A 67,968-nucleotide genomic window follows, 5' to 3' on the forward strand; every position below is an offset into this window, starting at 1 on the left:
TTGATCGATTACAAAACCTCCCATATTGTAATGAGTGCCAACATGACCAACTACACTAAGATGGCGTAGACTCAGGGGGCGTAAGTGACTTGGAGGGATTGAGCTTGGCAAAGGAGGGTTTTCTGCTATCTTCCCTTGGTCCTCCATACAAGGAGACACATGTTTTGAATGAAGGCTCGTGGTGTGCAGAGAATCCAACCAGCATCCAAAACAGGCCAGACCATCAACTTAAGAGTGGCAAAGCAGATAACAGTTTGACTCTTGTTGCTTGGGGGAAGCAGGGGGGAATGTGTTTCGACTGCAGATGCAAATCTTCTTGCATTGATTAATATATTTCCCATAACCGCAAGGGTCTTTGGAAATGTATGATCTAAAATAAAAAACTGGGTTTTAAACATGGACCGCTGAAGGGGGAAAAAACCCAAAATAAAAACAAATACACTGGCATTGATTCCTCTGGTCATCTGGTCGACCGTCAGAGTCATGAAAGTGCTCACTAAGAGCTGTGAACCCTTGCACAAACACAAATTAGGGGTCTGGCCTCTCGTTCCCATGTTCTTTTGGCTCCCTTCTCCATGGTTACCCAGTGTATTGCGTTGACTTAATCACACATAATGATCCCAATAAATGTGAATGGTCCCTGCTCCAGTGCAGGAGACCGGGGCAGTGGAGAGCGAGTCTCCTCCACATCCTGGCATGGGCTGCTTGGCATCGGGCGCCAGGCGTTCACCAGCCCCGCCCCAGAGCATGACTCTCTAACTATCCATCTTGCCGCTCTCCAACATCGATGTCAGACGTTTTTTTCTGTTTTTTTTTTTTTTTTTCTGAGGATATTAGGAGAGAGGGTTATTCATCTGCTGTATTGCTGTTCCTTTCAGGATGGGAATCAGACCTCCCTGAAATCAATGACAGCCTCACCTTTTATAGACTAAATCCATTTAGCTCTAAATCCAGCCTTGAGAAAGAACCCAAATCGGGGAAAGACACCTGAACTGGTGTGTCTTAGCCTCTGGAGAGGCAGCTAATCCCTTAAGCTTTTTGGTAGGAGAAAGAATGCGCGTCCCATTCAGGCCTATTATCAAGTGAAACACAAGAGGGGGAATCTGTGTTTGTGACACGATAATTATTTATTGCTGCAACAGCTCGTGTTGGTGGTGGTGGATTACTGAGGGCCCTGGCTCTGTGTCAGCTGAGAAGAAGAGCTACTTACCTACAAGGCTTCTTTACCCACTGGCCCTTTCCCTCAGAGTTCATCTTTTAATCCCACTTGTTTGATACAGGTCCTTGTGAAAGAGTCAACGAATGATGAGAAGGGATTAAAATTGGTAAGGTGTGGTATAATTGCTCAGATGACTCCATGTTGGTATGTTAAACACTGCAAAGATGCTCAGTAACTAATATTTGCCTGGAACCAATTCAGTGACGACCCTTTAGCCAACATCCAAGACACACACACACACACACACAAACATGCACACACCCTTCTAACACTCACCACGTCTCTGCAACATCCATGATTTACAGCACCTTCCTTACAGGCGCTCGGTGGCATTATTTGGGCAAACGTGTGTGAGTGTGTGTATTTGTGGTTGTGTGTGCTGGTCTCCAGGCAACAGTCTGTGGACTTTAGTGTCAGGTTGTGATTTTGGCTGCTGCTGCTGGGCTGAGCTCTGACAGCGTGGCCCTCCTGCACCCTGACGTCTCTCAGACAGAGCTCTCGTGTTGTGTGTGTGGTCCTGGCTGATGTATGCTCACACCAGTCTCACTGTCCCACTCCGCTCTGGATCCTTTTTTTCATGTGATAAATATGAAAATGCTCTCTAACTCACACTCACACTCACACACACACACACACACACACACACACACACACACGCTGTCCATGTGATTATTTCGCATAATGCACACAAACACACACACACACCCCGCTGGGAGTGCATTAGAGTGGTGCATGCCTTGACATGAGAAAGGGCTTCGTACAGTTACACAGAACAGACAGCTCGCTCTCTCGTGTTCATCTAAAAAGAAATAAATATTAACGACCCCTTTTCATCGGCTGCCATTGTATAAAATCAGACTAAATTAATCCTGAATTATACTGAGTCATTTCGGCAGAAGCAGCACTACACTGAGTACTAGGCATTAGGCCTGTGCACTACGTCATCTCTACGTGGTGAAATAAAGCTCAACATAAACTTCCTCCCTTGACACTGAACTCTTCAGTGGGATCACACGTATTTATGGAGGGCTATTACGTTTGTGAAAAACATAAAAGTATCACGACCTTAGACATAGGGTAACTGACCTTCCGAGACTTCACTGGTAAGAAGATATCAGATGACCAATAAGAGTTTTATAGGCAAAAACATGGTCCAAATGTAACATCTGGCGAAAATATAGCGTCGCTGGCTGGACAGACTTGTCTCAATATATCAATTCAAGGCATGACCTCTTAGAAAAGACATCCTGGCATTCTTTAATTAATCGAAGTTTGGCCAAATTTAGCATGCGCATAGCATGAATAATGTGCCACTGCCCTTATTTTGAACAGGGCCGAATAACTCTAAACGCTGATTTCTTTGTAAACAACATGGTATGGTGTGTACAGTCTGATACTGTATATGTGTAATCTGTTATAATTTCAGTCTAGACAGTTGCATGTCACTTCAATGCAGCAAACTAAAAACAGCTCTATCACCAGCTGTGCGCTAAAGCGTCACAGCGATCATGTGAGCTGCTGTATGCTGTATGTGTGGGGGTATGTTAAGTCAGTGTGAATGTTTAACATGCATAGAAACCATCCCAGGGCCCAGCAGATCCATCTCTCAGCTCTCAGTCCCCCGACCCACCGGAGGAAAACGGAAAGCCCCGGAACCCTCAAAGGCCCCCCCTTCACGGGGCAGGAGGTTTTCATGTGCGAGCTCTCCTTCTCTGTCGAAAAAGCTAATGACTGGCCTCTTTGAGATGGAGGAGTTTGGTGGGGGGGGGGGGGGGGGGACTGAGAGGATTTTCTGGTTGAGTTGGCACCAATAAGGTGTGCTTTGGACCTGATGTTTGTGTTGAGTGAACGCTTTCAAAAAGCGTCTCCATCTGACTTGACACGGGGTGACACGGATGATCATTTGCGCTTGGAATTCCTGCCTTTCCCCAGCACAAATAAACATACATTTAAGTGCAATGATAATAGAGTGAATAGACATCTGACATCAGCCTTTCACATGTAAGTATCGCGGAGCGCAACAATGTTTCTCCAGAGGCATGAGGAAGAGAACAAAGAGCTACACAAAGAGAGAGAAAAAGCTCCTTGTTTTGACACGTAGCGACCGGTGAAAAGAGGCCGTAGAGGATGAGCGGGCCGTGTACACAGGGTCACGTTCGTCAAGCGCAAGGGGAAAAAAGCATTAGCGACATGTCAAAGCCATGGCTCAAGAAACACTCATCTAATTCAGGCACGCCCAACGAAGAAAGAAGCTTTCAGTGTCGTACAAGCCAGAGAGCACAGAATCATTTTGGTGCAAACTTTTTGGGTTTGGGTTCGCACAGACACACACACACACACGGAAAGAAAAATCTGGACAGCACCGGTTCAGGAAATCTACAGCGAAGTTAACTGTTGAGAGGTAGGAAATCTGTGAGCACATGCAGAATCCAGTGCTTTAGTGCAGTCTCTGATGGAAAGAAGCCCTCTCTCCTCCCTCTGGTCCAGCTCTCATCTCTGGCTTCACTTCCTCCTGCAGACTGACCCGCTCTGACACGCACTGGGATCGTTTTACACCTCCCCTACCTCTTTAAATCCTGTCATTCACCAGCAGATCTGCACTCTCCCTCTCGGTCTCTCTCCTTCCCTCTCTCTTCTTCTCACTTTTGGTCACATAAATTGTTTTGTAAAATTCCTGCACACTGCAGTCAAACATTCCTCTCCTCTCCTCTCCTCTCACAGCCTTCCTCTTGGTCCTCATTAAAGCTCAGCGCTCCAGAGGGAGAAGAAAGCTTTTTTGACGCCATCTCCGGGGGCCCCGCGGCTCTGTTGTGGGTAGTGACGCTAACCGTAAATGGCGGTAGGTCTCACCCCGCGGGACACCCACATTTTAGTTTGCCATGCGGAGCCGTCCCCCTCAGCTCTGACAAAGACCAAGGTTTCCGTCGTTTACTCAGTCTTCTCCTCTGATTATGCATTCTTTATTAGAAGCAGATACAGCATTCTATGCATTCTAGGCCTGCCTCTGTCTTGTCCGTCTCTCTCTCTCTCTCTCTCTCTCTCTCTCTCTCAAAGGAAGTCGTGCTGGTGATTCCCCTTTGAGTCAGATTCTACAGAATGTGGCCCCTGTGAGGTGTCAGTGAGTCAGGTGACAGTAAGGGCAGTGAGTGTGGGACACGGCCCTGGCAGGCGTAGGCCTCTCCCTTTACGGGGCCCTGGCTGGACGGCTTCCCGGCTCCCCAGTGCCAGACCCTGAGAAGGAGCAGGCCCCTCTGCAGCAGAACTCAGCGGCGGCAGCACCTGGATGTTATTTGCCTTAATGGACTGAGAGCTTACTCACCAGCAATCAACTTGGGGGGGCTTGTTGCTTTGTTTCGCCAGCAACTCCAGCAATGCCATGCCCCCCCCCCCCCCCCTCCCTCCCTCCACCCCAATCCCACCCCTGTGTTCAACTATTTGCTTCATTCCTCTCTCTCTCTCTCTCTCCTTCTCTCTCTGTGCCAGTAACCACACTGAGCCCCCATCATCACCTCCTCCATCTCCCCCTCCATCTCCAGGTTCCTTCCTGTCCGTCCGTCTCTTCCTTTCTCCTCCTGCATGCCCCTATTCCTTTTCTTTCTCCCTCCCCCCACCCACCCACCCCCTCCATGTGCTCCTCGTTGATGTATTGTGTGAAACCCCTATGCTGCTCCCTCCCCGCCCAAGGTGTGGCGGTGTCAGAGGCTCTGCTGTGCTCTGCCATGTCCTATGACCTTATGCGCTGTGGTGGAGGCTTGACTGCAGCACTGCCAGGATGGGGGAGTGACTCACTCATGCCCACACCCAGTCCGAACACACACAGACACACTGTAACACACACACACACACACACACACACACACACACACACACACACACACACATACTCAGGCACACACACACGCACTGCAAAATAATCTAAACACACAAGATGTTTTTAAGGTACTTTTTTCTTTCTTTCATACTTTCTGTCTTATGGCCCTTTAGTGCTGCTGACATGGGATTTCCTGCCCAAACCTTTCCCTGTGTGTTGGCTATTACCTCATTCAAATGTCTTTTCTTCCCCGTCGTCATTCTCTCTACAGCACTGCTTGGGTCAATCACCCATTCCGTTTTTTCCCCCTCCGGTCTCTGCGGTTGTTGTGTGTTTGCAAAAAAAAAACTCTTTATCATTCGCTGCTTTCTTGTCCTTGTTATTGTATGATGAGAGAGAAAAGTCTGCCTCCATGGTCTTCATAGGGAGATTTAGATTATACACATTCTTGTTGATTCCTATCACTTTCATCCACTGCCCCAGAAATGACAAACACATTTCTCTCTTTGCTGTGAAAAATACAGTTCATTTCTCATATCTGGCTCCCATCTCGCCCGACAGAAACCCATAGCGCAGATAGGACGGGCTCAAAGGGAGCTCCATTTGGGTCCACCAAACAAGCTGAGCTTAAGAAGGTATTCCTGTATCTAATGCACACCAGGTGTTTTGATGGCTTGATTCAAGCCCTTGAAGTCATCCTAAAATAATTTCACCTCATCAAGATAAGTGCTTAAAATAAAAACAGGAGGTACTGCAGAGAGCTACAGAGAGAGGGAGAGAAAGGGAGAGAGAGAGAGAGAGAGAGGGAGAGAGAAAGGGAGAGCATTAAGGGAAGAGAAGGCTACATGCACTTTTCTGCCAGTTGAAAAGTTTTCCCACTGAGATTTACAGCTCAGCACAAACCCCCGTGGAAGAGTTCAAATCAAAGTGCCGACATAGGAAGCACGTCATGCGCCAGGCAGATGCCCACTTTCCAGCTCCCTCTCCATGCAAAACACATCCCAATCCTCCAACGTGCCCTGCTGATGGATGAACCCTACACACGTCTGTCGATACTATCCTCTCCATCCCTATTTGTATTTCTCTCCCTCTTTCTCTCTCTCTCTCTCTCTCTCTTTCTCTCCCTCGTTCTCTTTCACTCTCCCCCTCTCTCTCTCTCTCGCTCTGCTGGCACTTGGGATGTGCAAAAAAAAAATCCGTGAAACATTACATTTCATCATTTTTCCATTCTTTAATTTTCACCACAAAGCCTGACATGTTTTAAGAGGTGCAACCTAATATTGCCTGAACTCCAGGACCTACCACAAAGATCTCTGGGTAGGAGCGAGGCGAGACGAGGGTAGAGGGAGGAAGCACACAGACAGGAGGACGGGCGTGGATGGAAAAGCACACTGCACTTGGCTGAAGCACACCCTTAAGTAACAACACATGGCTTGGGAGGAGGAATTCCTACAAGTTGTGGACTGTCGAAAGTCCAAGTCTCAGAGAGGAGAGCGAGGCAACGGGATGGGATGGGATGGGAGAGGATGGGGAGGCCCATCTCGCTAGTCTGGCCCTTTGGCTAGTGGTTGTGCATTGTGGATGGCTGATAAGACCTAGCCATACCTAATTCCTTTCCATGCTCTCATCCCGGGGTAGGCACCACAATGGGCATGATTCATGGGGTAATCCCGCCGGCTACCGACTTGGCTGCCGCTCACATTCGGGAAGAATGTGACCTCACAATGCGTCTCTTTCAGGCCCATCCCTGTCTGTCTATCTCCCAGGGTCTGCCTGAAGAATGCCTCTGTTCCTGTCTGAGAGAGAGAGAGAGGGAGGGAGAGAGAAAGAGAGAGGGAGGGAGGGAGGGAGGGAAAAAGAAAGAGAGGGAGAGAGAGAGAGGGAGGGAGGGAGGGAGAGAGAAAGAGAGGGAGATCAGGGGGGGGGGGGGTCATCTGTTTCATTTGTTTCCGACCAGAGGTCCGCGAGGTGCAGGAACACCACCCTGCCCGTTGATCAGTGAGACGGGGGTTCACAGCGCAGAGTGTTTCCTGAATAACAAAGATGATTTAATCAGCCCCCGGAGCCATTAGCTGCTCAGAAGCCCATGTTTAATTTCTCTGTAAACAGAATCCTCTTCCAGGACAATATTTTGCCCCATCAAATCCCTTTAATAATGTGTTGACCTGTACTTAATGGAGAAAACAAACTGTAATTAGAATCAATGATTGGGGTACGGTCCACTCATACAGTAGATTAGCCCTCACTTCTTGCCTAGTCACATTCCAGCCGTCGTAACCGCAGAACCTCTCGCCTTTATTGGATCTCTGTGCTGAAATATAAATTGCAGTGTCGTGTGACTTGTGAAAACATGACCCTACAAAGAAAGAAATGTAGTAGAGATCTATATGCACAGAAATAATATTTGTCTTTGTGATTTAATGATAACAACTTTGCAGAGAACAAAAGGACGGCGGTAAGTAGTCGCTGTAATTCCTGGGCCATAATGCTAATTGTTACGATCTAAAGCCAACGTATACATGAGCCACAGCAGACCTTTCATCGGGTCTGCGACAGTAATTCCTCTAATTCACAGCAATACTGTGGCGGTTTTACAAATGAACGAATGTGATGAAAGGCCTCGGGATGACGTTACCTATACTGAAAATCTTTACAAATCCATTTGTCATTCGGCATATAATAACCGCATATAATAACAGGACGCTTCAGTGAGGTTCCTCTGCGTATGCTCTGTGAGGTCACGGCGAACTCCAAGTGTCGAGGAGAAGGAAATATCGCAAGTGAAAGAGAGAACTTTTGGACAAGGCCTTGGGGTGATTAAATGAATACTTAAGAGGGAAATGGTTTCCCCCTTGAAGCTTTATATGGGGAACATTACTGCGTCAACTACGACCCTACCCCACTCTACCCTTCACTACCCTGCCCGTCCAGTCTTGGATCTCCTCCTTGGAGCTCCTCAGAACCACGTTAAGAAGTTATTCTACTCCTCCAGAAGAGTTCAGAGAAACGAAAATAATGCCCCACAGGTCCAATAAATCACGATTTTTATTGAAGCAGCCCGAGGAGAACCAGACTCCATGTTTCCCTTCAAAGGAGAAAAATTAGAAGTGACGGTACAAAATCAGCAGTTGCTATAACACACACTGGCTACAAATGTAAAAGCACACAAACATGCACGCGCACACACACACACACACACACACACACACACACACACACACACACACACACACACACACACAATATAAAAGGAAAGGCAAAATACTCACATCCACACCACAATTGACATGCAACAAACATGCACAAATGGACAAATTTGCGCACGCGCACACACACTCACACACAGATAAACAGTATATAGACTCAGACACACAAACATATGCAAACCGCTGGCAGTAAGCCTGCCATCACACTACGATCAGCCTCTTTGGAGGGAGAAATGAGAGTAGAGCGTGATGTCAGCCCTGGCCCTGGACTCCCCCTATTTCTGATCCTCTTCTGGGGCCGCCAGAGCCAATAGCATGCAGACATTACTCAGTGTTAAAGTGGAGACGGTCTGTTCTCCAAAGCTAAAAGCCTGTATTTGTAACACACACTCTGCCAACAAACTCTCTGCAGCACTCTCCTCATCACAAACAAAGGCATTGCTGCCGGGTCGGGTCTCTAATAAAGCACTGCGTCTCCAGTGTGGCAGGCCGGACGCACTAGGCACACTAGAATGGCCCATCTGCCCTGCTCTTCACCCGAGAGGTCACCATGGAGGACCTCCGTTAACATTTGGCAGATGTTTCAAGGATCCTTCTGACGAAGCCAGGAGCCAAACCACTATGTGCTGCAAGTCACCAGTAATCTTGGACTTCAGCTTTTTTTTTGTGTGTTGTAGTTGAGGTCTGGGTCATAGTTGCACCCGAGAAACGATTACAGTGGAAACGATTTCAGTGGCCTCTCGCTCTGGTTTTAGTTCAATCTTTGCCAGTGAAATCTGTTTTTTCCCTCTTTTCATGTCAGTCAGCACTGAATATGTGTGGGGAGATTCCTCGATATAATTCCTTTTCCCCCGAGGCTTGCAGTAAGAGCCCTCTAAGAACTTGAAGCACAGCTAAACCAAACATCTTATTCACGTTAACGTTTTTCAGCGTTTCGACAACTGGAAATATTAATTGAATTTGTTATTTTTTCCTACACTTCGGTGCAAAACAAAAGGCAGTCTGGGCCGACAACACACTGGCACTGTACAAGAGGCACTTGTGATTGAGTAGTAAGATGTGGGTTCCTGGGCGATCTCCCAAATCCACATGAGGTCCACACCCCTCTTCTTCCTCTTAAAGAGAGTCCCTTCACAGAAACATGCTGCATTCTCATATTTTGTTCTGAGCTTTTAACTTCTGAAAATACAGTAATGCAACGTGTGGTGTTACATCTTAACGAAACATTAACTAGCTATTCACACAAAACAAACATGAGCATTAGGTTTTGGGATATTATTAAAGATTATTAAAGATATTATTATATACATTTAAGTAGTATTCAGAGTGAAGTAATAATACTCCGATACACGTCTGTTGCTAAGTGATATTCCCCAAAGTTACTATAGACTTTGTGAACTGTGAACTGTAGGTGGCTTCATGTGGGGTTAAACCACAGCCATGCTGCAGGTTCTCTGGCCCCAGTGGTCTTTGTGATGCCCCAGCCCTGAGGGTGTTATGGGTAAGTTTTTATTCCATCTCAGCCAAGCCCAGTGTGTTTCCATTTCATGGGATCTAGTGAGATTTAGCCAAGGGAGAGAGTGTTTGCCTCGAAGCGAGATCGTATCTCGCTGTGGGAGGCAGTGTATCCGCCGCAGGATTACTGTCGAGAAAAATCAGGACGGACAACATATCCATGAGGAAGGCATTGCAGACATAACAGGGGGCCACATAGATTTATACTGTAGATCTTGTGAACTTAACGTCATAAAAACATAAGAACAATAAATATGGGTTCAGTCAGTGTGATTGACACAAATCCTATATTGGCAAGAAAACTTAACATCACCATATGTTTAATTATAGTAAGATCCAGGCAAGTTTAGACTAAATTTCAGTATTTTATTTGAAAGAAGGCATTGCTTTCTTTACTGTGCATAACTGACTGAATGTAATGTTTGAAATTAAAATTAAATTAACCAATGTCAGTTATTGCAGTAATTAGCATGAACAAACTGTGACCTTAACCATAATCAATGTTAAATGTGCACGTATATGGCCTGTTTGTGCTAACCAATCTATTCCACTTGATGTCGTTATTTATAATTAACAAACTATTTACCCAGCTTCGGTAGATAAGTACTGCAGTTATAATGCCTTATTGATGTTCACTGTGGTATTTCAGGAATACTGTTTAAAGGAGTCTCAATATGAGTGTTACCAAAGCGTGTTTCCATTGTCCTGGAGTGGAACATGCCCTGTTATAAAAATGGAAGTGGGATCCTGCCAAAGCTATTATCATTAGTGTCTAAATTCTACTTTAAAAGGAGTTGTATTGACCCTGAACCCTTCACAGTGCTCTTCTGCGATAGAGTCGGAGAGATGGGGATCTTCCTATTGAACATCTGCCAGATTTCTAACAAGCTCTAGAATCCATCAGATATGAATCATGAAAAAAGGACAATGATGTCATCTAGTCCTTCAAATTATGTTCTTTTTGTGTTCTGGGAAAAGATTGTCTGGGCTTGTGAAAGGTCTATATAAGTCAATTTTATAAGAGGTCTACAGTGGCCATAATTGCTTTCTGTAAAACAACAAGTAGGGCCGACAAACTGCAAATTAACAGATTTGTGGTGATCTTTACCACCAGCTTTCAAACTCACAACAACAGTATACATAAAATGACTTGGATGTACACCCCAGAAGTGTTGCGACCACGAATGAGCTCATGTTAAAAAAAAAAAGAATAGCCAGTGACAGATTTTCTAAGAGGATATGTTTCACCACTTAAATCTCAGAGTACACAACTCTTCCCTCATTAATTACCAAGTAAAACATTGTCGCCTCTTTATTATAACAACACGGCTGGCATGTCAATAGAAACAGCTGGAGACTGGGTAAAGTTGCCAGGCAACTGTGAATATATAGTACACTCTTATTTAATAGGTAAGAAGAGACCCTTAGTTAAGTCGCTGCCCATGTCAAACTCAAGTCATGAACTCAGTGATTCTGTTATTTAAAACCCAGCAGGACCATCTCATGATGAGTGACCACCAATGTTTTAAAAGTTCCTCAAAGGCCTCTTATGGCATTTTGCTCTACAGTTACAGGAGGGATTGCTGAACTGAGCTTCATGAGTTTAATGTTTTTGAACCATAATGACGTTAATGACAGGTTTGTAGCAGTGTCATGAACATTTAAAAACTAAGAATTTCATCGTGTGTCCATCAGTTATCTATATGCCCTAAATTCAATTTAAATGTTTGTTGTTGTTATGACTTTAACTAAAGACTACTCTGAAGCCAAAAGGTCACTCAAGTCACTTTGACAAGAGTATCTGTGATCAGTGAGACAGTGCATTTCAACATTTTCTCTGACTTACACTGTCATACACTGTTGTAAAATCATCATAAATGTCATCTCCACACATTCTTAACCAATTATGACACTCTCATAAATCTTTCCTCCAATAAATCTCATGTAGTGTATCACGGCGTAAGCACATGAAGTGTGGCTGGTTGGTGCCGCTCGTATCTGATCCACTAAAACTTCTCCAACAGCCTGTGTGAAACCCCAGGTGTCGTGACGTGTCTGCTGCATTAAAGTGTGTATTCTCAGCTTCCCCTGTTTCCTGCTTTCGATGAGTGAGCCTCTGATCTAAACTTCCTCTCTGGCCTCTCACACTCCATGCACCTTCTGCTCAAAGAGGAAGAGTCATGCACTTAGCGGCTTTCCTGTCCATGGAGAGTTTTGTCTTCGACGCACACACACACACACACACACACACACACACACACACACACACACACACACAAACATACACACACACACACACACACACATTCAGTGAGAAACGTACACACACCCTTTTGCACACGTGTTCATGTACTAACACCTGTACAAATACACATAGGTGTGTCTACATTTTGTAGCATACACACACACACACACACACACCATGCACAAGTCATGACCTATCCTTCCCTGAAAAATGTAATACTTGTAATACTTGTAAATGTACTGGTCTGCATGCAGTAGAGTATTTATGCCCAGCGGGCAATCCTTGGTAAATGGATATCAAATGGGCTGCCTGTGAAAGTTACGGGAGAGAGATACCAGGCAGTCTCTAATGGCCTCTGCTTGAGGAAAAACCCTTGTTATTCAGTGACAGCACTCCTTGATGTAAATATACTTTGCTCAACTGATTGAGAGTAACTGAGCACTCTCTTCTTGAAGAACACTTTACATCTCTTGTTTCAGTGAAGCATGCCAGCTCCTTTCTGAGAGCTGACCATCTCACACACTCTCTCTTTTCACTGATGTTTTCAGAGGCACGCAACTCAAAATCAGGCTCTGAGTACATGTCTAAGTGGATTCTTACTCTTGTACATCCCATATGTCACAGCAAATGTCATATTTGTGGTGGCGGTGATAAGTTCACTCTTATTGTGGCGTCTGTTTTAAAGGTTTATGGTCTTTTGCCTGCAGGGGGAAACGTGATTAATGCTTTTGAGAAGCGACCATATATTATCTCTGTAAAACACTGTAAATCGCAAACAACATGACATCTACCTTCCTTGTAACTGAGGTACGACTGAAGATAGCAAGGGCTGCCAATCTTTCAGTCAGTCAGAGACTGAGGGTCCTGCATGATTGATCTGATTTCAGTCTAATCTTAAGGAAACACATTGGTGAGGGCGCACACGGGTACTGTGTTGTTTATTCAAGGTCTGATCTTGATTAAAGAAATTATAACCTCAAGACAGTAAACGGAAACTATAAACAATGAAATATGAGGCAGAAACGGGCTCCATTAATCTCCAATGGGGACGATGACGGACATGATAGGTGGCCAATTAGAGCTGGAAATTTTACACATGATTGAGGCTCTATTGGACGTAATGAAATGGCCTTCCCAGATATTGCACTTGGGTAGCCGGGGCGACCGGCGGAACAATGGCCGCCATTATATATTTTTGGAGACCTGAACCCTTCCCCTTCATTGTGCTGAGGTCATTATTCGCGGGACTCGGCGTCAAGCCACGGGTTGGGACTCGGGCTGGAGCAATTGGCCATGTGTTAATTGACCACCGCAATCACTCAGCACGTTTATGGAGACCTCCAGAGGTCTGGAAGTGGGTGATTTGACCCAGAGGCTACTGAGTGAGGGGGTGTACAGCGTGTGTGTGTGTGTGTGTGTGTGTGGTGAGGGGTGGGGGGGATGGTGTCATTCGGCTCCTCTTCATCTAAGTGCTCAGTGAAAACCAGATTCAGTCAAAAACACGAGCAAGTATTTTTTTCACACAAAATACCCCCATAAAAACCATGAATCCCCATCTCGTGTGCCTCAGTGGGTGGGCTGTGATTCTGACATAGTTGTTCTCAAGCACATTGTTTGCTCCTGTCAGTTATGGGATCATCTTTATTTTTCCTCAGTTTTAAGCTTCTTGTTCATTTCTATTTCCCTGTCTGCAAAAACACAGCCGGTTGACCTACTTTACACAGGACCTAGATCACAGTCTCACAGATGTGTGTCCATGTAAGTGTGTGTGAGGAGGAATGTGTTAACGTGTGTGTGTGTGTGTGTGTGTGTGTGTGTGTGTGTGTGTGTGTGTGTGTGTGTGTGTGTGCGTGTGTGCGTGCACGCGCGTGTGTGTGTGTAAGCATGTTTGCACATCTACATGGGGGAGATGGGGCTGAGAGATATGAGAGTTAAGTCCAGATGAATGCTAGCATACTCAGAGTCATTGTGCTGTCCTACTGTCTGTGTGTATGTGTGTGTGTCTCTCTGTGTGTGTGTGTGTATGTACAGATAAATGGTAGCATACTCAGAGTCATTGTGCTTCCCTACTGTCTGTGTGTATGTGTGTGTGTGTGTGTGTGTGTGTGTGTGTGTGTGTGTGTGTGTGTGTGTGTGTGTGTGTGTGTGTGTGTGTGTATGTCCAGATGAATGGTAGCATACTCAGAGTCATTGTGCTGTCCTACTGTCTGTGTGTTTTGAGTGCAGGGAGAGGAGGGGGGATGTGGCTGGGCCCATCTGGTCACTTTAATCAGCTTTAGATGAGCCAGACAGCAATCCAGCACTGGGCTATGAAAGCCCTCTGTGTTATCTATGAGTGTGTGTGTGAGTGTGTATCTGAACACTCTCACTGGAAGTGGCTCGTCAAGAGCCAAGGCTCGGACATGGTGTGAGAGGTCAGATAATTGTGTGTGTGTGTGTGTGTGTGTGTGTGTGTGTGTGTGTGTGTGTGTGTGTGTGTGTGTGAATCCACTCACTGTACTTGTCATGTGGCTGGAGTATCCGCTGTGTGTCCCATATCTGTGCCATGGGAAGCAGAGAGGCTTTTGTGTCTGAAGTGAGAGTGCTTGAGTGTGTGTGTGTCTGTCTGTCTGTTTGTCTGTCTCTGTGCGAGTTTCGCTCGTGTGACTACTACCACAGTGTGTGTGTGTGTGTGCAAGTGTGTGTATATGTGCATGGGTATGTGTGTGTGCATGCATGTGTGTATGTGTGTGTTCATGTGTGTGTGCATGTGGGTATACGTGTGTCTGTGTGTGTGTGTGTCTGTCTGTCAGCCAGCTGCATGTGCTTCTGCATCTGTTCACTCTTAATGCTCTAATCCCACTCAGTGTGACATGCTGTCCCGATCCCCCACTCATGCCACTGTCCTGAGACCAGCGCACGGCTCTATTCTTCTCCGGACTCCAAGTGTGAGACACCTACCACAGCTCCTCCGCAGACAACCTGAATCTGAGGCCTTGGGGGAATCCTTCATCAATAAACACCCAAACACTTCACAAGAATATCTGTCAATAGAGGTATGGCGTTATTTTTTTCTTCTATCTGCAGTGACCTGGGGAAGTAAATCTAGGTCACTGACTGGCTACTGCACTCATAAACAAACAGAAAAGAATTCGCCTTGGAACAGACTGCCCTATTGGCTGGGAATATTGCTCAGACTTATTTTCACAGCTTTACATATTTTGTGTGTTTGTGTCTACACAATTCTTTCACTTGGCGGGGATTGGACATTTTAGAATGAAGCATTTGTTGTATTATTGTTTTATCACTGCAGTACAATGGGTGGACAAAGACAAATGTCTCTCATAGACTAGACTCTGTACTCAAAGAGGTAGGGTCCAGAGAACTGGGGCGAGAGAGACAGACAGACAGATGACAGTGGCTCTGGTGGCAGGTCCATAGGTGGGAGGGGAAAAGGGATTTCAGCTTAGTTATGGTAAAGCGCACTGTAAACAGTGGGACAGAGGGATGGATAGATATAGATAGATAGATAAATTGATAGATGGATGGATAGATTGATGATGGACAGATGGATGGATGGATGGGTGGGTGGGTGGGTGGGTAGATAGATAGATAGGAAAACTGATTGATAATGGGTGGGTGGGCAGATAGATAGATAGATCGATAAGTAGATTGATAGATTTGATTGATAGATAGATAGATAGATAGATGGGTAGATAGATAAATAGATAGATAGATTTCTGTCTGTCTGTCCGCCTGCTATGCTGGCGTGTGCTGTGGCTGCTGCTCCATCTCAGAGCGTGCTAATGGGTTTGTGTTACGGCTCTAAATCACCTTGAGCTGTAAACCGGCTCTGAGAAAACGTTTACGATGCATTAATGGCTGGGCCGCCCCCTGTGCCAACATCTCTCTGTGTACACCGCCAACTGGCAGACTGCGCCACTCCGGTATCATCGAGAGTCAGAGCACGAGATGGCTTTAGCGGACTTTGAGGATCCCCCCCCCAACCCCCCTCTCCTCTCCTCTCCTGTCCTCTAAGGAGGCACATGCTGTTTTCTCATCAGACATTGATACTGCTCGCCCACTGGTGTGGAAATGCTAAGAGACTCATAGGTAAGGAGTTGGGTGTATGTTGGATTTGGACGGTCCACAGCACATCATAAAGCGGAGAAGCTCAGGGGCTCTTTTGGAGTTTTTGGGTGGGGACAGCACAAATATGTATTTTTCTGCCCTGGGCTTGCGATCAACGTTGCTGTCAACACTGTCTTTATCAAGCTGTCAGAGATTTATATATGAGGGCTGGATTCCTGTGATTCTCCTTGTGAAAGCCAGTCCATTATTCATGGTCGAGGAGTACAGTGGAATATTTGGACAATACATGACTTTTCTGTGTTATTCTTTCCAGCAATTTGTTAAGCCGGGTAAGAATGGAAAGTTATATACTAATTACATGAAGGGCGAGTGTCAACATGCTCTCCTTTGCTCTGCTGCTCTTTAGAATGCTGCAAAATGAATTTAGCAGTGCCAAAATAGCATTGCTGTGCAGTGTCCAATATAGTTAGCGCACAGACTATATGTCAGTCAGGCTGTAAGGAAAACATTAAGCACTGAGAGGAACGAGCTGGCTCTTCTTCCTTCTCCAAATTTTAACAATGCCTTTAAGATCTAGTTATACCTGTGTATGCACCGGGGTAGCCTACAGCTAATTCTACTGATGCCTAATCTTGACTCCTGGTGTTTTGTAATCTATTCATAGAACTGGACACAATCCAACAAGTTGGCAACTTTTTCAAAAGAGTTCCTTCATAAATCGTTTTCAAGTGACTCATCCCTGCTCTGACGATCCCAACCCCAGCTACAGGGACTGAGTTCCCAGGAAGGGAAAACAACAGGATCATTCCTTTGCTCCCTCTTTTTCTGGCACATCTCCATATATAAGCAATGCTTCAGAGCTCTGCCCTGGCTCTCTCTCTCTCTCTCTCTCTGTTCTTACGGTGAGGTAGCTGCCGGGTCGGCAGGCCCTGTGAGAGCCGCACGCAACAATAGTTCAAAGGACCGGTGCTGGTATTTGATCCATTGTCCTGGCTGGTCTTTGGAGGCCACCACCCATCGAGCATCATCTTACTCTGGCTAAAAGAGCCACCCCTGCTCAGATGCCCCAGTAGATTAGTTTCAGGTGAGGCATACCAACAGAGCAGGGAAGGCGAAAGACATTTCAGCCATTGTTAAGTAGACGGTGAAACTGAAAGCCGAAAGCCTTGATTCTGGAATCTCCATACTGCAAAGAAGTGTGTGTGTGTGTGTGTGTGTGTGTGTGTGTGTGTGTGTGTGTGTGTGTGTGTGTGTGTGTGTGTGTGTTGGTGGGGATCATTTGCCCTTTGTACTCTTTAAATGACCAATTTACCTATTGATTTGACGTTAAAAACACATACAGACATTCTCTTCAGATCATTTATCATAACAACACAGCCTAACTGCCTGCTATAGTCTCCTCTGGGCTCTCCAGTTTACCATAAGCTGAATTTACGGAAGCTTGCCTTGATGCTCAACGTGTGTGTCATGAATGTGTCAGCCCTCTATGACATTTATGGTGGACATAATCACATGTGTCTCATCTTTCACAGATCGTGTGAGTCTGTCTCGTCAAACCCATCCCGCGTCAGTAAGATTAGGATTTGGCACATGTGAACAGCCGTCACAAAATGAGCTTACAACGATGATCACGATGAGGATGATGTTAATGGTAAAGGTACTGATGTCAGTAGTGATGAAAAGTCCGTCAAAACTCTCATGGCAATAACTGAGACTACTCTGTCTGAGGGCTGGGACAATCAGGGCCGATGCTTGTGATGGCACTAGCTGGATTATGGGGCTTCGCAGCGTGGGAGCTCAACACGCTGTTCTCATGCTGTAATGAGCGGGTGATGTTCCGGGACATAAGCCAGGAATGAGAAGATGATCATTTATAAAGTCCCCCCCATGCTATTCTATCTCATCTGAATGTAATTAGCATGTTCGCTAGTCTGCATTGATTTAATGAGGGGGTCTGAGCTATGTGAGAAATGGGATGCTGAGCCCTAAAAAGCCAAGGGAGGAAGCTCATCGAGCTGGCACACCATAATTAGAGGCATATGCAATGTTAATTAAGCCATGTCATAATTTATAGCCTTGATGTACTGGAATCACCAAGAGCTAGGCAAAGCACTCTCTCCCCTCTGTCTGACTATAGCCAGCCCGCTGTCTCTGCCTGTCTCTTTGTTTCGGTCTCTGTCTGTCTGTTTGTCTGTCTGTCTGTCTGTCTTTCTTTCTTTCTTTCTTTCTTTCTTTCTCTTTGTTTCAGTCTCTGTCTGTCTCTGTTTGTCTGTCTTTCTGTCTGTCTGTCTTTCTTTCTTTCTGTCATTCCCAGTCAGACACTCCTATCACCCACATACTGCCTTGCTTACAGAGGGCCTGAGCCCAAATGCTAGGTTTTCTATGGGGGTTCCCATTGAGAATTAGCATGACAAGTCCGTGTCGCTAGTATTGCTGGCCCATTACGACATCTGTGCCTGTGGCCCAGCGCCACAATGGTGTAGGTTTATCTGAGGTATGTAAAAGAGGAGAGCCCACAGAATCCCGCTCTGGCTGTGTGTTGGCGCTCATAAATCACGCTCGCACAACCATGGCCGTTTCTCAAGGCTGCGGTTGGACCAGAGAGTGTATAATGTAAACAAGTTAATGCAATGATTCATTCTAAAGCAGGGAGTCCGCTGAGGTCATTATTTGACTTGTGAACTAATTGAGTGTAAACACAGGGATTGAATTGTGTGATGGAGCCACATTTCACTTAACCCAAAACCACCACTTCCCTCAATCCCATCCCCCTGCTGCCCCAGAGGGCCGACACGCCACTCTGTTTGTGACCCGAGAGGAGGGAGAGGTTCCTGCTGTACACCACGACTCTGCCGGTCGTCTGAGTCCAAGATTACATCTGTGCCCAGGCAGAGGAAGCCCTTTAGACAGCAGGCGAACAGAGTGCTGTCTCAGAGAGAGAGAGAGAGAGAGAAAGAGAGAGAGAGAGAGAGAGATAGGGAGAGAGAGAGATAGGGAGAGAGAGAGAGAGAGAGAGAGAGGGAGAGAGACAGGGACAGGGACAGAGAGAGAGAGAGAGAGAGAGAGAGGGCTGGATGGGGAGGAGATGTTATCAGGGTCATCCATGGGAGAGGATGGTGGGGGGAGGGGAGGGGAGACTTTTTAACGCGCCTGTACAGCTCGCAGACAGGAAGGCCGGCTGTTGACTCGGCAGATTTTTCCGTCCTGACAGTGCTGGGAGCTCGGGCTGAATATATACCCCCCTCCCCCCTCCCCCCCCCCCCCCCCCCGGCTCGTAAAAAGACATCACCTCAGGCACGAGCCGCAGAGGTCATAGGTAAAGCCGCGGCTGGAGAGGAGAGGAGGCCGATGGCTAATTGGGCTGACAGTTAAGCGAGGGGGTGGCGGGGGCGAGTGTGTGTGTGGGTGTGTGGGTGTGTGTTTATTTACCTCTTTGTTGTGCGGTGAGAGAGCACAAAGCTTTGCCCAAGCCCCGGACAGGATAGGAGCACACCGCCACCGTCTCCCTCTCCGTCTGGCTTTGCCGAGAGCTTCCATAATAAAAACTTCCTGTCAGATCACCATCAGATTTCCTGTCAGTACACAGCTGGGGCTGGGACTGGGGCTGGGGCTGGGGCTGGGGCTGGGGCTGGGGCTGGGGCTGGGGCTGGGGCTGGGGCTGGGACTGGGGCTGGGGCTGGGGCTGGGGCTGGGGCTGGGGCTGGGGCTGGGGCTGGGGCTGGGACTGGGGCTGGGACTGGGGCTGGGGCTGCAAACAGGGATGGGGGCCCGGAGGGCTGTGTGTGTTTGACAGTTAGCATGTCTGTGTGTACTATGTGTATGTGTGTATGTGTGTGTGTGTACTGAATGTGTGTGTGTGTGTGTGTGTGTGTGTGTGTGTGTGTGTGTGTGTGTGTGTGTACTGAATGTTTGTGTGTGTGTGTGTGTGTGTGTATTTGACAGTTAGCCTGTCTGTGTGTACTGTATGTATGTGTGTGAGTGTGTGTGTCTGTGTGTGTGTGTGTGTGTGTGTGTGTGTGAGTGTGTGTTTGTGTGCGTGTGTTTGAGTGTGCTTGTCTATCTTTCTGCATGTATGTATATGTCTCTCGCTCTGTGCGTGTGTGTCTAAAGGGTGTGGGATCATATTCTTAGAGCTACACAAAGAGTGTGATTGGGCCTGGGATGGGTGTGCCTGGATCCACTACTCATCTGCACATGCGTCTTCAGAGAGGGGCGCCCGCTCTGTGGTACTCGCTCCACGCCCCTTATCTAAACACTGTGGTTAGAGTCTCTTCTCATCCCTCACCCCTCCATCACAACCCCCCCCCCCCCCCCCCCCATCCCCGCGGCAACATCCAGACGCCCTGTCAGGTAGTTGTCAGGGCTAGGAGCCTTTCAGCAGGTCTGATCTGGTAAAGGAGGGACACATTGGCCCAACATGCTTTTCACTAGGGAGGTGGACTTCCACAAGTGCTGCGCAAGCACATTACAGCACTGCTGTTTCTGCTGCGGGCCAGGGTAGTGCACGATCCGCTGTCACATTCTAGTCATCAATTAAGATGTAAGAATATCATTAAAGCGTGACAAATGCATCAAGAACCAGTCAACCGTTTTCTTTTTTTAGCGTTTTTCCACTTTCATGTCCCTGAGACAGGAATGCAAAGTATAGATCACTTTTGAAAGGTTATCGTCGATCAAACTGCGGTGATTGAAAACAGAGAAGAACGGTAGGGTGTGGACAGATGAGCACATGTATGTGTAGTTGAGAAACGCGTGGTTGTTATATGTCTTTGGGACATGGTATCTATTACCTCTAAAGTTTTAAACGATCAGTGACTAATTTGTTTCATGTAAGTAATTCTCACCATTCCTCCTCAAGTGTTTTGCCATATAGGTCTGTCATTTAAGACTCTTGTCTTTCACCGCCTTTTCACACAGAGTTGTAGGAAGCTGAAGGGCTAACGCAAACACTGTTTCGCACACAGTGCAAAATGTAAGCTATCCCACGTCGGATATCTGTGGTAATTTTAATTCATATCGGCCTGTGATTGATTTGTAGCAGCACATGTAGCTTTTTAAACCCTGTCAAAATGTATACCCAATAAATATAGGCTTCCACGACTTCCTTCAGTTTTGCATTGTCCAAGTATTTACAGATTTACAACCCCGCTCCGGATGTAATTGTGCAGGAAGCACTGCCGACTCAGTAAATGACTGGTTCTTGAAGCCTCTGGCCTGGGGGACCACTGAGCTTTCGAAAAAGGGATCAGATTATTTGAAGAATGCAAGGGCAGCATGAGAACGTGCCACTGACCGCCCCAGTGATCCCTGACTAATTCTGATACAACAAGAGCCTGAACAGGAGAGAGCAGCCCCATCTGTGTGAGGCTTAACTCCACACTGCCAACAATATCCTGCCATGCAACACTGTGCTGAAAGAGAGAGAGAGAGAGAAAGAGAAACAGAGGGTGGAGGGGCAGAGAGATAGAGAAAGAGAAAAGAGAGAGGGGGTGAGAGAGATAGAGACAGAGAAAAAGAGAAAGAGAGAGTGGGGGTGAGAGAGATAGAGAAATAGAGGAAGAGAGAGGGGTAGAGAGAGAGAAATAGAAAGAGAAGGCGAATTTCCATTACAGTTTTGCACAATACACAATTGCGAATGGGCTGTGATTGTGTGATGTTATGTGATTATGGCTGGGTTTTCTCCTCTATAGTAGATAGTCATTCCAATTAAACATGGCAACTTGAATTTTGATTGCATCCACTGCAATAGCCGTGGTATTAATTTATCGAAGCGACGGGGAGATGCGATGCACGCAATAACGATGGAAGGGCTAACCTCTTAGACTTGGCAGCGGCCACAAATCAGGAATTTCTGTGAGGTCATTGAATGATTGAATGATTTTACTGAGGCCCCGTGGATCCAAACATCTCATCTGACCACATGAAACGTTCCCAGTTTTTGGAATGTCTAATGTCTCGTGACTCAAAGGTGCTATGTGTAAGAATTTGAGTTTAAAACATGCAGCTAGTTCAAAAGCTTGAGTGCTTACATAAAGACCTACAGGGCTCTGTTTGCCACAACTAAGTCAATGTAATATATCAGTTGATGTTGATGGAGACACTAATGGTAGCTTAGATATCTTTCAATCATATAAATGTTTTCCTACATGTAGCCTTCAGCCTTCACCCCCTTGGCCAAACTTTTTGTAGGGGTGTACAAAACATAGTAATACACTGCCACCAATCTGCTTGGGGTGGGGGCATGAAATAATTTAGCTCGCTAGCTGACAGTTAGTCAATCAGTCCCTTTAAATGTGAAAAATGCAAAATATTGCTTTCTCAACTGAAAAACCACCTCATGCAAGCATGTAAACACATTAAGGAGGTTAATGGAAACCCGCTTAGTGAGAGTGAGAGAGAGGGACAGATGATCGTTTGAAACAGGCTGATGGTCTTTGGGCCAGTGGCCTTGCATGCCCACGGACTCAGAGGTTGCCACAACCTAACGGTGGGGGGTGAGAAAAAATCCCAATGTTGCCACTTCAAGGAGGGGGAAAAGATGGCTTCAGCATTATCATGTTTCAGCCGGGGTCAAGGCGAGCGAGAGACCTTTGGCAACATGAGTATCTATCACCCTGTCATTGCCCAAGATGGGATATTACCCCCAGGAGACGCCAGCATTGAGAAGAGAGAGAGAGAGAGAGAAAGAGAGAGGGAGAGAAAACATACCCCAACAAATGTATTTACAATTTTTTATCAAGCTAACAAGAATGAATTTGTAAATCTAACACAGTAATCATGAACCTATTGTGTACTTATTGTTCTTACAGATCATTTCAGGCCTTGATGGATATATATTTCTGCTTTGACCTAGACCTGACTGAACAATGTCTGATGTTCATGATAAGGTGGCTTGATGCCTTAAACAAACATTATTGCAAGTAGTTGTCAAAGTATGAAGTAGTGCTACGGTTATCACAGAATAAACAGAGAATGGTCAAAAATAGAGTGTTACTGGGTATATCGTAAGGCTTCCACAAATAGCCGGTGCTTTGTATTGTCTACGCTTTGATTGTGATTGTGAGGCATAAATAAGCTCTTGGTCATTCTTTGACATTTGAAAAGGCCCTTCAGGCACAGGAAATGAGCCACCCCTGTACTAATTGACCAGATTTCGGAGGCTTTCGTTTCCCTTTAGACAGTTTGTTTGATACAGTCGACGCTTGTTGTTGTGGTTACAAGGGCCATTCGCAGCTGCGGACATGTCTGTTCGACTCTCTCCGTCCGAGCAGTGAAGGTGTTCCAAAACCAGGATCAGGTGAGGGTGTTCTCTTTCTTCACTTTGAGCTTTGAGTTCCTGCGCTGAATAAGTTCTCATGACGCTAATTTGTGCCGCGCCCCGGGTAGGCCAGAGGACCAATATCTCCGTAAGTGGTTCTCACGGCTCCTGGCAGCCCACAACAGGACGCTCATTAGCCTCTTTCAACACGCTGTGTGTGCTTGAGCCTTGACTTGCAGTGCCCTGCTCAAGACCAGGCTTTGTCCCCTCTCTCACTCTCTTTCTCTCTGCCTCTCTCTCTTTCTTTCTGCACGCTCGGCCAGTTCACTGTGCCAACCAGTTGAAGCTGAAACAGAGAGGCAGAGGAGAAAGAGAGAGAGAGGGAGAGACAGAGAGGCAGAGAAAGAGAGAGAGAGAGGGAGAGAGAGAGGCAGAGGAGAAAGAGAGAGAGAGAGGCAGAGGAGAAAGAGAGAGAGGCAGAGGAGAGAAAGAGAGGCAGAGGAGAGAAAGAGAGGCAGAGGAGAGAGAGAGCGAGGCAGAGGAGAAAGAGAGAGAGAGAGAGGGAGAAAGAGAGAGAGAGAGAGAGAGAGAGAGAGAGAGAGAGAGAGAGAGAGAGAGAGAGAGAAAAAACCACCCATCCCGGTGAACTGAATGTGATCTTTCAGTGTTGACTCTGGGACAGCAGGCCTGGTCGGTGGAGGATCTGGGTCCTCAGAGTTGGACTCAGGGTTTTGTTGTGGGAGATCTTCCTGCTGCTGTAGCGTGAAGGCATTAGCAGGAGGAAGCGTTAGCCTTGGCTCTGGAGCGGGCGACGGAAAATAACACGGCAAAGTGTCAAACAGGTGGGTAAATAATTACCCAGCGCCACTGCGGGTTTCCTACTTCACACAGCTGCCTGTAATCCATCTGGGGACATTACAACATGTCCAGCAGAGAGAGCGAGAGGGCTGCTCTCTCTCTCTCTCTCTCTCTTTCTCTCTCTCTCTCTCTCTGGAGTTTGGGTGTCCGTGAGAGACAAACACACACACACTCACAGCTGAACACATGCCCACCCATATGCATACCTTTGCACATATTGCCATACCTGCACACACACTATGAGTCAAATATCTGCCTGCCCATATGCATATCTGCATGGACACTGCTATACCTACACACACACATACGCTCGTGCTCACACATACGCATACACACACACACACACACACACACATGCACACAGAAATACTTACATAGTTACCCCCATAAACAAGCAAATACAAACTTTCATACAAACTTCCTACTAGCTCCAAATCAAATACTTTGACCCAGTCCCATCAGTTTAACCAACCGCGGGTAGGTTTTCTAGAAATCCCTCAGTTAATTACTTATTCATTAACAGAGGATCTGGAGGATCCCAGGGGGTGGGGGTGGGATACACACACACACCATAATAGAAGTTGGCCTGATAGTCAATTGCAAGTACAGACCTGACATTAACAGAACAACTGTTTAACATGGTGTGCCTAAAACCTACACTTTTTGCTCTCTTCTGAAGGCAGATGAGCAGGGAGAGGGAAAATCATAACTCTGGACTTAAATGTGCTCCGACAGCTGAAATACAACCTCTCCAGGCCATTTTGCATCCCTGTCAAACTCAAACCAGTATTTCCTCACTCAACTCAACTCTCTCAACCGATTAATCCATGAGGACTCCACTAATGACAGAGATCCAACCGATCTGCTGAGGGGGACCCAAGTGAGATTCAACAAGCAGCCTTCACTCTTTCAAATGCAGTTCATAAGTCAACCCCCCCCCCCCCCCAACACCTTTTATCTGCTGGGAAGATTAGAAATAAATCGCAGCATCTTTCCCCGGGGATTTATTTGTGAAGCCTTGCGAGTAAACACATTCTTGGGCTGCCCCGCAGGCATTCAAATCAATTACGAGCTTCGAGTGAGATCTAATAAGCGCCTGCGTCTCAAAGGGGGAAGATTTGTGTGAAAAGAGGACAGAGCATGACACACTGTTTGTCTTGGGCGAATTGGATTTGGGACGCAGACGTTTGTCTTTATCAGACTCCACAAAAACGAGTTGCACTGCTGAAAAGTTCAGCTCTGCTCCCACCATGGCGGCCAGAAAGTACTTTACGCAAACTGCTCTGCCATCACATTCCAACTCATTACTTCAAATAGGCAGTGTGTGGTGGCTAGCTGAATTTTGGATGGGTATGAGATACCTGATAATGGGGCTGTCCCCAGCAGGGGGGGTATTTGGTTTATGTGGACCTCGCATTCATTTTACCTCAGGAAATGCCCAAATCAGAGTACACTCTGCCTGTTGTGCTGAAGGGATTGACAAACCACTAGCAAATCCTCCTCTGACAGAGCTCTCTGTATCAACAAGTGACTTCCAGCGGTGATGAAATTGTGGTTTATAAGCTGTGTTTTGTGTTACTGTCAAGACACTGGGATACATTTGTCTTGAGCTCTACTGTAGCCCGATAATGGCTGACAGCACTGGATTTAATACTGAGACAGAGAGACAGAGAGCACAGAACAGTCAGTTGGAGGGGAGGCGGCAGACACTGTGGCATCCAGCTGCAGGAATGGGCTAAGACAACGCTGAAAGGCTGCCTGTTTTTTTTCTATGTCTATTCAAGACCCTGAAGGGAGTGACCGACCAGTAGCCGTCCGCCCCCCCCCCCCCCCCCCCCTCTATTCTTCTTCAAGGGCCTCCTGCACCTCCTCCTTCATGTTTTGCTGCTATTGGCCTGTTCACCTTTTGTCAATAGCACGATCATGAAAAAACGATGACTCCATGGTGGATTTGCTCCGAAGAAAAGGTACCCTGGCTGCAGCCCATCTCTCTGCCCTCTGAGGGGACTTCAGCCTCAGCCCTGGAACCATCTGTTCACCTCTGGCCCGGCCCTGAAAGGGACAATTAAGTCTCTCTCCGGGTAGGAGAGGCGTGCTGCTGGGAGCGGAGGGGATAACAGGAGCGGCCGCTTGTTTGTATTCCCCCAGCATTTCCTCATCAGACCCTCACACCACATCCGCCCCGAGGTCCCATTGATCGATACGGGCCAACCAATCACTTGCCACACTCAATTAAACTTGTATAACTCCTTTTTTTATGCCACAGAGCTTCAAAGAGGGCCCTCGACCAGAGGGGGGGAGGCCCAGCAAACGAGACTTTAGTTAGGTTGTTATTGGGGCTGCCTGACAATGGGGGTCGAAGGAAAACCCGTCCCTGTTTTTTCTTTTTCTTTTCTTGTTTTTGTGAAAATAGGTCAGTGCGGCCATGAAAGGGGGCAGTCTGGCCGGCAGCTGGGTGTAATCTGGCAGAGGCCGGGCCTGCTGTCCGACGTGCCTGGGCTGTCTCTCTGCCGCTCGCCACATTTGACGCCCATTGTTCCTGGCCACTAATCGGCCCATTCTCAAAGTGTTACTATTAATTTGGAGTGATTTCTATGGCGGCCCGGGTGCGAGAATCATTAAAGGACTGTGTTTTCTTCCTCTTCTTCTTCCTCTTCTTCTTCTTCTTCTTCTTCTTCTTCTCTGAGGGGCTGCAGAGTGCACTACATGCCACTGGCTGGATGGAGGGCCATTGTGCCCTCTGTGTGCTCTGTGTACCGACTGTGATAGATTCAAAGCCCGTGGCTCTGGGGGGGCTTTAAATGTGCCTGCTGAAAAGTTCCGACTCATTAGTGGGCAGGGGACCCCCCTGCTGCTGCGGCTCAACACACAACAGCTTGGAGCGCTGGGGATGTGGTCGCGGCCCCTTCATGATGTGTCCTGTTGTCTGAAGTGAAGTGTCCGACTGGATCGATCATGGACATGGACATGAACAGCCATTGCTCCAGTGCTTTGTTCATATGGTTATCCCCCACCATGACATGCACACGTATGCATAGAGTGTACATTTTGCATAGATACATTGGCCTACGTGGGTACCACATGTACAGTATATTAGAGTTATTAGCAAAACTTTCCTTTTTCCCTTGTGACCATGATGAAAAGAACTTTAATATCCATTTGATGTCTGAAAAAAAGAATCCCATTTTGAAGGATGATAATCAGATAAGACTTTTTGGACAACTTCCAAGCCTAAAACTGAGCAGGGGGAGGGGGGGGGGGGAGGAGGAGGAGAGCGCTTGCCTGCCTGTCACGCTGCCTCATTTGGAGATGAAAGCTGACAAATTGTGCTGTTTTGACAAGAAATCTATGGCTCTCATTTGCATTCCTCCCTCCCTCCCTGCTCCCTCCCTCCCTCCCTTTCGGAGCTGATCAGAAGGCCCTCGCCACAATAGACCCTTTGACTGGACCTCAGAGAACAATCGCCATGGAAACCAAGGAGGACCTCTCACCAAGTCTGAATCTTCATGCCTGCCTCAATCCTCCACCACCCAAACTCACCCCCATACCCCCCCCCCCCACACACACACACACCCTCTCTTTTCTGCCCCTTGCTCCTGTTTTTCCTGCCCCTCTCAGTAATGCCTCTGGGTCTGTTTGGAAAGGACAACAGATATTTACAGTGGACTTCCCAAGAGCCAGGTTATCCACTGCAAAAAGGTAGACTCCAGTGCCCGCAGTACCCTGGGAGGCTGGTTAGTGCAATAAATACCATTCCCATGGGAAAGTTTTTGGAGAAACGCATGAATGCCATGCTTTTCTGATGCCAAAGAGAAAGAGAGGGATGAAGAAAGAGAGAGAGGGAGAAAGAGAGAGAGGGAGAGAGAAAGAGAAAGGTTTCCAGTAGAGCTCATAATGCCATTAATTGTGTGTGGGGAGACTGGGAGTGATGAGGCTTGGGCTGTGACGGCAAGCCCTGAGCAAAACACATCTTGTAAATCAGGGCCCGTGTTCACAAAGCATTTTATCTTACCACTAAGCAGACTTTTAAGTCGTGCTAAAGGTTTCTAACTAAAAGTTTTCTCCTTAACCTTATTTACAAAGCTGCTGAGATCAACTTTCACTGAGGAAAAGCAAGAGCTCCTAAGCTAAGAGAGAGACTTTGTGGCTATGGTTTACGTCAAGTCTCAATGACTTTGATGATTGGTTGACGAGTGACATCTCTATGGCTTCAGGCATGCGCTTCATTGCTTACCACAAAGAACGATAAATAAATAATTATGATAGGCTGCAAATGAAATGATGATGGAATACGCTACCCACAGATAAGTGTCTTCGCACCGTTTTTTGTATGATGTGTATCTGTATGATGACACGTTTGTGTAAACAGGAGCTAGTTTCATTTTACAATAAAACGTTACATTTCATTTAATTTGTTTCCAATGAATATATTTTTTCTGTTGGTTGGTGGTGTTACTGTATCCCTTACAATCTCCACAATTATTTCCCCGTGACTGAGATTTTCCATTTAGGTGTTGACTTTAGTGAGTTAGGAGTCCTCTCAACTACATTTTAGTTATGTGTGAGTTTTAGCACTAAGGGGCTTTGTGAGTTACTCTTAATGAAAAGAGTCCCATTATTTTTAGGAGTGTCTCCTAAATAAGCAAGTTAGGATTCACTTTTAGCCTTACAATGCTTTGTGAATACAGACCCAGGTTTCCACATCGTTCCTCTCCTCAGCCATGGCTGACCGTATACCCTTCTCCCCTCTGTCTGTTTCCACCAAGCAGACTGTGTCTCTGTCTCTCCCTCTCTCTCTCTCTCACACACACACACACGCAGTCTGTTTCTCTCTCTCTCTCTCTCTTACACACACACAATCTGCTATCTCTCTCTCTCTCTCTCTCTCTCTCTCTCTCTCTTGCTCTCAAATTCAAATGACTTACAATACAACATTGCCAAAGCATATTGACACAAACTATACAATGATAACAAAAATAGATATAAATACATGAATTTATTCATTCATTCATTCATTCATTCATTTATTCATTCATTCATTCATTAAAACAAACAATAAGCAGTAACAGCTCAAAAGGCATGTGGAACAAGAGGGGCTTTGGAAGGCAAGTAAGTAACATATATTGACCTATAACATATAGTGAAGTATTAATTAGTAAACATTAATTATAAGCCATGTGGGATAAGGGGTTCACAGAGCTTTGGAGCTCCATATCTTGCCGCCAGTCTAAAGCAGTCCTCCCTCTCCACTCTCTCTCTCTCACACACTCTCTCTCACACACACTCTCTCTCACATACTCTCTCTCTCACACACACTCTCTCTCTCACACTCTCTCTCTCTCACACACACTCTCTCTCTCTCACTCTCTCTCTCTGTCACGTCTCTCTCATGTGCCATAAAACAGAGGGGAAGATGAAAGACGTGCACCATGCTGATGTGCAGCGCATCGGTGCCCCCCTCTATAAAAAGATAAACAAGGACAAGGTCTGCAAAGGGCCTGAGTCATCAGAACTGGTCAACGCCAGCGTGGCTGTGCTCAGTGCGCACAGAGCCAATCAGTCCGTTTAAGACAAATGATTTGGTTGAGTTTTAGCCACACTGGGCGTGGGAACGGCTTCGTTTCTCATAAAAAAACAGCCTATAAATTATTCTTCGGCTTCAAAGGATGACAAAACACACATAAACACACACAACACATACGCACAGTCGAAAAAAAGTAGAAGTGTTTGTGAGTGTTACTGCTGTGACACGTCAAGATCTGCAACCCTGTCCTGTAATTGCTCTCTGTGCTCATGCCAAAGTGCACCCGAATCTCTTCCCCGCTATCACTTTAGATTGAAAGAGAAATCCAACACTCATTTTCCGTTCCATTTCGATTGCTAATTGTGAACTTTAGCAGAGCGTTTTGGATTCTCCAGAGCCGTAAAGACTGAAATGACCCAGTAAAGTGTAGGCCTCACGCGGGTCACTGGAATACACCATGACCACAACGGCACTGCACAGAGCTTCTACCTGTTAGTCCAAAAAAACAGTTTTTTAATGGAAAAACTAAATGTGGTCATGCTAGATTGAGAGTTAGGGTGAGTTTAGGAAAATTGGAGTTTTTAAAGGTTCAGCTCATTTTCTCTCAGTCTTGACACTGTGTGTTGGAACACAGATGTGCCTCCCCACTACCCCCAACCCCCCCAGTCAAATTATCCCCTTACCACCCCACCTCCCTTCTTAACCCCACCTCCCAACACCCCACCAACCCCATATCCACTACCAGTATGTCCACTTGAGGGACTCCTTGGTGGTCTGCTTGCTTCCAAAGGCAACTGATTAGTGGGGAGAAGCCACAGGCACAGAAGGGAGAGTTCAGCGGGGGTTGCCAGGGTCACCGCCTTCTCTTTCCCTCTCACCCCTCTTCTTTTTTTTTTTCTACCGTCAAGGGACTCCGCAAATATTTGGATGATTTGGGCCAATTTTCAAGTCGTTTGCAAACAGGAAGATGCGGGGTAACAGATACAAATAGAGGCTGTTTAGGTGGAAGGGATGTGGGAATTCAAATGTTAAAAAAGGCACTCAAATACGTTTCTGATCAGAGAGCTTCAGCGACTGCAGACAGGCGTTTACAAAAACAGCTGAACAGCATACTGGGTTTTACTTTTATAAAGACGTATCGTAAGTGAAGTCTAAATCTTAATTTTGTACACATCCTTATTACTTTTCAATTGAAACCCCTAATCTGACATGCTACAACCTATGTCGTTAATGAAAAAAAACAAAACCACACCATCTCAGAAGTTGTTTTGTGTCAACATGTTGTACAAATCAATCTTGAATTTTCTAATTGTGTCTCATCGCTGTGATTAATAGCCACTGCATTCCCCCTTTATTTCTTCATGAATTGGTGACATTCCTGTGGTGGCCAGCAGGCAGCTCCAATCCTTAACTACGTTAAGTAAAGGCAATTACCGAGCAAGTGAGCCAGCCAGGCACAGCCAAAGCACGGTGGGCCTAGGACTGTGGTGAGAATGGCCTGCCGGGGAAGGAGAGAGACATCAGGCTGACTAGTAGTGTGTGTGCAAGTGTGTGTGGAGGTGTCCGTGTGTGTAAGTGTGTGAAGGCCTGGAGTGCCTGCCTCATGCTAGCTCTGACTGCTGCGGTGGTGTGACAGTGAACAGGACAGACCTACCGGTGGAAACACAAGCGTCACACATACACACACACACACACACACACACACACACACACACACACACACACACAGGAAATGTTCAATATGTCCGAGCGTGTTCAAACCATGCTGGGGCTTCCTCTTCGCTAGGAACCCTTTCTCTTTTTCTCTTTCTTTGCTTTTTTTCTTGTGCAGAGCTGGCCGTTGTTGTTCTTGGCTCAAGCACTGGACCTGGTCCAGGGTCTACCACTCTCTGGTGGTGAGAGCAGTCAAAACAGAGGGAAAACACCTAACATGAGACAGAGATGGAGAGAGAGAGAGAGAGAGAGAGAGAGAGAGAGAGAGAGAGAGAGAGAGAGAGATGGGAACAACACCCACTCTTTACCTGTAGCGGACTTAGGGTCATTCAGGGCTGATGACCTGTGTGACCCAGCAGAATTCGAGTTCTGTACTTTACAGACCAGGTTTACCTCAGTCAGAGTCTAGGGGCAAGACATGCTTCACACGCAATGACTAAAGATGAACTTTGTTAAACTGGGTAAACTGTCTCGGGGCAATCTGCAGAACTTCACACTGGATTCCATTTCAGAGTGTCTGCTTCAGCAGGAAATGCAACATGAATGTGAGTAAGGGAGGCCTCTCAGATCTCTCTGGGTTTCTCCCCAACTTTTCAAAATGTTGTTTTGAATGTCCTGTGAAGAAGGGATTACGGCGAAAAACAATATCCCTGCAAATATCAGATCAAGTCATCTCAGCACGTCTGTCTCACCAAACGCCAGATGAGAAGCATTTCGTGTGGTTCGGGCCTCACCAAACTAATGTAACAAAAATGTCAGAGAAAATGTTCCAGACGTGCTCTTGTATTCCTCTCAGCCCTCTCAGCTCTCTGCATGTTCTGTGTTTCTGCTCTCTAGTGACACACAGTGGTGACAAACATACATACACACAAACACACACACAGACACACACACACACACTACATACACAAGAGCTGTGACTTCCCACTCTCCCAGATGCAAAGTCTGGTCCACAAACATGACCCAGCCTTGAGATACCATCTCCAACCAGCCTAAGGGGGTGGTAAATAGGAAAAGCTCCATCCACTGCCTGAGGTGACTGACAGGGCCGTTGTCTGGCTTATCCGTCGTCTGGTGTTTCCAACGCTGACTCACTGGCTTGCTGCTCTTCAGACAGGCTGAATCGGCAGGGATGACTCTTACCCTCTAATGAGCAATCGCATACGGCTTGGTCCGGCCACACCCTTTGCTTCATGAGAATAAAAAATCTCAACTCTTTAGTATAATAAACGTGTGGCATCAGTCCATAGGCACAAAGTCTGTTTTCCACATAAAATTTGTGTTTGTGTGTGTGTGTGTACTGAGAAAGAAGAAGCTTATATCCCAGCAAGTGACCCACGGAAAGACAATTGTTTTCACCTGCGTAACAGTCCAGCCGAAATTCACTGGGAAAAGCAAGGGTTTTGTGTAAAATACTCAGCTGCCCATTATCTTTTACAATTAGGTCTTAATTCAGTCATAACATATTAAAGTCAGAGAAAAGCTCTCGCAATAAATGTTCCACCTGACCCACAGGAGTAAACGACCGCTTTTAAAACTACACTTATTTTATGAGCTGGAAAAAAAACCCTCAATTGTCCACACTGGTTTGTAAATTTGACAGAGAATTGGCAAAAGGAATACTCATAAGGTTGAGGATCATAATATTATATAAATGTATTTTCAACCAGTGAGTAAATTATATATTTATTCAGTGATAGTCAGTATTTAGAGCCAATATGTGTTTTTTGTTTTGTTTTGTTTGATGTTGAAGATGTTTAAGATGTTTAAGATGCAAAGTGCTCCCTCTCTGTAATTTCAGTGCTGCCGCTTCATCTCGCCCACTATCCTTTATCTCACAGTGCTCCAACACAGGGCAGTGTCTAAACAATTTACACATCAAAAGCCTTTAATTAAAACCGCAATTCATCCTCAAGTATTCACCTGACCCACTGAGAGACCACCAATTCATTCAGCCATCTTTCATGTCACTGCTAAGCAACACAGCATGGGCACAATTAGCATTACATGCAAGGGCCACACACACACACAGACACACACACACACACCTCTAGGCTGTGGTGATGCAAAAAAGCTGTTTATTTCTCTGCGGTGTGGCAACAGCGTGGTGTTTGGGGCGAAGCTGGCAGCTATACTTGTTTATCGGCCTGGATTAGCCGTGAGCCTGCCTGTCTCTGAGGAGTAGACAGTGACTGTGCTAAAGGTTTCTCTTGTTATGATCACCAAGCTGCGGTGAGTTGGATGGGTGCCAATGAGTGCCATGGGCTCGCCGGTAGAGCTGGAGAAAGTTTGCTTGCGGAGACGCTCGTGGAGGGAGAGGACGTTAAGGTTCACCCAGAGTCTGTTCAGCTGCTCGTGCCTCAGGGCTCCGGAGAAAGACCTCAGCCTCGGTTTGCAGGATGAGAGAGACGGCAACTTCGTCGCCGGGACGACAGAAGATGTCGAGAGCGTTCACATCGTCGTGGAGGACCTGGGGCTGGTCAACCCGAGCTTCGTGTTTATTGAGGACACCGAGGAGGACGCTGGTGCGGCGCCGGTGCCCAGGTGCGCCATGCCCCGCTCTGCCAGCTCGGTGTCCGTGAGTCAGCGGGCGACGCAGAAGAAGAAGCTGGCGCCGCTCTCCTCCCTCCCCCTGCAGTCGCGGGCGGGACAGGGCAGCCTGAACAGCGAGGAAGACTCCTTGCTCTTCGGCGGGAGCAGCGTCAGCGACGGCGGCGGCCTGCTCACGCCGCCCGTCATCAACCTCATCCCGCCCACGCCCTCCGACGTCGACGCCATCGACGACGACCTGTTCTTCGACATCAACTCGGTGGAGGAGAGCGTGGGGCTCACGTCGGGCAGCGAGGGCGTGGACAGCGTGGGCTGCTTGGCCGCTGCGGAGCTGGAGACGGACAACGACAAGGACGGGAGAAAGAAAGAGCAGATCATGGAGGTGAAGATGGAGGACGATGACGTACATGAATGTCCTTCGTCCCCTCCGGTGAAAGAGAGAGAGGAGACAGAAGAGGACACCGTGGCTGCCGCCGGTGCTGCGGGGGAAAGCCGAGTCGAGAGGTCAATGCAGAGCTTTCTGCGGAGCACCTTCCAAGTGGCTCCTATTCCTGAGTACCAGAGAAAGAGTAAGGTCACAGCCATGCTGAACCGCAACAGCATTGCTCATTTAGCCAGAATGCACCAACCACACCCTGCAAACTGCTCTGTAGTGTGTAGTTGTGTGTAGTTGTATGCAGTTCACATCTATGACCAAGTATAGGTCCATTTTTTCTTGTTGATTTGTATTTGCAGGGAGTCTCAACGTTGGGATTAGTCTTCTGCATTATACTGAGCACAACCTAGGTGAGTGTGTCCTGAGTGTTGCTTATCATTTTCTCTCATGTATCATTGGTAATCGGAAAACATAGAACCACAACCCAATGTCCCGTACACAGAGTAGTCTGACACTTCATTCCCTTACAGTGAAATTGATTGTCCTTCATGATGTGCATAATAATGGTGTTTTCCCACAAGCATGGAATATAGCTGTGTTTTAACACCTCTTAATGGAGTTCATGATTGCAGAGCCATTGCCTCACTTACAGAGACACCTTCTCTTCAGCAGCCCTAATCTACTGGAGACGCTAGAGACATTCATCGTGGTTGTTTAGAGTGACTTTTTTGTGAGGTTGTTAGAGGAGTTTGTGGGTAGACACAACACAATGTGGCTATTATATCCAACTCAGGTGCTCTTGACTTCCGAGGCCGCTTCAGGCTTTTTTTCCTTTTTTCCTTTTCAGAAATGCAAGAATGCGTATTGTGTGCGTAGAGAGAAAAAAAGAAAACGCTGAAAAGCCAAATGCTGTACAATTATATTTGAAAGAGGCCAAAGACGTGCATCCATCTCAGTGACTTGCGTCCTAACTGGGACACCGGTGTGTAATGGCTCGTCGGTACAATGACTCCTGTGCCGTGATGGTGGACTCCCACTCGCACCATTGTTCTGGCCCTCCCCCGTGTGCAGCCATGCGGCCGGTTCCCAGGCATCGGGTTCCAGTGACTCAGCGAAGCTCCGGACCCTTCTTGTCCCGCTCAGTCAAAGGCCGCCTTCACACTCAAAGAGACCGGGGCTCACCGCTCTGACACACAATGTCATGACAATGACAGCGATACTTATGATAATAGCAATATTAAAGCCCTCCTGCAAAAAAAGGGGCCATTCGGTCATGCAGGGCTAGGGGTTGGGGCTGGGGGGGCTGCACCACAGGGGCAAAACTGAGGGATCTGTTGCCCTTCTCATCACTTTTCACATGTCAATGTTCCCATAGTTTAAGAGGCTAAAATGCTTCCTGCTTTTCATTCGCAAATGTAGTTTGTTCTATCAGAGTCCTTTGTCCAGTTTACTGAATACCAAGGAACTTACACTTCGCCACCACATTTTATCCTTGGGAAATACAACCATTATGGCTATAAAAAAATTCATTTTGAATTTCATTGCTGTTTTGCACTAAAATAAGAATTCCTTTGGTTCCATGTGTGAAAATCGTCGTAGAGCAGTGGCTCTGCAGTGACGGGGGAAACAGCTGGCAGTGTGTGGAAACACCCGGCCTCTTCCCACGATCTCCCATGGTCCTCTCCTCTCTGACCTGGAGAATACCAACTGCCTAGGCTGATAGCTTGCTGCAAACCTTCAGTTTAATAGGATATGTGTCTGACTGGATCTACAGTGTGTGTTTCTATGAGTGGGTGTGTGTGAGTGAATGTGTGTGTGTGCGTGTGTGTGTGTGTGTGCGCGTGTGTGCGTGTGTGTGTGTGTGTGTGTGTGTGTGTGAGTGAATATATGTGTGTGCATGTGTTTGCATGTGTGTGTGTGTGTGTGTGTGTGTGTGTGTTTGCGTGTGTGTGTGTGAGTGTGTGTATTTATTCATGTCGGGGGCGAAGCATTTGACTGAGAGGCCCTGTCCAGACTGCCTCTCTCAGAACTTGACCTGCGGTGACTCTTCGCCATTACCGAGATTTTCCCTGAACTCACAGCGCTCCTCGCCGCTCACATCCTCCCCACCCTCTCTCCCCCACCCTCTCTCAGTCCGAATCCTTCGCTGGACGGAAGGGATGCAGTTGTGACAGGCTATGTGTATCTGAGGCCATGTGTATCTGAGCATCTCCGCGGCTCCCTTTCCCAGAGTTTTTTCCTCATCGTGTCTTTTTTTCAAGGCACGGTTGTGATGTGTTTTAGTCTTTAGTTTGGCTTTTTTGCTCTAGATTTGCTTTTAAAATGTAGACTAAGTAAGTCGGTTGAGTCGAGGCCATGGCATGTAAACCAGATTTCCAGGAGAAGTGACACTGTGAGGTTGTGAGTGAGTCTGTGGTTAGTGACAATGCTACTGTAACATTCCTGTCCTCGAGTGGTCTCCTTATCAAACATTCTCAACAGCACGCTTAATCCTTTTGAACCAGCTAAGTTTGGCCCACTTGACCCACTGTAGCTGTAGAGATGCAAAGTTTGTCTTTTCGTTTTGTCTCGTTTTCTTGTTTCCCAATCCCCCTAAAACTCAGGTGCCGGCAGAAGTCCAGAGACCAGAAGATGTTTTTGAAGCATCTCAGAAAATCTATCCGATCGTTTTTATCCTGACAATGTCTGTCTGTCCTCTGGTGCCCCAGTGTTTGTTGGATCCTAGCCATGAACAATATTTCAATATTCATTAAAATATCAGCTTCAAGGGATGTTTGGGATATCAAGTTAGCATGGGAGGTTGACTCACGTAGTTCATAATTAGCCTCAACTGAACAAGGTCAGCAGCCAGACTTATGAAAGAAAAATAGATGGACATATTAGGATGACAATTCCCAGCCTTGATCACTACTGAGTTTGCTATGAAAGGGCAGAGCAGCAGAAAGCCATTCCCTTGTAGGCCCAGCAAAGTGTTTGTGGGAATGTTTGAATGTCTGTTTTCTGTGGGAAACCATGGCTTGTCACAAAAGTATGCCATCGGCCAGCCAGACCTTCATATGTCCTTTTAGGTTGCCAGGCAACTGTGGCCACAACATCTAGTTCCACTGAGGCAGACTACCATGTGTGGACAGGTCTAAGGGTGGACGGGTTCATGACACGGGCTTATCCTCTCTGACCAGAATTCAGAGCCAGTGGGCTGGAAAGGAACATGACCAAAAAGCCTGGGTGTGACAGCTGTACTGTTCTGATGCCTCTCCAATCAAGGAATAAATTGAATGACTGTTTCAACAACAACAAAGAAAAAAGAGAGAGAAGTATTTGCCAGAGGAGCCTACACCAAATATGGTATCTGGATATGACAAGTCCAAGTTTGAGGCTAATATTTTCCCATGTTGGTTCAACACTGGGCTTGTTTGGTTTCCCAGAGAGGGTCTCAGTGACCCAAAGAGAGAGAGGGCTTTCAACGCTGCCAGTCTTTTTTTGTTTTTTTTCCATCGGTCCATGGCTACTGTGAACTTCCTCCTGACATGCTGTTTTGGTTCTCTTGCCTTCAGATAATCTGAATAAGGATTCCAGCAACCATGATTTACTGAAGGCAGAGCTACGGCTTCTTCCCCTCAGCAGTGAGATGGAGGCCTTCCTTTACCAACGGGTGAGTCACAAAACAACGACGTGGTGCAAGAGTGAATTTCACACAGTGATTTCCTGTTTCTTACAGTTTTTAACAACCTGTTTGATGACCTCCTCACTCCTTAAGATGATTATAATTTCGGTGATGGAGCCAAGCACAATTTTCTGTCTGTATGACTATGTATGTATGTATATATGTATGATGTCTGACTTTCATTTGCTGCACGTGTGCTTACAGAAACCGTTTGCACGGTCATGCAGCCTGGAGGAAACAGTGACCAGGAGCCACACCTTTCATGCCATAGGCCAGGGCACTGACAATTTGCCACAGGAGGAAGGATCCCCTAGGCAACGACGGATAACCGTTGGTAATGAAGTCACCACTGCCATATTGCATACATTTATTTAAGCTTTCACTGACCCAGACTAGAAGCGAATGTTGCTGCGCTCCAAATTTAGCAGAAACAAAGCGCAGGTAAATAAATAATATAAAGCATGGTTTTCAGCATTCCACTGTCCACTCCGAGAGTATGTGGGGTCAGTGTGGGAAAGTCGCTGTTGCCTCTGGGCCTTACTTGCTCCTCACTAATTAGTCCTTGCTGTTTATTGTTGGGCCTTTCCTGTTCTTGAACTGTTAAAACACCATTTTTCATGTCGTGGATAGTCTAAACCTTTCGTCAGATTGAAATTCTCAGAGGACAAGAGGCAGGTCCAAACTTTTTTGCCCACGACTCATTGAGAGTGGCATGAGGCACACAGTTTTTAGGCTTCACTATATCCATTTTTATGACCAATGGTTAGACCATTCAATTACCTGCCATCTATTCTCCAACCAAGAACATTGTAGCTAATGTTAATGTCCCATTTCTGATCTGAGCCAATCAATGCGTAGGTTTTTTTAGGCTGCACCTGAAGTGGCCTATCAAATTGCAGGAATGGCATGGACCACCCTAGGCCACCCATCTAGACACTCCCCTGCAAAGAAAGGTTTAGGGACTCTTTTTGAGGTTTTGTTTAACTCTTGTTTAACTCCCTGGTCTGATTTGATTTAGTCTGATTTGGCTTGAAGCCACACTCTTTTAAAGGTATGTTTATGTAGGCAACTGTTTTTTTACATCTAATTCCTTTTGTTGGTATATGGACATCTGTCTTCATCAATAGTCATTCAGGCTATTCACTAAGTCGTGTTGTGCTTCGGTAGGAGACTGTGTGGAAATAAAAGAACACTTTTAACAGCAGTAAAAGATTGCCAAATGTATTGTTGAACTATATCAGTTAGCAAGCTAGTGTGATCAGTTCCAACTGTATTGTTTTTTTGTGAGTTTTTCTTTGGTTATAGCAAGCCTTGATTGTTGGCTGTTGGCTAGTTAGATTGTTTCGGAAAAAAACTCCATAATACGTCTTTAAGTCACTGTACTTCTGAAATGCTTTTGCCAATAATGGAACTAATTGAACTGGAACAAATTAAATTATACCCACTGTGCTGAAATATTGACATGGTTACAGATGACTGCCAGAAACAATCGTGTGCCTTTTATTGTTTTCCAGCATCTTACATTCCACAATCAAAGGACCAAAATGGAAATTTTGCTGGAAAGGTAAGATTGGCCTAACTAATACCACGTGCAGTATGTCAAAAGCTAACCTGAATTAGCAGCAATTTATTCATAGTTTAATGTAATTTACGTAACAATAATGCACACACCAAGGGCCTCAGCAGGGACAATTTTTCTGTAGCACGTACTGCGTTGTCTGTTTGGTGTCTGTCGATACCTGCATAACATCAGTCTGAAACATTTCTGTGTAAGCTGTTTTGGTTTGAGGGCAGCCAGTAAAATTCCACATCATTATGATACTGGGACCACAATTTTCCTTGTGTGTTTCCATACGGCCTTTAACCTGTATTTCATGTCATCTAATTATGTTGATAACGGAGAACACCAAATTGAGTAAAACCATGCAGAGTCAGTGGAATTGGGCAGTGGGTGTATTTGTCAGTGAAATTGCTCTCTAGCAACAATCTTTTTTTCAACGTTTTGCTCCACCATTATGCTTGAACATTTACCAGAGTTTGGTACGTGTCCAAACCACACAGTCCTGATCAAATGGTTTCTCGCGCAACTAGTTGAGTTTGCCAAGTCTTTTTTGGCACTGGGCATGATTTACAGGAGATAAAAATCCATTTTGGTTATTAAATGCTGTGTAAGGAACACAAATGAAACTGGCGTGATATCACGTTCCCCTTTTATTACAATGGAATATAAGGCATTCATATATTTTGTGCTTAACCCAGAGAGTAGTAAATAATCACTGTGATGGTGAAGATTACATGATGCTCCTTTAAAAGGTTTTGAAATTGATTGTTGACATTAACACTTGTGGATATGTACATCCACGTGTCAGTACAGTATATGTGTGTGCACGTGCATGTATGTGTGTGTGTGTGTGTGTGTGTGTGTGTGTGTGTGTGTGTCCGTGTGTGTGTGTGTGTTTGTGTTTATGAGTCTGGGGCGTGTGCTCATGCACGCCTGTCTGTTGACCATGGATTTTGGATTTATGCTGCAGGAGTTGAGCGGGCCGCGGGCCAAAGCTCTCGCAGAGCTCAACACCGAGGAAGTCTGCCAGTGGTTCAGCAGCATCGGCCTGCACAAGTGCCTGCCCCTCATTAGAGGTAAAGACTTGCCGCCTCCCTGCTCCAGTCAAGGGAAAAGCCCCAAGTGGCTCCCCTCTGCCTTGGCCAAAGGAGAGACCACTGGCCTGCTCTCTCTCCCTGGCTGATGATCTCCTCTCCAGAGTCATTCGAATCCACCGTTTGATCTGTCACTCTGTGGGTAGTCTGTGTGGGTGCTTGCCAGATTATAGGCAGGGCCCCTTAACTGTGAATGCTTCACAAAGGGAGGGGTCTACCCGCAGCTCAGGGGGCAGTCAACACTTTCTTCATTATGTGAAACATTAGATTTTCAGCCTTGGTTTGTAAACAGAGTTGTAAACCCTGTTTTGAATATTTGGAGTTGATGTATACTGTTAAAGATTTATAATCTCTAACAGGAACTAAATTTGCTTGGCCTGTTATTAGCTTTGTTTACAAAAATGGTGGAAATGCTCACTGATGTCTAGATGCAGTTCTGCCACAGGGCTTCCACAAGGCTCTCTCTTGGACTGATTGGGGTGGATTGTGTGTTATAGGAGCCCATCTCTGTGGGTCCCATTTGGCCTCCATAGACTTGAGCACTCTGGAGCTCCTGCAGGTGTCCGACCTGGAAGACAGGGAGAGGCTTCTGTCTGCCATCTACGAGGCACTCCACCCACCCAACACCACCTCTCAGAGGGTGGACTCGCTTCTAGGTAAGAAACAGCATGAACACGACTCCATTCCCCTCCGTGCAAGAATGTTTAACTGTGCACTTCCAAATCCATTACACCATTAAGAAAGGGTCTCGTGTGCCAAACAGCTGACTGTGCAAGCACAAAGGCCAGCTCTGTGGTGAGGTATCTCATTTGTCATAAAAGACATGAAGACGGATGGCAATGATGATGCTCTGTGTCATTTCTGATGTTGTTTTTCCGTGCTCTCTCTCACCCTCCCTCTCTCTCGCCCTCCCTCTCTCTCTGTCGCTTTCTCTCTCTCTCTCTCTCCCATAGCAACCTTTGGTACACAAAGTGTTGAGAGGTTTACGGCTGCACTTGTGTCCATGACCAAGTCACACTCTTCTCCCCATGTCAGTAATCTAAACCAGTGCTCGTTCAGGTTCAGGTAGGAGAGACGCATCATTCGGCTTTGCTCTTGGTAAACAAACATTACCTGACCCTTGCTTAAAGCTAGAGGCCCTGTTTACTGTCTACAGACATTGCTGTGTTTTTGGGCTCCTTCTTGTTTGTCATGGTTAAATGACATCCAAATGTGCCGCATAATTGGTGTGGTACCATTTTGCCCATAAAGCTGGCCCTAATCGAAAACAGATTCAAATATGCTCATAATGTTGTCCTAATATTTGACTTTGTAGAAAAGCACTCTTGACCACAAAAAATGCGGCTCAACATGCATACCTGGGTAATGATGTTGTTCCACAAATATGGGTATTATTTACAAACAATTCATTATACCATTACTGACGTTTCTGTGCTCTTTGAAGCAATTGACATGTAACAATGGAACTTGAGTCACTTTTGTCAACATGACTCGAACTTTAGTCCACATGAATCACTGTCTGCTTAAAACATTTCTGCCACAGCTTGTAACAGACTATTGTTGTTTATTTCTTAGACAAAGAAGTGCTGTTGCCCAGAGAAACTCACAGCTAATTGAAATTACCATTAAAGGTAACTAAACATTGTCTTTAGAGGGGATATTAATAGTAAACTGAGAAGTTGTGAAGAAGAAATATGCATCCTACTTTTACTTATGAATCAATGTTCACAGACATATGCACATACAGTGCACACATAGGCTACATTAGCCTTATGCATGCTAAGTATTGCTAAATGTTTCTCTGAAATGGACAGTGTGTGCATCGGAGCAGATCGTGCACCTTCGCACGCCTAAGGACACAGGCGTGGGTAAAGTGTTAGAGTCCTGCCTGAAAATGCTGGGTAGTGAGGATGAGAAGGACACCTTCATCTTAAAGATCACAGAAGGTGAGGGACACCGAAAAGATGCAAATACAATAATTGCTTTCATTCAGTTCACATTTTTGCGAAATTTTGTTGTTGTTGTTTTATTTACTTAAAACTGTATATGCTACAGATGAGCTGCCCATGGATCAGCAGATTGGGGACCTGTTAGGCTCAGATAGCCGACTCATAGAGCTTCTTCTGTGCAAAAAGGTAAAAGCCTCTTCAGTTTCTTTTTACCACGCTGAAGACACAAATGATTATTTTCTGCCATCAATTCTCTCTCATTAGGAATACAGGGCATGCCTTGTTTGTTGTCTAACAGTCCAGGATTCTAGAGTTGAACGTTTTTTTGTGGCAATGTTTTGTTCAGTAACAACGTTTTCAGTTTTTTTTTTGTTTTTTTATGAGACATGGGTTCAAGTGCAGCATAGACACAGTACGTGCGAAAGCGACTATCACAGGATGGAAGGTCCATTTAGGACAGAATAGGTTGTGCCTCATTTCCACTGAATGTGCAGTGAAGCACCTGTGGCCTTTGATGTGTTTGTGGCACAGCAGCTTGACCGTTGAAGACCACCGTGCGAGAAGCAAATAAGGCCCCTGTTCAAAACAAACGGGCTCGCTGAGCTAAACAGCCATTTGCATGCATTTTGGTCCTCTGAATGGTCTTTCACATGCAAACATCTTTCTCCTTCGACAGGCCCAATCACGCTCCTGTTTCACATCATACAGGTGTGGCCGCACTGGCATTGGGCAGATGCCAGTGTGTCCTGCCAATATTCTGGGCAGTGTCTTTCATGTGGTTGTGCAACATTATGCCCTGGCATGCGCAGTCATCCAGTCATCTCCTAGATCCTCTCAATTCAATCCAAATCCCATTAATTAGTTCTGCTTGTTTCCGTGATGCCCTGAGCAAATCACAGGGATGCCGTTTCTACCGATACTGCTCTTTCTCCATTCACACGTGCTTGAAAAATGTTTTTGTCTTGGTTTGAATTCAAACCAATCCAGCCTCCAATAATGTGTTGCATAGTTCAGGTGCATAATTTGTCCTCTTGACACCTAATGACAAAAAGTGTTTGTGCTTTTCAAGGAGAAACCAACACAACCAGAGGGGCCCCCAGCCTCTCCAGCCACTGGCAACTGTGATCTAGAAAATCAAATCCAATGTTGCAACGACGAGAAACTACGAGAGTTGAACCAACAAGTGGAATCCCTTCAGAATGTAATTTTGCAGGTAATCAATAGTCTGTGTTCTCTTGGGAAAGGGTGTTCAACTGGGTGAGTTTCACTATAGGGGTATTGCACTCTCAGCCAATCATGTTTGATGTGACTCCACAGGAAAGCCTTCAGACTGCCAAGCTCCTTAGGCCGTCAGCACTCAGAAATGATAAACAATAAAACATCTCTGCCACCACATAAAGTGCTGTGTGTTCTCAGCCGAAACACATTAGTGGTTTGTTTTTCAAAGCCCTCAGACGTCACCAACCCACAGCCATCACCTCCATTAGAAGGAACCATAACTCGCCCATTGGTTTTGATTGCGTTGCAGGTTCAAGAGCTCCATCACGGCCTGGTGGCCTTCTGCGGTGAGCTTCGGAATATGGACACCGAGCAGGATGCGGAGGGCCTGAGCAGCGTGGAGCTGGAGGGGCGGCTGGCTCAGACTCAGAGCTCCCTAAAGGAGAAGAGGCAGAGCCTCCAGGTCCTGAAGGACAGTAGCAGCACTGTAGCCACGCACAGGACCGGGTAGAGTACCATAGCATGGCGACCGACTCGTCACACTGAACGGATCTGACCTTTAAATGCTCTTTTCATATTTAAGACGAATCAAGAAACAGCCCATTATTAACTTACTAGTCAGGGGGAAAATGGTGACAGTTAAAGCATGTTATAGGTGTAGTCCACAATCCTGGCAAAAGGTTGTTGATATTTGAGCTCAACAGCTAATCAAATCCCCCCACTCCCTTCCGTGCTCATGAAGCAACATGTTGATTGGCTGGAATTGTTTATGGCTCGGTCCGAGCCACTCTGATGGTTTCCCATTTACAGAACCAGGACTGTGGACAAACACAGTTCTTTTGAACACACACATGGCAACCTTTAACTGTAACTGTCAAGTTTTACTTTGAATAGTCAAGACAAACTAAGACACAACCCCAAATCAACTTACTAGTCAGGAAAATCCAATAAATATAGCAGTTAGCATGTTAAAGGTAAATATCTAAATCTAAAAATCTAAATCAGGAACAAGTACAAGCTCTATCTACACAGCAGAGGAGAAAGAAAAAGTGAGATCTTGCACTGATAAGTGTTGGAGTAGACTCAGAAGTGTATAATATGTTTTCCCAGCAATGCCCTGTTCAATCACTGCCTCGCTGCAGCCAGGATTTATTGGGTGTTTTTGTTTGTTCGTAGGGCTCTACAGATACCAACCAGGCATGTCTAAAAATGAAACAAAGAGAAATCATTCCCCGCCACTTTAGGTCCCACATTAATCACCTGATAAGTAACTGAATACCGGACATCCCTTGGGCACACACATACTGCTGCCGCCTAGCCATTAATCAACTTTCCCCTGAGTACCAGAGGAAAGGGGCACAGATGTCCATATGAACCCAATCAATGCGCCTTTGAATCATTTATACGCTAAAATCCATCTCTATGTGGTTTTTGATGTGTAACACTAGCGGAGGTAGCTGCGGGTAATGACAGGAGACAGAGAGGCAGATTGACTCGTGTGTCATGAAAGAAGGGGGCGAGAGGCATGAATTGAAATGATTTTTTTCTGTTGCCAACTTGCTTTTGCAGGAGGGTGGAGGTGCGCTTGCTGGAGAAGATGAGACTGAACTGCCATGTCTTTCAGGAGGAGATCGCCCTTGTCCACCTCAATCGCCAGGTGGTCAATCTTCAGGTAGCCCTTGAGGAGACCCAGGACAAGGTACCATAGGACCGTCAAACATTTATCGTGCAGTCATTCATCATCATAAACATAATCCTTGGTTAAATGGTGTATGCTTTTTTTCTCAAGTCATGTAATATTTTTCTCATATTTAATTCATTTTAGAAGTAGTTCTTTATGGTATCCACAGTCTTTAATAGAGTCTTCTTCGTTGACTAATATCATGTTTTTCACCCCATAAAAATATGCTGTAGCTCATTAACTTTTTTCAGTGGACAAAAGCACTTGGCATCTGGCAGTTAGCAGGCCTATGATCAGGACATGCGCAATCTATTAGCGGAACTTATTAGAGATTCCGACTCTGGACATCTGTGACCGTAACCATACCAACCATTTTAAACACTTCTGACAAAGGCCATAAAGGTGGGAACAAGAGCATGCAGGCCGCTGTTAGTGTGTTTACAGCTATCTGTGCATGTCCCAATGGGGGAGACTCTTTTCCGAACCACCCCCACCACCACCCCTCCCTCCCTCTTAGTCTACTCCTTTTTTTAATGTGACTCTTTCATCCCATCAGAGAAGCCTAACGAGGTGCCATGAAAGGATACACGCGGCTCAGCTTTGAAAAGACTCCGTGTCACGTTGCTGCCCTTGGGCTATGGTCTTTAGGTGCTGAGTTTGTGGGAAAAGCAGCAGTGCTAATGTTTATCATATGACCTAATCAGAGTTAACGCGCGGGTCAGACCGTGGAGCAGTCTGGGAAACTAATGGAGCTGAAGCCCTAATAAGGAGCAGACTGCCGTTTATTTGCTCTAGATTACAGACAATGAGGAAATATTTCATCACTGCCTTAATCTCGAGGATCCATCAAAGCTGGCGGGCATCAGTGGAAGAAGCCAGAGACATAGGAAGGGAGGGAATGTGGTAGGAGGAGAGGAAGAAAGACAACAAATGAGGGAAATTATTATATACTAACTGCTTTAAAATTTTATTTTTTTTAAAAATGGGTAGACACAGGAATTTCAGACCAACCCTGGAAGGATATTGTGCAAAATTCCCTGCCTCCATCCGACTTTTCCCCCCTCTAAAATGGACTAATTCTAAACAAGTAGTCTACGCTCCACTCCTCGAGTTGGACTGCGGAGATACCCGTGGCTGCAGAATAGAGTAGGGTTTCACTCTTCCCATGGGAAAGGTGGTCGAGATACTGCAATTGTGGTTGCGTTCTGGAGCTCCCAGAAGTCAGCCTCGCTTTGATTACTCCTTGGTCCCAGAGTCCTGACGGTGATTGTGTTGAATGGATCCGGTGGCGAAAAGATTAGAAAGCTAATACTTGTGGCAGGTTTTGGCTCGTAGCTGAGTACATGATGATTCATAGAGTTACCATTAGACTGCGTGCTATCGTGACCCAAGCCCCTCCAAACCAATTATTATATCTGACAGCGTAATACTTTTATCATCACTAGCAGCCACAATGCTCTAACTAACCCCGGAAGCCATTCTCCTGCATAACAGACGCCTTGGCTTGGCCCAGGTTTCGGTTACTTCCCTGGAGGAGGGGATGCCGAAAGGAAAGAAAAACGTCCATAAATAGGCCCTGTCTGTTGAGCCACTAAGCCATTAGCCCCTTTAGATATAAAAGCAAATAACAGCTCAATAATGTTCCCTTTGACAAGATTGTTGATTGTTGTCAGGACTCTATGACTGGCATACTCTTTATGAAGGGGCATGCTACAAGGACCGGTTAGCATTAGTAGCCAATCAAAGTTGACTGAACGCATTAGGTGGACATGTTTAGATGGATTTCTGTGGTTAATAACGCAGATATTAAGAGCGCATTCTTCTGCTTAATAGCATGCGTCTGGACAAACGGGAGCCCAAACAAAGGGATCAGCCACATGTTCCTGTGTGTTTCTCATAAGGCGTTTGCTAGACTTCCTCTATAGAATCCCCATCTAACCTCTCTCTGTCTGAGGGGAGCCTTAGCAGCCATGGCTCCGAGGCATTCACATGCCTGCCAGCATAACAGACCTCATCCAGCTCCACCCTCTCATCACTTTAAAGACCTGAGAGCAGAGGACACAGAGACATGTGTCCATGTGTCCATGTCCATACAATACCTGTCAATGGGACTTCTTAGGAAGCTTCCCAAAAACGTCCAGTCATATTTTGAATTCACATTACCTAAATTTCCCTCGGGATTAATAAAGTATCCATCTATCTATCTATCTACATTAAGTCGTTTAAGGATTAATTCAATTGATTGGAATCCTTCAAACAGTGAAGAATTTAAAATCATATATCAATTTGATTTTTTTTTCTCATACCTGTGGCTTGTGGGAATATGTTTTTGCTAAATTTGCATGTTCTGAAGAATTTGTTCTTGTTCTTAACACCTGAAAAGGATTCAAGCAATGTTGCCTACCTGGCAGTAACATGTTCCAGTAAGGGGAACAAGCTTGAGGCAGGAAACTAAGTCGACAGATGTTGTAACTAACCTCACCTGTGCTAAGGGACACCATGTGCCTGGTCTTGCTCCTTTAAGATTGATGCAAACAATTGTGTTCAGGCAATGTGGATTGCCCTCAGGTAGAACGGAGGAAAAATGGGAAAACCTGTGAAGAAACAACAATGTACGTGTCTTAAACATTGCTTATTACAACTTGTGTCTAGCTGACATATAGGCCCATGTCTATTAAACAAGGAATGCTTTTGTGGTTTTGTGCCAGCAAGTATAGAGCACATGTCCTTTAGGTAAATAAAATGTGTGAGGACTTGTGAAAAATGGGGAAAGCCTTGACACTCAAGAACAAATGGGACTACGCATGCTCAAGGCAAAAGTTTGGAGTAAGTGTCACCTGAAGGCTGACCGGGGTTAGCTTGGTTAAAATATTGCTTCATTAGGTGTCCAATCATACAGCCATTATATATGATTAAAAGACTGAGTGATACTTCATCATGTCAACTGTTATTTATTGACTTTCACCTGGTAAATGCTACAACTCTGTGTATAAAGTTAGCCACAACATTCATTTCTACAAGTCCTTTTTTGTACACACTTAATCAGGGCCCGTATTCACGAAGCAATTTATCTTATCACTAAGAGTACTCCTAAGTCGCAGTTAAAGTTTCTAACTAAAAGTTTTCTCTTAAATCCTATTCACAAGCTGCAACTTTTACTAAGGAAAAGCAAGAACTCCTAAGCTAAGAGAAAGACTATATTGCTAAGGCTGACGTCAAGTCTCTAGCACAAGCCTACTCTCAAATACCTAAGTGATTGGTGGATGAATGACAGGTCTCTGCCGGTGAGTAGGCAAGCACTTCACAGCCTACCACAAAGAACCACAAATAGTTACATAAATAATTATGTGACATAGGCTACACATTAAATAATAACAGAATACACTACCCACAGACCGAGTATCTTCGTGCAGTTTTCTAAATGCATCTGTATGATACGTCTGTGTACTCAGGACGTAGTTTAATTTTACAGTCAAACTTTACATTCAATTCATTTATGGCACTGAGTGGGTTGTTTCGTTTGGTTGACGTTATATGGGGCGCCGTTTGTAAAATGTTGCACGTTCGAAAACCTGCTCAGTTTTGGTACATTTAGCATTATCATATGGAAAAAAAAGCATGACAATATTCAAATGTCACTTTTTCAAGCATTTAGAGATAAATTCATGTAAATTCATGCGATAACTTTTCCAAGGATCATTTTTGGCAGTAACACAAAGTTGTTAAATAATATAAATCTTTCATCTAAATGTTAATGTTAAATGTAAATGTTAAATATAAATGTTAAATGTAAATGTAAATGTTAAATATAAACATAAATGTTCGATGTTATATATAATGTTAAATATAAGTGTTAAATGTAAATGTTAAATGTAAATACAAATATCAAATGCTAAATGTAAATGTTAAATGTAAATGTTAAATGTAAATGTTCAGTCTACATGTCAGATTTGACAACAGAACATTACAATATTTACGGTAATTCATAGCTTTCAGTCACACTACAAGGGATACCTTGCGGGCTAAAGCGAAGATGTCGACCAACAGTGGACATCGTCGAGCAGTGCAGCCTACTCAATTACGATCGCCATCAAACACAGATCATACCACAATAGCCAGACAGAGATATCTAGACAAAATTACATTTTGGGAACCTGTGATCCCTTTACTGCACCCGCTGATATTTGTATTTCTATAACGTCGTAGAAGTCCCTGCCTGAGCTCCAGTATTGAGATATTTACATCTATCCAATAGAAAATCCGTCCCCCTACACACCTCAAAAACTGAAAGCCTACCAAAAGAACAGATAGTAATTTAATTTTCAGAAGGGGATGGGTTCATAACGATGTCGTCTGGAAGGTGAAAACTAATAAACATCTTCATTATCAGAGCAAAGATGATTGCCATTTAATAGCTAGCTACCAGCTAGCGAGCTACATGCTGTTAGCTAGCAGCCTTTCGCCTACCCAACACTGTCTCAGAGCAGAAACCGGGTAATCCAATTTTAATCGTGTTGATGCTTTGTTTCTTGACTTTATTTCTTGATCTATTCCCGTTTTAGGTAGTTATTCTGATAAATGAGGCGACCAAAACAGGGTTACTGCTTTTATTGCAAGCTCCAAGAATAAAACTACTTTACTGCCCGCCTGAGAAAAGTTGACCCAGAAGACGTCTACAATCAGCTGGAAACAGCCGGGCTTGTCTCCTCGCCGATTTGAACAGCCAACCGAGCAACAACTGTCTGGCATTTTACTACCTATGTCAGACAATTTTAAAGCCGATATATTAAATAATCTTGAATGAAAGATGGTCAGTTCCTGTATAAATTCCAGTGGTAGACAGCTGTGGAGTGTATTTCTTGCCCGCAAGCTGGTAATTCTGACGTGACGTGAAAACTATGAAAGCCAATTACCGTAAATATTGTAAGGTTCAGTCTTCAAATCTGACATGTAGACTGAACATTTAACATTTACATTTAACATTTACATTTAACACTTATATTTAACATTTATATATAACATTGAACATTTACGTTTATATTTAACATTTACATTTACATTTAACATTTACATTTATATTTAACATTTACATTTAGATTAAACTTTTATATTATTCAACAACTTTGTGTTACTGCCAAACATTATCCTTACATGAATATCTCTCTAAATGTTTGAAAAAGTGACATTTGAATATTGTCGTGCTTTTTTTCCCATATGATAATGCTAAATGTACCAAAACTGAGCAGGATTTTAGAACGTGTGATATTTTACAAACGGCGCCCCATAACGTTATTGTATCCCTCATAAGCTCCAAAGTTAATTAGCTCCAAAGGCTAATTATTCCATTGTCGTTGAGACGGTATCTTTTACAGTAATTCTGCTTCTGCATTCCAAAACATTGTAATGTGGAATGATAGAAACGTCTCGGTTACTTACGTAACCTCGGTTCCTTGAGCAGGAACCAGACATAACAGTATGGTACATGACACTAGTCATGAGCCTAAATCGAAGCATTTATCCATTCACGCCTGAAAGGCCGCGAGATCTGTCAGTGCGCACTCCTGAGCCCGCCCCCTCAGAAGTCTATATCTTGGATTACGCACCAGATCTCTGTCTTGGAATGAAAACTGAGCAAGAATATCAAACCAAGGTCACACTGTACACGCCAACTTTGTTATGTCTTGTAGGGCCTGTAGGAAACCACCCTGGAATGTGTCATGTGCAACATAACATGTAGACACCAATGAACACACTAATCATATACATCGTTCTCAGGCCAGGGGATTCAGAGATCGCTTGCCCGCAGAATGCTATGAAGAAAACTAGGTTCAGCCACATCTAACATATATAATCTAATGAAAGTGTGGCGAGAACTCCAGCTTGCAGCTTTGCAAATATCTTCCACTGAGACGCCCTTTAGTAAGGCCCAGGAAGACGAGACCCCCCGCGTAGAGTGCGAATGCAACTTCTCCGGGGGATCTAAAGACAAGCTCTTATAAGACAACACGATAGCCTCTACTATCCAACGGGAGAGGCTCGGTTTTGATAGAGGTCTGCCTTTTGCACGTGCACCAAAGCACACAAATAGCTGATCTGACTGTCTGAAAGCTCTAGTGCGCTCTGCGTAACAGCGGAGAGCGCGCACTGGACAGAGCTTATTCAAATGTTCCTCCTCTGCCGACGCAAAAGGAGGAGGCGAGAAAACTGCTAATTCAATCACCTGATTGCGGAATGGGGTTACTACCACTTTAGGTGTGTAAGCAGCATTAGGTCGCATAACCACTCTGTCACCAGCGATCAAGAACTGAAGGCACGATGGGCTGACTGACAGGGCTTGCATGTCACCAACGCGCTTTGCTGACGTTGACGTTAAAGACAAACTTCATGTCCACTGTCTCCAGGGGCTCGAACGGAGGCCCTGTGAGAGCACGTAACACCACTAGCAGATCCCAAGAGGGTATGAGGTGTCTCTCTGGCACCCTGAGCCGTCTCACCCCCGCCATAAAGCGTGACGCTAGCGGGTGACTGCCAGGAGAACTGCCATTAATGCCTGCGTGGCAGGCTGAAATGGCAGCCATGTATACTTTGAGAGTGGAAGCCGCCTTCCCCTCATCAAACAACTGCTGTAGGAATTATAGAATAACGCCCAGCGCGCAGTTAATGGGGTCATGCTGACGCGCAGCACACCACCGCTCAAAACTGCGCCACTTCAGCGCCCATGTCGACACAGCTCGGGCACTCTGTATTGTAGCCACCACCGCATCCGACAAGCCTGACGCTATGAGCCTGCACCTCTCAGGTGCCAGGCTCTGAGACGCCACCACTCCGGATGGGGGTGCCACACTGTCCTGTGCGCCTGCGTTAGGAGGTCTCTCCGCAGAGGCAGCTCCCAAGGCTGCTGCACTGACATATTGACTAGATCTGCCGCCCACGGCTGATTGGGCCAGTGGGGGGCTATCAATATCAATTCTCTGCCCTCGTCCGCTACCCTGCACAGCACTTGCTGGAGGAGCGGGATCGGGGGAAAAGCATATAGGCGTAGAGCTGGCCACTGGTGGCCCAGCGCGTCTATGCCTAGTGGGGGGTTGTCGCCCCCTAGCGAGAACCAGAGCAGGCACCAGGTGTTCTGCCTGTTTGCGAACAAGTCCACCTGCGCCCTGAAAAAACGCACCCAGATGTGGTCTATCACTCGTGGGTGTAGACACCAGTCTGCTGCTCGAGGATCGCTCCTCGATAACAGGTCCGCACCGTAGTTGAGGTGACCTGGTATATGAACTGCCCTGAGGGAAAAGACGTGCCTCGCTGCCCACAGGAGCAGGCGAGTCGCCCAATGGTGTAGTGACCGGGAGCGCACTCTGCCTTGTCACAGACCAGAGACCGTTCACGCCTCTTCCTTCGCAGATCGCCCCCCACCCGAGGGTGGAGGCGTCTGTGGTCACCACTACGCGACGAAACATTATGCCCATAGTGCCCGACGCGGCGAGAAACCAGGGGGTTCTCCAGATCGCCAGGGCTTTCCTGCATCTGGAGGACACCACTACTCTGCGCTGCCTGTCTGTGACTGCGTTGAGCCTCATAGACAGGTACCATATTTGGAACAGCCGCATACGCAACATCCCCAGCGGGAGTGCGATAGTGGCTGACGCCATCATTCCTAACAGGCGTTGGCAGCACAGCGACGAGACTGACTGTCCCGGTCGGAACTGGCGCACGTATGTTTTGATGGCATTTATTCGTTCTTGAGACAGCCTGACCATGGAGGTGGAGTCTAGAATCATGCCTAGGAAATGCGTCATTTGCTTTGGGCACAGAACGCTTTTTTCCCTGTTTATCACGAAGCCCAGTCGATACAGGTGCGCCACCACTAGATGGCCGTCCTGCACCGCTGCAGCCTCTGAATGAGCAGCTATTAACCAGTCGTCCAAATAATTGTATACGCATAAGCCTCGTAGACGTAATGGGGCGATGGCTGCTTCTACGCACTTTGTGATTACCCTCGGCGCTAGAGCTAGGCCGAATGGGAGTGCGTTGATTAGGTACGCTATTCCTCCGAATGCAAACCTCAGATATCTCCGATGTCTGTGGTGGATCAGAACATGGAAATATGCGTCTTTTAAGTCTATCGTGATAAACCAATCGTTTGGCCTTATAAACTGCACAAACCGGCGTGGGGTCAGCATTCTGAACCGTAGCGGCATGAGTGCTTTGTTTAACACACGTAGATCTAATATTGGCCGATAATTCCCGTCCTTTTTTGGGACCAGGAAGTAACGGCTGTAGAAGCCTGAGGCTTCCTCCTCGGGAGGAACTATGCTTATCGCTTCTTTTCTGAGCAGGGAGACTATCTCTTCCCGTAGGAAGTGAGACTGCTCTTGCTGCACCACAGATTGGATCACTCCGCTGAATGGCGGAGGGGGACGGGCGAATTGCAGCACGTAACCCATTGTGATCGTTCTTAGCAGCCATGGTGAGACTGCGCATGCGCGCCAACTCGCCGCACAACCAGCCAGGTTGTGCTTTGAGTTGAATTTGTCGGGAACTAACCCGCTCATGGTCAATGAGTTTAAACCTAGATCTACACCCACTCCGCCTAGGGAGGGGGACGAGATCTGGGGTTGCCCCCTCATGGTTTTGAAAAAATTCGGGGGGTGCGATTGCACTGTGTGCATCGCGGGGGGGAGTCACACAAGCATGTCTGGGCACTGCGCCATCGGGGACAGGAGTTAGGACATATGAGTGTGGTGCTTGTGAGAACCTGCTTACCGTGCTGGACATGATTTTCACATGTGAGCGACGGGCTGATTTCTGTGGAGGCGGTGTGGGCTCCACCGCTCCCCCCTGTGTGACCATTGGCTGACTGTCACCATCAGGAAGCCTGAGGCTTACCTCTGCCCCGCCTGCGGCAAGCGGAGTGCTGTCGCGGGGCCTGGGCTGCGCCCTGGGCAGGGCGCGCAGCTGTCTGCTGCTGGCAGCCATTGTGGACAGAGACCGGGGCGTCGAGAGGTGGGGCTTTCTCTCTGTCTGAGAGCTTAGCCAGTGATAGCCACAGAGACCTTTGGGTAGCCACCGCGGCACCCATCACCCTCCCCAGTGCCTGTGAGGTGCACCGAGTCAGTCTGAGTGACAGATCCGTCGCGCGACGGAGCTCTGCCACAGACGGGTGATCTTCCCCCAGCGACAAGGCAAGCTCAGTCAGGAGCTTTGCCTGATAGCGCTGTAGCAGCGCAGCCGTGTTGGTTGTGCAGGCAGCCTGCCCTGCAGCCAAGTAGGCTTTCTCTGCCAGCTGAGCCTGGTGCCTGGCCACCCGCGTAGGCAGGAGAGGCTTCTGGCCGAGGCGCATCGTGGGGGAGGCGGGCGAGAGGTAGCCCGCTACTGCATCCTCCACCTGAGGGAAGGAGAGGTAGCCCCTCTCACTAGCCCTGTGGAGCTGCATGTAGGGCGCGAACCCCGGCACCGGGGCCCGGCCCGAGTAGGGGGTCGCCCATGTCGCCTGCAGTTCCTCGTGCACCTCCTCAAAGAAGGGGATGCAGCTGGGAACTGGCGCGGCAGGGCCAGCATAAAACTCCCCGTTCAGCAGCGAGGACCGCACACTGGGAGGGGGAGGGAGAGGGAGCCCGAGGCAGCTGGCTGCTTTCAGCGCAACCTCGTGGAGTTGCTGGCCCAGAATCCGTGACGAAGTAGGGGGTGTATCCCGTATCTTAACGTCTTGGCTTGTCTGCATTGCCTCCGCGATTGAGCTGTGCTCATCGTAGTAGTCCAGCAGACTATCATCATCCAGGCTGATGTCCAGCTCGAGTTCGGGCAGGACACCGCTCAGTTGAAGCTCCTCCGCCTCGCTGCCCGCAGCCCCAGGGCTGGCAGGGCTGGCTGGCTAGCTAGCGTGAGGCTAGCACAGATGTCACAGACAGGGTCATCGCCCGAGAGCACGACCACTGCGTGGTCCCTGCAGGTCACGCACCGACGGTGGCGGTCACCCTTGACACGGGTGTGCCCGCAGTCGGGGTAGTGTCTGGACATCTTTTTTAATCTGAAAGTAGAAGAAAGTATTAAAACACAAGCACACTATCAGCAACGAACACGTTGTTAGCAAGCCTGCAGGCTAGTCAGAAACTTAGCCAGCTAGGCAGCTAGGATAGCAGCTACTACTTCCAAAATGAAGTTGAGCCAACGAATTTTGCAGCGCCCTGAGCTAGTGAGGGTTAAAGAACCCGGATAACTCACCAACCCGTAGAGAGCAAAAGCACACAAAACTCTTTGACTTTTGGTAGCGTAGAGGATACACTCGGATCTGGCACTTCGTTCTTGCGAAGTTTTCAAAAAGACAGAGATCTGGTGCGTAATCCAAGATATAGACTCCTGAGGGGGCGGGCTCAGGAGTGCACACTGAAAGATCTCGCGGCCTTTCAGGCGTGAATGGATAAATGCTTCGATTTAGGCTCATGACTAGTGTCATGTACCATACTGTTATGTCGCAGTGAACTGCGACAAGGAACCACCAAAATACTGTTTGTTTGGGAGTTGGTCTTAGTGAGGTAGGAGTCGTCCTGACTACTTCTTAGTTCTTCCAGTTCTGATGCTTTGTGATTACGGGCCCTAGTAACGTAATGTGACTTAGAACAAGCTACTAAGGGCTGAATGCCTCCTGGTTCTTGCAAGTACAAGAACCTGAAATCATCTTGTGATCTCATTACATTGTCTCACAGAGAAATGGCTTAAATCAGAACCCTTTATACAGTGGGATGGGATGGGTCTACCTTTGAGAAATAAGGACAAGAAAACCTGCCTCAGAGGTTTCGTCTCAATCTTGCTGACTGCACAGATAATAAGGGTCGTTTTACTACTCTAGTCTGATCACAGGGCATGCCAGTTTTATCACCTTAAAAGTAGTGCTTTAAAAGAAAAGGTTTTCTTCAGTTGTACGCTATTAAATGAGGGCCTGCAGCATTTCACTGCTCTTGATTATATATGTCGTGTGCTAGGCAGTATGTATGCACACAAGTATTTGTGTATGTCGCATATGACAATACAAATTAACTGTGTGTGTGTGTGTGTGTGTGTTCGTGTGTGTGTGTGTACGTGTCCATGTGTCTGTGTGTCTGTGTGTCTGTGTGTGTGTGTGTGTGTGTGTGTGTTTGTGTGTGCACTCAGGAGAAGGCTGAAGGGAAATGCTCCACTCTGGGACAGCTGGTGTCTCTGCAGTCCCCTGCCATGCTCCTGGCCACCCAGGAGACGCGGGGCCCAGATGACTTTGGCTTCAGCACACGGCTCATTAGAGGACAGGGTCTGGTGGTGGTGCACGTGGAGGACTCCAACCTCTGTGTCAACGACAGGTACGACCCCTGACCGATCCCTGCATACCCACTCATCACAAATAGTTCAATTCAATTCAATTCAATTCAATTCAATTTGATTTATATAGCACCAAAACAATAACATTGTCTGAAGGCAGAGGAGCCCAGGGCCTGAACAAATGGTCTCTTACTTGTCAAATATTTTCAGCTACACGCAATGTATCAGAGGTGCTGCACAAAGGAAGATTGTCATTATTGTTGTTATTACTATTATTACTCAGGCAGCTTTGAGGTTCTGTGTACATTACATTTTTTTCCATGTGCCTACGAGTGGTAAAAACATAGAGTCAAATTAACATTGTTCTGATGATGAGGTGGGTTGAGTATGGGCAACTTGAATAAATAAAGTTTCTGATTTGGGGAAAAAAGCCTAGGAGCATCGCATCCCAAAGTTTCCAGTGTTGAAGAGCACTTTGTGCTTCGTTCCAGTTTTTTCTCCTGTTACCATGGAAACTTGTCGGCAGCAGAGACCATAACAGGAAAACACTGAAATGTAAAACTTGGACGCTGAAGTGTGTGGATAGGAATAGATAAAAGAAGAAGAATATACAGTCCTGCAGTTGAGGCATTGTTTTATTGTGTAGTATAGCACACACAATGTACACAAATGTACTATATGGCCGAGCACACAGACACACACACGCACATGCATACACAAACAGACACACACGCACATGTACACGCACACGCACAAATACACACACACACACCAACACACACATACCCACACGCACATGCACACGCACACGCACAAATACACACACACACACACCAACACACACATACCCACACACATACACACACGCCCACACACACACACACACATACACCCACACACCTACACACACACACACACTCAGTAAGGAAAAAAGAAGGGAGAGGGGAGTTTTTTTTCCCTCAGACAGGAGCCACACAGACACCGCAAATCTTTTTTGAACATAACTGTGTGTGTTTGGTAACTAATCAGACGATCCCTGCCAACACTCTTTTCACAGTCAGTGAAAAAATACAAAGCCTTAATTTTTCCCCCCTTTTAATCTCCATTTTTTACTGATGGAAGGCTATAAATAAGAACTAACGAAGGCTATGTTTAATGGGCTGAGAGTCAGTTTTAAAATGATGCGTTAATATTTCAGAGTTATTTTACTACTGGGCCCTTTGATATTAGGCACACTGTATGCTGTTAATACATATAATAACATGGTTGCGTGCGTTCCTATGCTATTAGCTATTATCTAATTTCAAGCACATAGACATTTTCCTCTCAGGTAACATGGCATCGTCCCAAGAATTGTAGGGCGCAGATCGTCACCTAAGCAGCCTCCTTTGGGGCTTTTAAAGGGCATATCTGGATCACTGTGTTCTCAAAGCTGCCCATCGATCCCTCTACAGTAGACATGGCCAGAGTTGGCATGAGTGAGCTCCTGTGGTTAGCAGCGCTGCGTGAGCTGCAAAATGGCCTTCGATTAGTCTGGGCACTGGGGCTTGTGTGGTGTTCAGAGATGCCGGCTCTGATGTGCTGTTGTCTGCTTCTGTCTGGTCGTGCTCCCCACAGGCTGGTGGAGGTGAACGGGGTGAGCGTGGTAGGGAGCAGTGAGGAAGAGCTCCAGGCCCTGCTCCACCAGCAGCCCACTGCCCACATCATCGTCCTGCGCAGACCCCCTCCCCTGCCGGCTGAAAGCCCCGAGCAGCTCCACCACAACAGCACCTCCTGGAGCCCGGGAGTCTGCTCTGCAGCCTCCAGATGACAATAGCTGAGCAAGACAATGGATAACTTTCTTCTGCTTCTTCCTCTTCCTCTTCTTTCTTCATCTACTCTCTTCTTCTTCTTCTCCTTCTATTTCTTCTTCTTCTTCCTTCTGTCTTGTTTGTCTTTGTCCGTGTTTTATGTTGTGTCTTGTTTTTTGTGTGCCCCTTTCTGTGCCTGTTGCCCTAGCAACCAGTGTTGTGTAGATTTGTTTCCTCTGCTCTACTGAATGTAAACATGTGCATGATTTTTAATTGACAGTTTTGTATCATATTTTACTTTTTTGGTGTTTTTAAAGCAATGACTTTGGCATCCCGGTGCTAGCTACCATATCTGTGCTCAATGTTTGTAGTTGTTTTGTTCAGAGTAATGACTGTATTGCAGAATATCATTTGATATATTTTACAATGTCATTGAACGTTATGACTTCATGCTTTAGTAGATACTAATGTACTATCCATATTTTCTGTGAGTGGGTGGATCACACAAAATTGTCCCATAAAAAAATCATTTTTCATGGGAAAGGCAGAAAGTTGAGACTTGAGTCTCACTCACCCTTGACGGTCAGTTAGCTCAGTAAATCAATGTCAACGTTTTTTCTTCACTTTGTGAAAATGTAGCAACCGGATCAGGCCAGCATCATCCTGAAACTGATAATGGCTAAACTATCTATACTGTGTAATGCCGATTCCAGGGATTGACCTACCTCTTTACAGTTAATTTGATGTATGCATAATGTGATGTCTGCGTCACCTTGACTAAGTTTACCAGGAGTTTCAAACACATGTATCACACACACACTTCAGTAATTGCTGTGTATTGTCAGTGCTGCAGAGTAGTAAATGCTTCTCTGACTGTTACCACTCATTTCACAACTTTTGCTTAATGTCATGGATGGCAGAACTGGCATAGGCAGGCAATTACTTGGACGAAAACAGTGAATAAATATCCTAAGATTTTGGGCTGATTACTCTCTCTCTCATCCTACTTTCATTGTTTTGCTTTGAATTTGTAATTGAATTTCAGCTCTGCATTTCAGACAGAGGAAATACATCCGTCTGAAAAAAACTGCGCTAGTACATTAAACTACTTTTAGTGATGAGACACAAGATGTGTCTCACACCTCCATCAAACAGAGGCAGCGAGACGTGACCCAGCTTAGGGGCAATAAGGGGAGGTAGGTGGGTGATGGTTCATCTCTGGGATCACCATTGATCAATGCCGTCACAGGAGGAATTCAGCATCCGGTCTTATGGTCGAACCTTAAGGGATCACCGTAAGCTTATTAGACAGAGCCACAGCATTTTGGCTGGCATATGGGATCACCAGAACTGGGGGGGGGGGGGCTGACCCGCCTTCTGACCTTCCGTCTGCTGGGTAGGAATTAGGTGGTCATGTGGAACCCACCATGGGAAGAGAGGAGATGAGAGCAGTGCATAAAGGGAGAGGACTTCACACAGAGAAACACAGGGGTTTTGGTAGTGTGAGTATATGTGTGAAGTGCTTCTGTGTGTGTGTGTATGTGTGTGTGTAGGGTGTGTGTGTGTGTGTGTGTTTGTTTGTGTTAAGGACAATGTTTCCTCTTCATTTTACATGTTTATGGTTTTTGGTCTGATAGCTCCAGTTATGCAAAAACAAGGTATCCTTATAAGCTCCAGTATTTTACTTCAGCTCTCCCTTTTCTCCAGCTGTGTCTTGCCATTGACAGATGGACATGAAATGTGTTTCAGCTGTCAGTGGGAAGACTTAATGCGTTGACTGGAATGAACAAGTGTGCATGGCGGTGCCAGTAAACCTCTTGACAGGCTATGGTGTTGAGAAGGAGAGTCTTTTGATCCCAAAAATCGAACTGCTTCTAGAGAAAGACGAAATCTTCCAAAATCAGTGAAAGCTTAGACTCATAACAGGGCAGGTGTTTTCCACATAAGAATTGTGGAATCTTCATGTGCTAAGCAGATATCAGTGAAGAGTGATAGACCAACAGAGGGTTATGTAGTTTTTGTAAGTGGGATAAGGACTCGGCCAGCCTTCGAAAGGCACAACAAGAGCAAGGAGAAGACGTGTAATAACATTGAGAGGAAACAACTCGACTCACTTTAAGCTCCCATAAACAGTGGTTCTGGCCAGAGAAGAAAGGCATCCCAGGATTCTCAATTACCCACACCCTACCCCACCCACTCCAGTCATGACACGTCTCATAAAACATCCTCATCTCTCTCACTCGCTTTCTCTTGCTTTGCTGAAAAAAAAGAAAGATCTGGAAGGAAAACAACAGAATGCGGCTCACCAATTGTCAGAGAATGAGAAGAATGGGCGCAGTGGAAGGGAGAGGTGCGGCTAATTGATAGTGGTCAAACGTTCCACTGTAACCACGTCAACACTATTAAAGCTTGCTGTTATCTTAAACATCTTTATGGGTTCCTTCTAGACAGGGCACAATAAAACAGACAAGAGGAAGCAATGCACAAGGAAGGGGTAAAAACTGCAACCAACAGCTTCATGTTCAACAGATTCAAGGTTCTTAATACCATGTTAATACCATGTAATAAGAATCGTAATTAAGAACTCTCAGTGTCGCTGTTATGTTACAGATGGTTTATAAACTTTCCTACATTTATTTTTGGTATTACCCACAAAGGCGTAGAATAGTCATTCTTTTGCTTGGCCCTGTTTGTAGCGGTTCATGAGTGGTGCTGTTGGAGCAGACTCCAAGCGTACCCGTCGGTATTTACCCTCACATGAAGAAGAAACGCGTAGACCACCTCACTGGCTTCCCCACTCCCATCGTCCCCACTCCTCACTCCTCGCCTTCACACAGACAGACAGAGTTGGCCACTGAAGTTTATGGAGCCGAGATGGTTGCCTCATACAGATGTATAGCACATTTCGGGGGGGGGGGGGGGGGCTCTATTCCAAAAACCTCCATGTTTGTCTTCTATGTGGTCTGAAGGCGCAATAAAAGGAGTTGGGTCGTTAAAATATGCCTATTTTTGTGAGGGGGGGAATTCTCTCGTATTTGTTGTAGTGCGGAGGGTGGATGGGTTGATGAAGCAGGGGCGTGTCTATCATTTGTTACAGCTGGCTTTGAAATTGCCCATGACAGGCAGACTCAACACACACACACGCACATGACCGTGGCATTGACTTCACACGCTCATGCACTCGAGCAACTATTTCAAACACAAAACATTTAACTTTTCCACCACTTTACTGTGCTACAGTGTGATCTATTGGATATATATTATGATTTCCCAACAAGTTTTAAAACAGTGTAACAATGGTGGCACAGATATTGTTTTTCCCTCTTTAAAAAAGGCAGGTCTGTGGTATGAAACCCTGAGTTTCCCTAAGACTGGTGATAACCCAAAACAAGTTCCTGAGGTTTATCCGTCGTCTCCTAAGCGATAGCTTTTGCTTCCTAGCTGCAGCTTATCATTCTGGCGATCTGTAGGATTTACCGTGGGATCACTGTTCTGCTCTTTTCACTCATGTGGACTCTATCTCCCCCTGGGTCTCCAAAGCCCAGGTTATAAAGCAGTGTCTACGGTGGGGCCCTTTGTGCACGGAGATCTCAGCTCACAAAATCCCAGCGGTGCTCTGATATTTGAAAGTACAAGAGATCCAGAGGCCGCACTACTGTTGCGTTGACTTCCAACTCCCTAATCAGACAGTTGTGATAAATGGCACATAGTTGCAGCATACACACTGTCCAGGATCCTGCATCTGGAGCCGGCTACACTGGGCGTACAGTAGTGAACATGACATGGAACTGGATTCTGAACTCCCAACCCCAAACCCCAAGTGTAATTGGTGATCAGCACCTCACACAATTGAGTGCACTGTGTCCAGGCGCATCCTGAGGTCTCTCAACGAATGACAGACAGACAGACAGAATGTATCGTTTAACTGGCAAACTCGAAAAGGAGACCGTAAGAAAGGAGGGATTTTTTTTTTTTTTGGGGGGGGGGGCATGTTTTGCTGGATGCTTGTGCAGCAGAGGCAGCGTATCTGTCTGCATCTGTTCTGCTTTAGCGCTTTGAATCCAGCCACCTCCAGCCCCTCAGATAAGGAGGGAGAGAGACAGAGGGGCCAGGGCGGATTGTAGCACTTCCAGGTGCATCTCTGCACTCGGACTGCCTCCCCCTGACATTTAAAAGCTCCTGGCATCCGTTTGAAGTAGGAGAGGGGCATTAACTCTGGTTTCCTGCCCCAAATCCCACACAGGCCAATAAAAGTGTGCACAGGTCTGAAAACCACAAAAAAAGAGCCCCTGTCCACAAAAATATTGAACTAACAAGCCTGGCATTTGCTGTTGTAATGACAAAATAGTCCCCATCCCCACCCGGTCTACCCTTAACCCTCTTACCTTAACCCCCCACCTCCCCCAACCCCCACCACAGCACACCCCAGCAGACCCCAACCAGGCCTCTCCTGTCTGCAGAAGGCTTTTCTCTCTCAGCCCTGGCATTCTGTGCTGCGGAAGGACAGAGGCCCACGAGTCTGAAACAAGTGAGAGATCTGCTCTTAAAGAGCTGGGGAGACAGGGAGTATCCCCTCACTCACGGGCTGGAGCCAAAGATTTCCGTTATGAGATGGGAGGGGAGTTTTCTCTGAGAACGAGCGCTGGCAGGGTCTGGCTGGATTGGCCTTGCTTGGGTTGCCTCGCTGGCAGGGGTGCTCTTTTCTCTCTCTCTCTCTCTCTCTCTCTCTTTCTTTCTCCCTCCATCCCTCTCTCTCCCCCACCCTCTCTCTCTTTTCTACCCTCTTTCATCCATCTCTTTCTGCCTCCCTCTCTTCCTTTTTCTCTCTCTCCCTCTCTCTTTCAATTCCTTCCCCTCTTCCTCTCTCTCTCCCTCATTCAGGCATCACTGTGGACCGGAGCCAGGGGGGCCTGAGTGGATCCATTCTCGTGTTCCGTGTGCGGTTGGAGGAACTCCGCGACGATTCCGTGGGATCTGGAGGAGCTGCTGGCGTGCGGCGAACGCCTCCAGGAAGTGTGGCTGCGAGGAAGCAGGGCGGACACGCTGAGGAATGAACGCAAAAACGAAAAAGGGGCCAAAACATCGAAAAATGTGAACACAACTCCTGCAACCAGACCCAACATGTTTTCTAACATGCAGAATTTGCGGGAGGAGAGATTAGCCGACCGGGGAGATGGATGTCAGCATGTCAGGGGAGATAACCACAAGACACTGAACTGGAACTCTTCATTAAGCCTCAAATCACCATCGTAGCCAAGCTATGCTTCATAAATATTTACGCTGGTAACTATTGCTATATCACAAAGCTATCCAGAGAGTACCTGATGTAGGCTACAAGTCCGTCATGAGTTGAATCTGCTGTCTATCAGCAATCATGTTGATGAAATGGAACCACACACTTTCAGACAGTGCTAAAGCCAGTAATGGCAGCTTTTTTACCTCACGCAAATAAAATAAAAAAGGGTTTTGGCTGTGCCAGTGCCGGCCATCTCCAGTGGTGTACCTCAGCATTACAGAGATGGAACACTCTAGAAAACACTACATCTCTTTCTCTTGACAATACAGCCCATGTCGCCTGAGTCAGAGCGCACTTGGGCTAACCTTCAGTGGAGGTCTCGGTAGTCTAGATCACAGGGGGGCAAGCACTTTGGCCGAGAGGGTCATAGCACAGCTGTGGTCATGTGCAGAGTGACCCCCTCTGTCTACCAGCCCCTAGGCCTTTTGACTTCATTAATCCCCTGTGTCATGTTCCTCTAGAAGGGTTGCTACAGAGGGGTGGGGGTGGGGTATTGGGTATGGGGTGTACTCAAGGCTTCCGATTTCATTTCCCATGCATTTCAAAAGTGAGCTTTGCCTTTCAAACTGGTAAATCTCACACTAAGACGGGGCGGCAGACACTTGAGAAAGTCCCTGAGGATATTTACGTCCTGACCCCGGCCTGATTAGTGCTCGACCCCATGACATCTTTGCTGGCTTCCTCACATACCCGGAGAGACTGCTGGGATCAAGCATGGGAAGAAGGAGCTACTGCCATCTTCTTGTCATGTTCTTCATTGCTGCTCCTCTGCTTGGCTTGAGGAAAGAAAACACAGTCCTGAGAAAGGCACGAATGCCAACACCACTCTGGGCTGTCTTCTACACTAAGCTGCTTGAATCACATTTTTTCATCACCCTTTTGAAAGTGACATAATTGATATACTTGTCTTTCAACAATTGCCAAAACCGAAGAGTTGCCACTCCGATTTGAAATGCAACATCTTGAATGTTATGATATAGAGGTTTTAAAAATACAATTCATTGTAAACTATCAGATACTTTTTTCATTTGGGTTATTTTTGGACTTGGGCAGTTGGTTGTTTTTCCAGAAATCCAGAAAGTGTGTCAGACTCTCATAATCTATGGCTTTTGGCTCCCCCTTGTGGCAGTTCTTGTACATTAGCAGTCCCTCTCACACTTAGGTTTCTCAATCATTAGTCCCTAAGCAAGTCATCTCTGACAGTTGTATGATTCCACGAGGCAGTGCCACCATCAGCTGCTGGGGATTTTCAGAACAACAACACAGATAGCAATGAAAGGTTCTGCAGAGAGGTTCAATGTCCCTTTCAAAAGCAACAATGCAGTTATGTAAAAGCTATGTGAATAGATGTTATCAGATAAAACCAGAATATAATGACACTTCTTGTGTAAACACTCATCAGACTTGTAAATAATCAACCATAAACGATACAATATTGCATTCAACTGGACTATACTTTGCTTTGACATTTTAGTTCAAAGTTTCCACCTCAAGCTTACCTACCCAAGATTAACTTCATATTCCACATAATATAGTTTTGCCCTGTAGTTTTGCCCTGAAAACAAACCAGTCTCGAACACAACTGAATAGTATCTCTTGCATGAGAGAAGATGCTGAAATTCAACACAAAAGACTTTCTAGAACTGGAAGTTTCTAGAAAATCTGTTTGATAAAGCCAGTTGGTTCATCAAAAACAGGTGGGTGTTGGGAAAATATTGTATGTGAGCATCGTAATTACTAAATGTCTAAAAAACACTTCTCTCCCATCACAGAGCAGGTTTACCCTATTTATTATAAGGTCACATTTTCTAAAAAATTTCTCTTCTTATGAAGACGTTATCTAGACAGTATCAAGAGTCAAGTCATGTTAGCTTGCCATGCAACTGTGTGTTGATAAAAGAGCTTCTGAGATGTATTGTCCAACCGGGAGTCACAGGCCACTGGCCAGCTGTGGCTCAGGTCTGTGCCATTTGTCAAGCCCTTTGACCTAAATGAGAAAAAACAAAACCACAGCAGGTTTGTGACCTGTTTTACCCTCTTACATTTAAAAATGGCTGTTCTCAAATTTGTAGAAGTATCTTGTGAGAAAACTCCAGTGCGGTTGCACATCAAATGCATTTCCCCTCCGCCACCGCTAGATGGCAGTCTTGAACCAATCACATTCAATGAGTGAGACAACAAACCCATTGAGGGCTGACTGCTGAAGACTTATGTTCACCCCAACCATGGGCATAGTTAATCATAATCTAACACTAAGTCAAATGAATAAGCTTGCAACACATTGGAAGCAGAAGTTGGACCTGACATTTTTACAGGGGGGAGTGTATTGTTTACAACTCAAACTTAAAAAGCGGTTTAGTGTTTATTTGACCCCACAGCACTGGTCACATAAATTCTCCCAGCTGATGCACGAGCACCAGATGAGGTTATAAATCAATCAGAATTCAATTAAGCTAAAGGGTTATTACTGGGGAAAGCTATTCATCAAGGACGAGCAAGACTCCCATCCTGCCAAAGGACATTGACGGCACAGTAATATAATGGAACAATATGCCAATATTAAGAACAAGAATGCCTCTGCCTGTGTGGGAAAGTGAATGGGCTCGTAGAGAGTCCCATGTGCATAAGGGTATGTGTTAGCATGGCTCGGCAGCTATGGAGCATTAGCACTTGGAGACACAGCGCCTCACTTCCCTGCCCTTGGCTGCTAATGTAGTGTGAAGGCCAGTACTGATGCACACAAAATCGCTTAGCACCTCTCAGGACCTTCCCCTGCACCGGCCACAGAGACACACAGCCCAGCCCCGAGGCTCAGCAGACAGGGAGGGGGCAAGAGGATTATCATGCCAGTATAAAGCCAATCCAACCGCAGTGAAAATGTTATGTTGGGGGGGGGTGATATATATACTGCTACACATCTCATGGTGACCTTTTTAAACATTTCCACTCGGCATCGGATGCAAACTCACACGCATGCCACGAAGGGGTAAGGGTAGCGGCGAGGCATACACAGGGGAAGCGTCAGCCAGATGTGTGTGTGTGTGTGTGTTTGGAAGGTGGGGTCGGGGGCAGATTGAGTCAGACAACAGCGGGGGCTTGAGTGCCTCAAACCCAGGAGAGCTGAAGTCCTTTTATTGTGTTCCCTGCTCTTAGCCTCCCTCCCATCCACCGCTAGCATATCCGTCTGTGCTGGATGACAGGGCTAAGGATGACAGCGCTACCCTGTGAGAGCCAGAGATGAGGAGAGTGAGTGAGACAGAGACAGAGAGAGAGAGGCACAGAGAGAGAGAGAGAGAGAGAGAGAGAGAGAGAGAGATGCACAGAGAGAGAGAGGGAGAGAGGCACACAGAGGGAGAGAGAGAGAGGCACACAGAGGCAGAGAGAGAGAGAGAGAGAGAGAGAGAGAGAGAGAGAGGGTGAGTGAGCAGAGGACTAAAGAAGTGAAATGATGCAGATGATGAGCGCTGAACGAGCGACCGCTGGGATGGACCCCGCCAGGCAAGCTGATTGAAAAGGAAACAGAGCAGAGAAGAAACCCAGGACTGAAAGACTCTTACATGAATAAACATAAGCAGAACACAGACAGATAGATAAATAAATAAATAAATAAATAAATAAATAAATAGACATAAGGAGAACACAGATAAACAAATAAACATAAGCAGAACACAGATAAACAAATAAACAAATAGACACACGCAGAACACAGATAAATAAACAAATAAACCAATAGACATACGCAGAACGCAGATAAATTAACAAATAGACATAAGCAGAACAGAGATAGATAAATAAATACATTAAAAATAATATCTAAAGGGATCACGGAAAAGAGTTTGGGGGGGGGGGGGGGGTAGTTGTCTCAGTGGTCCTAGAAACCCCACCTAGGGCTAATAAACAACACTCCGCCTCTCAGTCTCAGATTAGCTCCAAAACCCTAAAAGCGGTGGGAAATAGGGACATGTTCCCTCACATCGTACCATAGTAGTGCCATAAAGTGGTCAGCTTAGAATTTAAAAAAAGAAAAGGAAAGAAAAAAACACACACACACACACATAGAGAACTTTCGGTCGAAGCATG

At 46.2% G+C, this 67,968-nt stretch overlaps 1 protein-coding gene across 1 annotated transcript; it reads left to right on the top strand.

Annotated features, from left to right (window-relative positions):
* The first annotated feature begins 14,848 nt into the window (after window positions 1–14,848).
* On the top strand, window positions 14,849–59,578 carry LOC116223289. The gene is made up of 15 exons (XM_031579392.2): window positions 14,849–15,031; window positions 37,901–37,998; window positions 38,215–38,344; window positions 39,525–39,574; window positions 40,542–40,647; window positions 41,163–41,321; window positions 41,619–41,730; window positions 42,241–42,296; window positions 42,480–42,611; window positions 42,721–42,800; window positions 43,684–43,827; window positions 44,143–44,339; window positions 45,402–45,531; window positions 56,662–56,843; window positions 58,420–59,578. The coding sequence occupies exons 2-15, from the start codon at window positions 37,975–37,977 to the stop codon at window positions 58,610–58,612; spliced, it is 1,695 nt and encodes a 564-aa protein (XP_031435252.1). The 5' UTR covers window positions 14,849–15,031; window positions 37,901–37,974; the 3' UTR covers window positions 58,613–59,578.
* Window positions 59,579–67,968: the final 8,390 nt, after the last annotated feature.

Source organism: Clupea harengus, chromosome 13 (genome assembly GCF_900700415.2).
Source record: "Clupea harengus chromosome 13, Ch_v2.0.2, whole genome shotgun sequence".
In the NCBI taxonomy this organism is placed as follows: domain Eukaryota; kingdom Metazoa; phylum Chordata; class Actinopteri; order Clupeiformes; family Clupeidae; genus Clupea; species Clupea harengus.

Coding starts and splice junctions, on each gene's coding strand:
- LOC116223289 (XM_031579392.2), top strand. CDS start 37,975: ATGGAGGCCTTCCTTTACCAACGG. Junction 37,999..38,214: donor AGGCCTTCCTTTACCAACGG/GTGAGTCACAAA, acceptor GTGTGCTTACAG/AAACCGTTTGCACGGTCATG. Junction 38,345..39,524: donor GCAACGACGGATAACCGTTG/GTAATGAAGTCA, acceptor ATTGTTTTCCAG/CATCTTACATTCCACAATCA.